This window comes from Oryzias latipes, chromosome 24 (genome assembly GCF_002234675.1).
Source record: "Oryzias latipes chromosome 24, ASM223467v1".
In the NCBI taxonomy this organism is placed as follows: Eukaryota; Metazoa; Chordata; class Actinopteri; order Beloniformes; family Adrianichthyidae; genus Oryzias; species Oryzias latipes.
The window spans coordinates 14,426,598-14,498,686 of NC_019882.2; the positions used below are offsets into that span (position 1 = coordinate 14,426,598).

At 38.2% G+C, this 72,089-nt stretch overlaps 3 protein-coding genes across 6 annotated transcripts; all 3 read left to right on the top strand.

Annotated features, from left to right (window-relative positions):
* Positions 1-1,792: 1,792 nt before the first annotated feature.
* On the top strand, positions 1,793-4,038 carry iyd (iodotyrosine deiodinase). Its single transcript, XM_023953243.1, has 5 exons — positions 1,793-2,174; positions 2,863-3,054; positions 3,139-3,298; positions 3,520-3,676; positions 3,805-4,038. The coding sequence occupies exons 1-5, from the start codon at positions 1,976-1,978 to the stop codon at positions 3,985-3,987; spliced, it is 891 nt and encodes a 296-aa protein (XP_023809011.1). The 5' UTR covers positions 1,793-1,975; the 3' UTR covers positions 3,988-4,038.
* Positions 4,039-5,291: 1,253 nt separating this feature from the next.
* Positions 5,292-16,076, top strand: sec63 (SEC63 homolog, protein translocation regulator). The gene is made up of 20 exons (XM_004083708.4): positions 5,292-5,563; positions 6,112-6,211; positions 6,980-7,094; positions 7,214-7,326; positions 7,418-7,479; positions 7,578-7,636; positions 7,741-7,791; positions 7,875-7,983; positions 9,038-9,132; positions 9,829-9,961; positions 10,281-10,373; positions 10,478-10,623; positions 10,713-10,860; positions 11,334-11,416; positions 11,559-11,627; positions 11,730-11,885; positions 11,959-12,153; positions 12,249-12,449; positions 13,623-13,727; positions 13,987-16,076. Exons 1-20 carry the CDS (start codon positions 5,440-5,442, stop codon positions 14,119-14,121), a joined length of 2,292 nt encoding a protein of 763 aa, XP_004083756.1. The 5' UTR covers positions 5,292-5,439; the 3' UTR covers positions 14,122-16,076.
* A 5,671-nt stretch (positions 16,077-21,747) lies between these two features.
* Positions 21,748-31,493, top strand: LOC101174794 (sex comb on midleg like 4 (Drosophila)). 4 transcript variants are annotated; one of them, XM_023953151.1, is made up of 6 exons: positions 21,748-21,980; positions 23,775-23,971; positions 26,146-26,275; positions 27,776-27,973; positions 29,451-29,596; positions 30,187-31,493. In XM_023953151.1, exons 1-6 carry the CDS (start codon positions 21,767-21,769, stop codon positions 30,307-30,309), a joined length of 1,008 nt encoding a protein of 335 aa, XP_023808919.1. In that variant the 5' UTR covers positions 21,748-21,766; the 3' UTR covers positions 30,310-31,493. The 4 variants fall into 4 exon arrangements, with proteins under 4 accessions (XP_023808919.1, XP_023808920.1, XP_023808922.1 ...); XM_023953152.1 differs by having other exon boundaries at positions 27,779-27,973; XM_023953154.1 differs by lacking the exon at positions 21,748-21,980 and adding an exon at positions 22,715-23,043.
* Positions 31,494-72,089: the final 40,596 nt, after the last annotated feature.

Below are 72,089 nucleotides of genomic sequence, written 5' to 3' on the forward strand. Positions count from 1 at the left end.
TCAGTTGAGTCACACAGATGAAATATGTGATAAAAGGAATCAAAATAATGATGTGAAAAAGTGCCACAAAACAGTCTCTCAAATAACGAATATTGAGGGAAAAATACAACACAAATGTGGCTGAAGGAATAAGAGTGAAAATATGTAAGAACTGTTTGTGACTTTCCAACTGTGGGCGAGCCTGGTCGGGCCATGTTTACAACACTTCTTGTGGACCCCCTTCCACTGGTTGTCCTCCTCCTGGGCAGGGATGGCTGGCCCCTGCCTTGCTCCTTCCTGGACCAACCATGGGCCGGGTGTGTGGCTGCATGGAGCACGGAGCGGGTCTACCTTGGGGGGTCCTGGCTCGTACCTGGGGTTGGGGTGGAGGGATGCCCAGAACTCCTGGGTGGTGATAAGGGGCTCATCTGGGGCTGTGGGCGCTCTCTGGGACGCGGCCCTGCATTTGGCCCTCCCGGCGCGGCGGGGGGACTGCTCTCCTGGTTAGGCTGGAGCTTGCACTCTCTGTCCTCCATGCCTCCCTGCTCTCTGGCTTTGGGGGCCCCCATGGCGGTCCTGCTGGCACTGGCCTGGGTAGCGGCGTTGGGGGGTTCTGGCTGCCGCTGCTGCTGCAGCGGGGGTCTTGGTGTGGGGATGACTGGGCACTGTCCCTCCTTCTTTTTACATTCCATCATCCATTTTAGAAGAACATAAACACTCACTACAGCACAGGTGTTAGCTCACCTTTACACAAACAGTTTGCGTGATTGAATGAATTATTTCACACTAGTTGGTTTGAATGCATAAGTATGCATGTGGGAACATTATTTGTATTGTGTACATGTTGACATGTGGACTTTTTTGCAGCTAGTAGGTATGTTTATAAAATTTGAGTGTGTGTGTGGACAGGCCCCACCCTTATAGACTTGTATTACATCTGAACCTCACTGTAATAACCATCCAGCAACTTGTTGCTTTATGCTGCTTCATGCCCCCCCCCCCCCCCCCCCCCTTCTATAATCACCGATGTACCCCCCCCCTCTCTGACATCCCTCTCTCTTCTTCCCTCCTTTCCTTTTCCGTCCGGTCCAACACAAAAGATTTTCAAATATGATTAAAATGAATAAAGTTTGGCCTCGATTACAAAAGGAGTTTATTCAGACATACCTTTGGTTTGTCAGAAAATTCATAACCTCTGTTTTTAAAGTAAAATATGTCCAACACAAGAGACCTTCAGCTCTCATCTGTTTGCCCAGCTGTTGGACAGGACAAGTTAAAAAAAATGTTTGTGACATTTTACAGTTCCCAAATATACAGTGGAATTGATTCAGCATTTCCTGTAGATTGTTAGCAGATAGCATATTTCTGAGGGCATTAGTGATAAATTCATTTCTCAAACCTCTGATTTTTGCAACCCCCCCCAAGTCATTCTAAACTGTTCTCATGAGAAGAAATTATTTTGGAACAGACAGTGACAGCAGACAATCAAAGTTCAAGTATGACCTCCAAGGTCTGGTATGATTAGTAACTGGTTTTCTTCTTGCAACTGCTTAGACAATGTGAAGCAAGAGATTTATTTCCATAGTATTTATCAATTTTCCTATTTTAGACAAAGAAGCCAGACTCAAATGGGATTCAGCCTTTTTCTACAAAGACTGTTGTCTTTGTGTATCTCTTTTTATTGCCTTCATTAAGTTTACCATGAGATCTTTCTCTTCTGCTGTGAAAGCTCCTATGCCAGCTCCTCTAGGATAAAGTAGAATATTAACTTCACTGCAGGACTTTGTAACAACAAGATAGTTGACTTCTGTGTGACCTCATTGGCAGACTGCAGACCTTTTTGTTTTTTCTTTTTTTTTTTCTTCCAGGAAAGTAACAGCGCAATGGACCGCTAAGGCTCTAACTCAGCATAAAGATCCACTCCAGATTACTGCAGGAGTCCTTCATCTGCCAGTCGACCTAAGCAGGTCCCTTCTTGAGCTTCATTCAGGCAGTCATGGTTCTCCTGTCCGTCCTCACGCCTGTCCTGGCTCTGATCTTGTGTTTGGTTTTGGGCTTCGTGCTGGTGAAATCTCGGTTGACAGAGGCCACATCGACTTCAACAGAAAAAAGCAAAGGAGCCACTAAAGGAGACTTTAGGCCATGGGTAGACCAGGACTTGCAAGATGACACAGAAGTAGCAGCAGAAGGAGAAGGTGAGAGGACTCCAAATGAAGGCTTTTGTACTCTGCAGATGGATCCAGGCAACCAATATTTCAAATGAATGTCATATGAAACACGTTACAGGTCAATCTGGAAAAATTAGGTCAACTGAATGATAAAATATTAAAGCTTAAGACTTTAGGGTTCAGTTTTGATTTATTTTTTGTCAACATTTTTTATTATTGGTTTGATTTATTATGAATGAAGTTAACAGAGATAGGTTTTAAACCAAGTTCAAGTAATATATAAGCAAAATGTTTGGAGTAGTTCTTTTACTTATACAAGGCTGATGTTTTAGAATGACAATGAAACTTTTGTCTGAGAAAGTAATAAAATCCCTAATTTTACATTTACCTGTCTGCTTAATTGTCATTTCAGACACAAAAGTTAGAGCATATTAATCATCATAAATCATGGTTTACTATTCGAAAAAGCCTTGGTCTTTCACATCTGCATCCTCCAGAGAATCCAAAGAATCCAACCAGCTTATCCAACTCCTGGTTGGATTATCTACGTCTTTCCGAGAATCCAACCAGGAGTTGAACGAGCTGCATGTTACATCTTTTTTTTAGCATTTTAATCGTTTTGAGTCTGCAACTTCTCGTCAACTCTTGTCGATGTTTACTTTTACTAACAAGTACGTTATTAAGACAAAAAATGTCTGTATTTTTGCTTCTTTAGATGACTGGGTGGATAGCACTGAAGTGGAGGACCTTGCTCACGTGCCATACTCACCACCTCGCTACCCAGAAGAGGTGATGCGGCAGAGATCCGAGGACTTTTACACCCTAATGAACCAGAGGAGATCTGTACGATTCATCAGCTCTGAGCCGGTCCCACGCGAAGTCATTGATAATGTGATACTCACTGCAGGTTTGTTGCTTTCTCCTGCCTTCGTTAGACCCAGAAGGAGATCTTTTGCTTTATTTGTTCTTTGTGTTTTCTGTCTGTGATTAGGCACAGCCCCCAGTGGGGCTCACACAGAACCGTGGACGTTTGTTGTGGTGTCAGATCAAGAGACGAAGAGTCAAATCCGAGGCATTGTGGAGGAGGAAGAGGAAGTCAATTACAGACAGAGAATGGGTGACAAATGGGTCCACGATTTAGCCAAATTTAGGTGAACATCCACATTAACTCCACAAAAACAAAAGTCATTTTACATTTTATAATATATAAATATGTATGATATATAATATCATATATATTTTATTATTTTATAATTATTTAAAATTATACTCAAACAAGTAAATAGACAGCCTTTTGTTTCTAATATTATGTGTTTTGGAAAAAAATCTACAGAAATGAAAAAAATGTTCCAACAATGTATTTTCTTTTCAGAACCAATTGGATTAAGGAGTACTTAGATGCAGCTCCATATCTGATCCTCATCTTTAAACAGACTCATGGGATTCTGCCAAATGGCAAAAAGAAGACACATTATTACAATGAGATCAGCGTCTCAATTTCATGTGGCATCCTTTTAGCTGCCTTACAGGTGAGTTATCAAAACAATGGTTCTTCAAATTCAAAGGTAAAACTCCATAAAGATAGTTCCTATCTTGAAAAGAATTGACCTAATCTCATTTTTCCCTCTTTTTTTCCTTCCTGAATGTGGCTGGGCAGAATGTGGGCCTCGTTACGGTCACATCGACCCCTCTCAACTGTGGCCCTCAGCTCAGACTACTTCTTAAAAGGCCAGCTAATGAGAAGTTGCTGCTGCTTCTTCCTGTGGGCTATCCTGCCACCGATGCCACCGTGCCAGACTTGAAACGCAAAAGTCTGAATGACATCATGGTGCACATTTGAATACATCAATATACAAAAAAAATAAATCAAAATAAAAACATTTAAAGTGATTGTTCCCATCTCAATAATTATTGGAAACGTTTTATAAATGGTTACAAAAAAATAAGTGCCAAGGGTCAACAAACCAGACAATGCAGTGTGGGGAAAAAGGGCGAGGAGCCGTGTGCAAACTGGCTGGAATGGAAGGTGAAAGTGTAGGTGTGGTGTGTGGCAAGAGTGTCAGCAATTTTATTTTTTTAAAGTACAAAGAAGAGATTGGATCAAAAATGCAAACATCTGAGGGACGTACACGGCACGCCACGTTGGATAATAATAGAGAGAAGCCAGGTCTGGACACGTTGGAGGAGTGAGGAAGGAGACTAGAGAAAGAGGTTTCAAAAGCAGGGTAGAGAAAAGAAGGAAAAGAAGATTAAAAATGGACAATATTGTATTTTGGCTATGCATTTTTTTTTTGAAATTAATGTTTGTGTGGTTTATGTGCTCAATTAACCAATCTATCTATCTAAATCTAATAAGGATGCAGCAACTAACTTTCCTCAAAATTTGGTTGAAACCTCAATTTTTGGGTCATTGTTTTGTTGTGGTTCAATGTATAACTTCTGTATCACAAAAAAACAACAAAAAAACTAAAAATTCAGAAAAATCTTTTATTCAAATTTGTTAATAAATAAGTAACAAGGAAGAAAAATATTCCTGCTCTAATGTAAGGAAACAATAAACAAACCCCCTCCTAAATTAAACAATTATTTGACACTTTCAGTGTAAACATATCAGTATGCAGTAGAGCTGCAATTATTCATTTCCCCCACAATTTTGGTTTAATAATTTAACACACAGTTTGCATTTTGATCGGGAATTGTGGAATCTTTACTATCTATCTATTAAACTGGACCAATTTAATGACATGTGGGGAACCTGTGCAGGTGCTTTGAGTTTAGTAAAAGATTAAATGGTGAAATGCGTTAAAACATTTATGCCTTGCGACATTTGGGCAGATTTTTCTGGAGCGTTCATATTGTTTGAAAACCTGTTTTTGTGGGTTTTATTAGCTGAAACTCCAATGTAGGTGAATAAAAAGTAAAATTAACAAATACATACTAAATGGTAGGCCCTGAATCTATATTCTACGATTAAAAAAAGGAAATGATGTAAATAAAATAACTTTCCATGATTTTCCAATTTTGTGGACAGGGTCTGTACTTCCATCCATCCATTCTCCGGTCTAATTTCAACCGCCAGGGGGCAGTCGAATGACAACGCAGCGGGAAATTCAATAGAAGAAGAGAGTCCACATTGCGCATGCGTACACCACGTACACCGATGCATCGGACTACTCTCCCTAGATGCTAGCTGGCTCGCTAACGGGGCTGTCAGGTCTAAACGCATCGGCTCTGAAGGGGGAAGCGCCGCTGTGGAGAAGAAGCAGAAGGGGGTACCGAGCGCCGCTACGAAATGGCCGGCCAACAGTTCCAATATGACGACAGCGGCAACACATTTTTCTATTTTCTCACGTCCTTCGTCGGACTCATTGTAATCCCGGCCACATATTACCTCTGGCCGCGGGATCAGAATGCTGGTAAGGCCTGATGTCTGACTTAGTTAGTGCTATCGCACTTCACTTAACTTAACTCAGCTGACCGGGCGGGGGTCGTTTCGGTAAAGCGCTGGTCGTAAATGTTCACCAGCTGGTGTGGCGATAATCTCTGTCTGGTTGTTGGCGTACATGCTGCGTAATTCTACTTATTGCGTCCAAAAAGAAGCTAACACGTCTGCTCTGATCGGAGCTGAACTACAACTACTAGCAACCCATGGCCTCTACTATGTTGATATATATATTTTTTCACCTAATAATCCACGTTTGGAAACAAACCCAACACTTAAGTTTTTGTTTTCTAAATTAAAACTATAAAAAAGTCACATACACACATTTTAATTAGTTTTAATCTGTTTATTTGTCTTTTATGTGTGTTTCATTGTTTGTCAACAGTGCAAGTACATGCAGTGTTTTCATTGGAATAAATAAAAAGTTTGCAAAGCGTTCCAACTCTTTGTTATGAGTGGAAACTTGAGATATTGAGATCAGTGGGTTGTTTAGTTATTTATTAATTTCTATAATTCTTTCAGAACAACTGCGCCTGAAGAGCCTGCGGAGAGTGCATGGCAGGTGTCTGTGGTACCGCCTCCGGCTGATGAAATCTCAGCAGAGCTTCGTTCCAACACTAAAGTAAGTACTGCATAGATTTGTTTTGCTTTCCTGTGTTGACTTCTCCATCTATACATTTCCTTTTCGGGGTCACGGGGCTCCCAGAGTCTGGCAAAGGCGTAGTACATCCAGGATTGGTCGCTGGCCTGTCGCACACATACTCACAGTCTGTCACACCTAAGGACAAGTTAGTCACCAATCAACTTATGATGTTTTTGGACTGTGGGTAAGAAGCCAGAGTGCCCGCAGAGGCACGCACACGGAGAACATGCAAACTCCACACTGAAAGCTCCCAGCTGGGATTTGAACCTAGTCAGACAAAAGCGCTAACCACTGTTCCACCGTGCATTCCACATGGAATTCAAACCTTTTAAAAAAAAAAAAGTCCTCACATCTTACTGCATATTTGGCCCGATGGTTGATGATACTTTTCTTCATGGTGTTTTGTGTTTTTTCCTAATGCTGGTAAAACTGTATGGCTTAAAGTTGGTTGTGATCAAAATTTTATTTATAACTATTTATATTTCAGGTTGAGCTGCTCAGGGTGGTGAGGGGTTGTCATGACAACAAGTCTTTCCCTCTATTTTCGTACAATTGAAGTGGAACTATGTTGTTGTGCGCATAAATGCAATAAGGAAGCTCGCCCTGCTTATGTGTGTTTGTGCCCATGGATTCATTTTTGGATTAACGATGGCAAAATCTTTTCTTTAAAATATCAGAAGGAATTTTAATTCCATACTGTTATAATATAAAAACTTACCAATGGAAGCTCTTTTGGCTTGTTTTCAGGAAAGCAGCCTTATTATTTGGGTGGGCTGTGTTCCTGCTGCTAGCCTACAAAGTGTCTAAGCTGGACAGAGAGTACCAGGAGTACAATCCTTATGAAGTCCTCAACCTGGACCCGGTAAAGTCCCACACTTCATGTTTTCCCACGTCCTACAACTTTAAGATCCAGATGCAGACTTCATTCAGGGTTTCAGGGTTTAATTAAATCCTGCTGTTTGCTGTATCTGTATCCTCCAGGGTGCAACTTTGTCAGAAATCAAGAAGCAGTACCACGCTCTGTCTCTGAAGCACCATCCCGACAGAGGTGGTGACGAAACCACTTTTATGACGATCGCCAAAGCCTATTCTGCGTGAGCGATCTTCCTGCTGTTGACTTCAACCAGCACCCGTGAAATGAATGTCCCTCGTGACCCCGCCTTTTTTGTTTCTTTTCCCTTTCAGTCTGACCAATGAGCAGTCTCGGCTGAACTGGGAGCAGTATGGTAACCCTGACGGTCAAGGAGGTGAGCAGAGCTCCTAACCTCCTGCATCTACGATGCTGAGTCTGCATGAAAAGAAAAATAACGCAAAACAAAACGAAAATCAACTCTTTCTTTTCCAGCCACCAGCTTTGGTATTGCTCTGCCTGCTTGGATAGTTGACCAGAAGAATTCAATGCTGGTACGAGTTTACTAAGTAGTTTGACATTCTTTTGTGTTTCAGTTGCTAGGAAACCACATCCAGGTATCAAACTTTGCTCTGACAGTTGGGTTTTCTTCTCACAGGTGCTGCTGGTGTATGGACTGGCCTTTATGGTGATCCTCCCTGTAGTAGTGGTGCGTCTTTTTGAGTGACTCCTTTTCTAAAAGCCGGGCCAGATCACACCCCACATGTCTGATTTGCTCCTTCTGTTCTTTAGGGGACGTGGTGGTACCGCTCCATCCGATACAGTGGCGACCAGATCCTCATCAACACCACCCAGTTGTTCATGCACTTCATGTACAAGACGCCAAATATGAACATGAAACGTGAGATTCAAAAAAAGAAAAATCCCATGACTTAACTCTAGAGTAGCAATGTTTTACCTTATTTTTCGCTTTGGCGGATAAGTCACAGCATAAAAAAAATGCATAATAAGGAAGATAAAAGTGAATATGACACAATAGTATAAGTCAAACCTTTAGGAGAAATTTATTGAACAAAATATGGGAACAAAAGCAGACATTTCATATTGAAAAGTAAATCATTGATGGAATAGATGACAATAACACGCGCTTCATCACCATAACACAGTGATGCCTATTTAGCTTCTTTTAATATAGTAGGGATCTAGAATATTAGCGCAACATATAAACCGTTATTAAAATAACCATGGCATAAAAAACATGCAAAGAAATCGAATTTTTCATCTTCTGTGTCACTTTAGAGCAATTCTGCCAAAACGGCATAAGACTGAGCTGCGCTTCTTCTGCTTTGCTGTCTCTAACAAACTACTGATGCACATCTATAGTGGTGTGGTCTAGTCTACTGGTTGCTGACATTTATATTAAAGGGCTTATAACATGCTATTCTTAAGCCTTTTATAGTAAACATTATCCATGTATTTGATCATGTTATATTTGGCACACAGACATTTTTGAAGCATTTTTGCCGATCACTGCTCGCTCAGGGGAGAAAACGGGTGTGTTTGCCTGGGGGGCGGGGCTGGCAGCACAGACTTGTTTCACCGTTCTACATCAGCTCACGACAACCCGCCTCGTTTTTGTTCTTCTGAGCGCAGGTTTTTAGAGAAATACTCATTAATGCGTGAACGGATCAAAATACTCATTTGTGGTTTATTTTCGTTAGAGATGAACACTATGATGCACTTAAAAGTTAAAAATATGGAATTTGCATGGCATATGCCCTTTAAAAAGATTACAAGTTGCAATTGTGGCTAAATTATGCAAAAAGGAACAAAACGTATACTCCAAAAAATACAATATTTAAGGAAACAATTTGTATGCTGGACAGTGAATTAAAGTAATGTGTTTTATTTTCGTTGTTTTTGTGTGATGTTGACTTTGAGTTTCTCTCCTGCAGGTTTAACGATGGTGCTAACTGCAGCCTTTGAGTTCGACCCTCGCAGCAACAAAGAGGCAACCATAAGACCCACAGATAATGTGGAAGTTCCACAGGTAAGATTTCAGCCGTGCTTTTTAAGACCCATTCCAATCATCTTTTGATCTATTGCTAAAGTGTCCCCAATGGTCTTTTAACTATCATCATGCGTTTTTGTTTTTTTTGTTTTTTGTCAAAATAAAAAAAAAACTGTTCTGTTTTCAAGAACATAGCTTCATTAGAAATTTCCCATCTGAGTTGTAGGCGGGCCTTTGGCACAGAGTAACCCTGCCCCCACTTCCCGTCATCAGTATCTTTGCACTCTCCTTCTGTTAGCTTACAACCCCTCACACCTCGAACCTAACAGTAGCGGTGCGACAAAAATGGCGAGCAACATTGAAGCTACAGTTTAGAGCCAGATGCAGCTCAGATGAGGAAAGCAGACGTTCATGGATCTATTTGTCTAAAAGTGACGGCATCAGAATGGAAGCTCGCTGATTGTAGCTTTTATGTTACAACTATAAGATTTTTCAAGCAGAATTCTCTTTGTCTGCTCATGATTAACAACGGTTTGAATAAAGAAATATGAACATAAGAAAATAAGAAAAGAAAAAAAGAACATGTTAAATAAGAACATGTTAAAAACATGTTGAAACCCTTGTTGTTAAATCACCGTTTAGCACTTTCTCCAAAGGATCATGTTTCTCTGTCACTCTCTTTGAGTTATAAACAAAAACCGCTTTGTGAACTCTCCTCTCCTGCTTTTCTTGCAGCTGATCCGCGAGTTGGGCAACATCAACGTGAAAAAGAAGGAGCCTCCGTTCTGTTACCCCTACAGTTTGAAGGCTCGGGTATTGTTGCTATCCCATCTTGCGCGCATGGACGTGTCAGAGGAACTGGAGGAAGGTAGGACATGGCAGACAAACAAACAAACAAACTGATTACACAATTGTAAACAGCTAGCTACATGTTTGAGAGGCCATGTTATTGTCAAATAATTTAATAATCTTGCTAATAATTATGGTCCTTCAGGTTTATTAGTGAAGGTTTTTTTTATATGTTGACCCCAAAAGTAAAAATGTTTTATTAAAACCATAGAAGTTTTCTCTGAAGATGGAGTTAAAGTGGCTAAATAATCATTTTTGCATAAAAAAAACTCTGCAAAAATGCTCCTTTAAGGATTTAAATGTTATTTTCTAAGTCTTACATTTTATATTTGTTCCAGATCAAAGGTTTGTGGTGAGGAAGAGCCCAGCTCTTCTTCAGGAGATGATCAATGTGGGCTGCCAGCTCACCATGATGGCCAACAGCAGAGGAGGTACACACAAACGTCAATCATTGCCCCGCCCGCTCCTCTATGCTTTTCCCGCACAAACTCTCTGGCCACGGCGGTCACGTCAGCATCATGATGCCTCTCTCCAGGTTTCCATGCTCCTCGACTGGTCACCATCGAGAACTGCATGAAGCTGACTCAGATGACGGTGCAAGGCCTGCAGGAGTCCAAGTCGCCGCTGCTGCAGCTTCCTCATTTTGAGGAGGAGCACCTGCGCTACTGCATTTCAAAGAAGGTGCCCATTGTAGTTCACAACACCCGTTTTTATCTCTGTTATTTATTCCAATAAGCTAAACATCCTCTCTGTTATTTGTTGTTCATTAGTATAAGGTGCGAACTCTACAGGACCTCGTGAGCCTGAAGGACTCAGACAGACGCAGCATGCTGCGTTTCCTGGGGGAGGAGAAGTACGATGAGGTCATGGGTGTCCTGGGCAGTTTTCCTAGCATCACCATGGAAACCAAACTACAGGGTAAGTCCAAAAAAACGCCCCCCCCATACCACTGTACCACTGAAGATTTGTGTCATATTGACCCTGCTTCTTTCTTGTATTTGTGGTCGCAGCTTGGGAATTGGTTTACATACCTTTAGACGATCAGCATAATCTTGCGATTTTCATTTTTATGACCAAGTAATTCATCCTAAGGAGTCCTAATCACATTGTAAATTCCATTCTGTCATTAAAAAAACCAAAAGTCTGTAGGTTCAGTGATTTGAAGCTTTTTCAAACATCTCAGAACAAAGATGATGGTTCAGCCAAAATTAGGATCAATCCATCATTCTGTAAACAAATCCAAGAGCTGGTTTTGCATTTTTTCCGTTTAATTAACAAGTAATTCAAGTTAATACAGGACAACAACATAAAAAACTGTTAACAGAAAAGTTTCTTTTTCTTAATCCTCACTTTTATCCTCACTGTTAATGGAATTATGTCTCTATTTCCAGTTCTTGATGATGAAGACAGCCATAACATCACAGCGGGCTCAATTGTCACAGTAACTGTCACTTTAACCAGAAAGCGGATGGCTGTAAGTATTCATTTTACTTTGACATAAATCTGCTAAGAAAAAAAGTGCGAAAGGCTTTTTCTATACACTTAGTAGCCACAAGAGGGAGCTGTTGACCCTCCAATGTGTAGAAGATTCACTAAAATATAGAATTTACCTGCAGGATGTGTTTGAAAAAGAGCAAGAGTCAGCATCGTGTCAAGGAGAAGAGGGTGCAAACACAGAGGAAGCGGTGAGAATTTCACCTAAAACAAAACCTACAACATTTTAATTTTTTTACATTTCATTCCTGATTTTCCACAGAAAATCACATCTTTTCTGTTTTGATTTAAAGCAAGGAGATGCCAACAAATCCAAAACCAAAGTGTGGCAAAACAAAAGTAAAGGTGCAAAGAAGACAGCCAAGTCCAAAAGGAAAAAGCTAACAAAGAAGAAGGCCACCCCTGCTCCTGCCAAAACCAAGCAGGCGAATGGCAGTGTAACAGGAAACGTAAGCATCGCCTCTGGAAAAATAAGAGGCCAACTGATGCAAAATGGGAATACTGATTGTTGTTTGTTTACAGGAGCTTACAAATCCACCAACTACAACGACCTCAACAGCAGCGCCAGCAGGAAAAGAGGAAGATGATGACGTCTCGGATAAAGGCAGCGAGTCAGATGAGGCCGAAGTCAATAAAGATTCTCACAGCGAGAGAGACGAAGATAGCGACAAACACAGCGACACAGAAGTTGATGAAATAGCGGGCGACGACGAAGAGGTCAGGAGCTCTTTTTCACTAGTTTTCCTTTAGTGGCCTCACAGTTAAGGGAATCAAAGTTTTCTACCTAAACAAATGTTTTCCTTGTTTGTCAGGAGTGGGAGGCCTTGCAGCAAAGCATCCAGCGGCGAGAGCGAGCGCTGCTGGAAACAAAGTCAAAAGTGACACATCCAGTCTATAGCCTCTACTTCCCCGAAGAGAAGCAGGAGTGGTGGTGGCTGTACATCGCAGACCGCAGAGATCAGACGCTCGTCTCTATGCCTTACCATGTCTGCACACTCAAAGACACAGAAGAGGTCAGGCGATCACACCGTCTCTCCATGCATCCTTTAATAACATGACATTCATCTGCAAACGTCTCCAGATTATTTAAATCAGAAAAAGGAGAGAAGGTACTTTTTTTTTTGGAAATGCCCCGTTTCTAGGCAACATCTTTTCTGTCAGTGTACTTATTATATCCCATCATCAGCCTGGAGCGTGGCAGAAACAGTGGAGTAAAGGCTACATATGAGCCCTATTAAAGCTCGCCTGTTGATGCTCTGAAGATTGTAGTAGTCGGTCGGTGGTGTCCCTTTCATGCTCGAATGCCTGTTGTTGGGAAAACAAATAGTCCCTTCAACGCAGTCATTTGTTGGGTCAATGACCAGCAGAGCGGCCCTTCATCAATAAAGCAGAGCAGCAAACAGCAGCTTTGTTTATTCGCTCCTCATGCTGAATAATTATTGGACTCTTTCATCAGATAATTGATGGTTGTGATGTTATAGCAGGATGTTGTTTTCACAACCGGAGTTTTAGGTGATCTGAGATTTACCATTGAAACCAGTTGTGTTTATTCTTGAGGATAACAGGTAATTTGTCAGATGATATTGTTGAAATCCAGCAGTTTTTGTTGTATTTCAACAATATCATGAAGCAAATTTAGGAAATGTGAACACACAAATGATCCAAGATGACATATGTCAAAGAGGCAATACAGCCATTTCATTCTATTTGTGTGTCTTCACAGCTTTGTTTCTTTTCCGCATCGATTCAGGAACTCTGAACTGTTTGTGTATTTGAATTCTACTGTCGTCTCTGTCCATAAAAACACAAATGATTTAGATAAAACAAGTTTTTTTTATTCTACACATTACTATTCGCACACTCATGCATCTTTTTTTTTTTCAGCAGACTCCTGGTTAGTTAAAACTTTACCACCAGCGGTCTGACTCCTGGGAAGTAACTGCAGATGCAGATAACAGCGATGATTAATAAACTGCATCCACTGCTGCTTTGCAAAAAATATGACACTGGTTGTCCACAGCCAAAAAGAGATTTAGGATCTCGAAAAGCTGAAAAGACATCATGTTATTCTACTGGACAGCAGATCAACACCATGTTTTTGATGCGGCTTCACAACTACATAAATGGGATTTCTAGTCCTACTGATTATAAAAGGTAAAAAGATTGTCTTTGTGTTGTTTTTTCAGGTGGAATTAAAGTTTCCAGCTCCGTCTAAAACTGGAAACTACCAGTACTCTGTTATCCTCCGTTCGGATTCGTACCTAGGTTTGGACCAGATCAAGCCTCTGAAGGTAAACAAAGAGTCTCGGTGGATTTTTGTCTTTTTTTTTTTTTTTTTTACAACACAACTGTACAGCTATTAAAATTCAAAGGAACATTCTGGATTTAAAGTCATGAATTGTGCAAAAGATGAGCAATTATCGGTGATAATTGCTTGTAATCCAAATAATAGGATTGAAATTTGGAATTAATCATATTATAAAAGTTATGCTTTGAAATGTCTTTTTTAATTTAAGTAACCCCCTTTTTTTTTTTTTTTTTTTTTCTCAGCTGGAGGTCCATGAGGCCAAAGCCATGCTCGACAACCACCCACAGTGGGACATCCCTGACACGGAGGAAGAGGACGAAGAGCAGGAGGACAGCGACGGCATCGAGGAGAGCGAGGACGAGGACGAAGATGACTGAAAAGCAGAGCGCGCTCTAAACCCCCCCTCCCTCGGACTGGCCACCCATTCACTAGTGACGAGAAGTTGTGCCTGCCAAAATAAAAAAAACAACCCACAATAAATCACCTGAGAGAGTTTCTGCACACATAGCCCTCACCATCTCACCGTAACAATGTGACAAACTGTGGCGACTCAATAATTTCTCTTTTTTACAGAGACTTGTTCGATCTTGCTACAAGCAGAAGGCATTTCTGTCAATACTAACAGGGCCTGGTTGTGTGAGTGGGTGTATAAGTGAGTGAGTGTGTGTAAATAGTGTATTGTGTGTCTTTGTAAAGGTGCGAGAAATGGCTACACTGTGGACTGGAGGACCTATTATGGTATGGGCTCTTTTCTTGAGGGAGTGGATGTGGAAAAGCGGATTTTTCAAATTTAGCTAGAAGGATCTCTGTACGGAGGTCAGCACTCTGGTTTTTAAATCCCTGATCCTTATGTTTATACGCCGAATCCAGAGAAGTGAACTTAAGTGTTTTAGGAAAATTTGGAGTCAACTTTGAAACATCTCTCCTTTCTGTGAAAAGGGGCAGAGTGCAGTTTTTTTTTTTGTTCCGTTTCCACTGTTCCCCTGACTTTAAACTGCATACGTAGTTGAACTCCCCGTTTGCTACAGGGATGATCTCTAATCGGTTGTGTTAACATTTTCATGTTTTTCCCCTCCTTTCTCCGAAAGACACCTGTGTGTTGACAGCAGGTGGATTCTGATATAAAGTGTGACCTCAGGTGTTCCTGGGGGAGCGCGGAAAATATGCAGTGTTAAGATGTGCTGACTTCAGAGTACTACTTCATATATGCGACATAAATACAACCCATCAAGTCTAAAGGTTTGTAAACTTGTGGTTCTTTAGAGATGCGATTTCCTTTGTTTCCCTCCTATCAGTGAATTTTATATTTTTCCTGTTATTTGTAGCACATTCCAATGTAAACTCATTGTTCAACAAAGCCTTACAGATAGAACTGAAGTCCTGCTGCTTATGAGCTGTTGGGCGGCAGTCACATGAGAGAGGGATCACATCTTTATTTTATGTTTTTTGATTTAAATTCGACCTTTTTCTGCAGCAAGCTCTGAAGTGCATATCGCTCTTTATGCCACCACAAATCAAAGTTCAGCTATTTTGACAGTTTATTGGGAATTGTGACTTTGTTGCAGGGATATAGTTTTTACCTATTTAAAGTAACAAGCGGTGTATAATTCTTTTTTTTTCTTTTTTGTCCCTTTTTTTTCTTATTACATGTAGAAACACTTCAGTTTGTGATGGAAATCTGATAAGTTTTCCCATTTGTAGGAATCCAAGGCAAATATGACAAAACAAAAAGAAAACCTTTTTTTCTGCAACACAAGTCTTGTTTTTTTTGCATTTTTACTTTTTTCTTTTTTTAAATATATAAATCTATTTGTCAGATTGGGCAGATCAGAGCTTCCATATGTATGTGTGGGTTTTCACTCTGTTGATGACCAGGCAGTTTCAGCTATTACAAATATATATATATATATCTTTCATAATTAGTATCTGAACATTTTAAGTCATTTTTTTTGTGTTTGGGAGACATTACACTTTGACCAGACAACATGTTTTAAATAATGCCCTCCTGTTTTTGACCCTGAGCCCACATTTAATTCTGAATTCTGATTATTGTTCTGCAATCGAATGTAGCATCAGCAATTCATGACAAAACCCAGAGGTTTTTCAGGAGGTTAGAAACCTTTTCCAAGCGATGGGCCTTCAGGCCACTTCAGTTCAGAGAAGCACCCAAATGAATCTGCCACTTTTGTTTACAAAGGAACTGTCATTGTAAATGGAAAAAATATATATATATATATATTATTTGTATTTAAAATCATTTCAAATAAAAACTCTCAAATGAAGTGGCTTGTTTTGACTCTGGATAGGTTTGCAATAAATGTTGTTAAAGTGACAACGAATTCATGCATTTCATGAGCTTTCTGTTTTTAGGAGTTAAAACCTCTGCTGTTCAGACTTTCTGTATTTGTTGTACCAAAAGCCGAATGTTCCTGACCCCGGAGAAGCTTTATCTCCTGTTTCAATTTGTCATAGGACTTTGAATTTCTTGTAAACATTTTATGAATTAAGGATTAGCATATGTGTATTTCACAGTCTGGAGGATCTCTTTTGTGAAACTGTTTTAATGTTGACCACATGTAGATTTGGTCCATTTAGAGCTAAAGGCAAACATTAAATGGGTTCTACTTCTCTTGTAATTTTGACAGGTTGTAATTAGTTAGTAGTTTTTTTTCCAAGATGCACATGGACTATGAGGCATACCAATACATTTAAAATCATATTTTCAGATTATTTTTAATCTTGACAATAGATAGTTATAACACTTTGGCCCTATTTGAAAGAAATTGACCTTTTTAATCTCAACACAGACAAAGGTCATAAATTGTGCTTTAGGCCTGGATTTTTTTTGTATTAATTTTTATGGTCCTTTGAGACAAAATAGCTGTCAATTTTATGGCTGAAGTTAATTTGGATTTGGGGATTTTAAAGTAATCAAAACAACAATAAAACTAAACAAGACAACAGAAATATATATCTATACAGATATACATCAAGCTGAGGATGATTATCCATGAATTGATTGTAAAATGTCTACAAATATGCATACATTAATATTGTAAATTATTTTAAAATCATAAAAAGAGACATTTTCTTGTGTGCCTACAGAACATGACACACTGGAACTATTGCTTATTAAATACTTTAGTAAATACTAAAATTATTTTGTGCTTTTGTAGGGAAGAGGATTAGTGCCATGGAGAAAGAAAAAGAAAAAAAGGTCAGAAAATTCTGACTTTCGATCTCAGAATTCTGAGATTAAAATCAGAATTTTCTATGACCTTTTTTTTTCCCTTCTTCTTCTCCATGGCCCTAATCCTCTTCCGTACTTTTGCAAAACCATTTTATGCTTGGATCTAAAAGATTTGTTTGAATGTTTCATTCATGAATTCAAACTGATTTTTGTTTTTCCAAGTCCATTTTTGTCACTAAAACTCAGAATTACTTTCCACTTTTAGTTGATCAAAATACCTTCATAACTGACCTGTAAAACCAGGAGTGTGCACACTTTTGATTTTTCGGTCTAAAAAGGCTTCTAAGAGGAGGCGCCTGAAATGCAGGTAAATTATAACAATAGGATTATCAATTAAATTAATTCCAGTATTGGCGGAGGAGATCGTGAAGTTTAACATGCTGCAAATGGGCCCCTGGGCTATAGTTTGGCCAAGATCATGTGGTAAATAATTATATGTGCGCTCACGTCTCTGCGTTTCGGTACTGTCGGATATGCTTAGGTAGGCATGCACAATAATTATTATTATTTTTAGAAAAAATGGACTGACATGAAGATTTAGGGTTAATTGTGTTAAATTCCTGCAAGCATGTGCTGAAAAACAACATGACTAACTAAAAAAATAAACTTCTAATTTAAATTTTCTTTACTTTATGCCATTAAAACAAATTTAGGAAATTTTAACGTTCAAAACGGAATAAATTATCTTCAAGTTGCAATTGTATGTCATCGTATTTCGTTAATTGATGTCAAATATGATACAAATTACAAAAAAGGACACAATTTATGGATTTTGTATTTAAATCTTTTCACACAGGATATATTTTATAATATTAATAAATGAACAGCACACAATTTCTGCACTTTTTTTTCAGCTACAAATATTTTTGTTTGCAGATACAAATTTGAATTCCATCATTTTACAACCAAAATGGTCAAATAAAAACCGAGACATGACAAAATAAGACCATGTAGAATTCTTTAACTTAGAGAGAGAAAAATAAGTGGAGTTTAAAGACCTCAGTCCAGTATTCCTCTCTGGGCTTTAATGAAGGTGGCTTGACTGACTATTATGGGCAAGTCAGAGTTGACTGCCCACCATCCCCAAACATGAAGGTCCTCCTCTGTCAGAGGGTGTCTGGACTCAACAGTTTTTTTCTAATCCTCCCAGGAGTGGGAATCCCCTAACTGCATGATTTGCAAATTTGAGTTGCTATCCAATTTCTGTTTTCTCCGCTGTAACTTGAAGCCATTTGGAGAGTCAGTTTTTATTCAAATCTGTAGAGTTAGATAAGAGGAAATAGATGTTCAGACCGTTTACTCACATCAAGTAAAAGCAGGATTTGCTTCAAGACTGCCGTTCCATGAAGAGTTAAGTCAAAGTCCCTGTGCGAATTTTGTTCTTGACATTTGACCTGGGGGAGCAGTGAGCTGCAGACACAGTCCAACCCTGTAGGAGGCTTTGGGTCCCATTTATAGTCTCGACTGTGGATTTGAACCAACGACCGACCAGGGTGTTCACCCTCTTCCACTAGGCCACTGACTTGGAGGATCATCACTCATCCAGACCGACCACCCCGTTGACCTTTCTACTGCTTCCAGCTCAGTTCTGCAGTGCATTCCAGGAATTCTGACAGGCAAACCTTTCTTTTTATTCCCACTGTTTTTGGCAAAACTCAAAATTATAGTTTTAAACAAGCGTCTACTTTACAAGGTCAAACATGCTGAATATATTAACACGTTTCAAATATGCTCCTCGCATTTGCTCTTATTGCCCGAGGCACAAATTAACTTTTCATTTTCCCCCCAAAAAACTAATAATAATTCAAGAGAAAATGGCATAAGGCTGACAAAAATGTGGTTTGTTGCCTCAATGCAGTAGAGGGATATTTGTTTTATTGCTAATTTCTTTTTCATTAATTGACTTTATGTATATTATGTATATATTTGTGTATATTTTCTTTACATTTTTAATAGTGTACATGCAGAATGTATCATAAATACTTGTAGTTGTAAAAAACCCTGTTGGAAGAAATGTATTTCCAGCTTTTGTTTCTAAAATGTTTGCATAAAATCTGCATTTGAGCAAATTAGGGTTGCACTAAATTTCATCAAATGTGATGTTTTTTGGTCTTTTGACATTGCACATTCCATTTGGAGGACATTATTTGCATTCTATAATATTTTTTACAACTTCTAGCAATTTGAACTTCTCTTTTTAACTTAGTTTCTATTTCCTCTTAAAGCTTAGTGCCATTTTAGTGCTATTTTCGGGCAATTTTAATAGTTTTAGCTACTCTCAAAAACTAGGAACATGAAAGATTTTGTTGTTTTTATTTTCCATTTAAAACAATTAAATACATTATTCAAGTCATGTAAGGTTTTAGCTGCACCTGATTCTTTTTATTTAACTTAATCTGAAGAGAGAATTAGGCTAATTCAAAATACTTTTTACTTATTTTTCAGTCCAGAACGCGAGAAAAGCTTTTGGTCATTAACCTAATGATGGTGTTTTACTGTATAAGAGGATATTTTTTTACACAAACCAAAACAAATCAGCTTAAAATGTTTGCACAGTATCTACAACCCATGTCATAAACTTGGACCACGTCTTTTTGTTCCTGGCTGAACACCTTTTGACTTTTGTTGAAAGTAAAAATAAATGAATAAATTGACATTGTTTTGCGCCCTTATTATGTCATAATGATAAATGTTTAGGTTCAGGAGATGTTGCTCTCGTATTACAGTTTATTAGGGTGTTTATTCTTGCATTTCAGGACACACACTATAAAAAACACAGGGAATTTTCCCAATTTGGAATCATAAAACAGATAAAAATTTGATTTTATCTTTTCAGACACCAATTTTCTTTCAGCAAAGCAAGTATGCAGTTTGACCTATTTCACACAGGAGATCAAATGTGACAGAAAATAACACCTAAAACTTTTTATTTTATAAATTCAAAAACTTTTTGTCCACTCAAAGCAAAATTTGGAATAATTTTACTTTCATGTTGCATTAAATAAGCAATAACAAAACATTTAGGTGAACCAATAAATGGTACATGGCATATAATTATGGCCCTTTTGGTCAAAATATGCTGTTTTGGAAAAAGTTCCAGTATAACAAAAATAATTGCCATTATTTATTTTTACAGACTTGTATTTTAAATATTTTTAGAAATCAGTATAACAAGCTTAAACGTTCTGTTTTATTTCACAAGCTATATCTCAATCCCTCACTGATGCAGTGCTAGTGGAATTAAGCCAATAAAGTGTTAAGCCAATAAAGTGTTTACTCTAAGATTTCATCAAAGAAACATGGCCTGAGTAATGAGCTTCTTTCTTCTGATTATACAGAGCTATGAAACTATTTACGGCTAGAAATCATAGTGTGCCCTTTTAAGAAGACTTGAAACTGTCGTCGGAGAGGATTATTCTAAATTTCCTGGGGAGAAAACAAGCAGAGCCCCTGGTGTAGATGTTGGCAGTGACTAATGTACTTTTGCTCTGCGTACAGAATAGGGCGATGGCTCTTGAAAGCTTCCCTCTGTTCCCACCTGACTTGCTTTTCATTCCGCCTTAAGCCTTGTCAGTTAACTTTCATCAGTCAATCCAGAATCCTGAAGGACCAATGTCACTTTGAACCCAAACAGATCATTAGGAAACCACCATTCATTCTTCCATTTAGCCTCTGCTTTGTGACTGTGACCTCTTCTGCTTTAATTACAACCCACCATTTTTTTCCAAGGTCATTGTTTCTTGTTTACAGGAACTTGTTCTATTCCAGAAGGCAAATTCTTTAAATTAATTAAGAAGGTCTTTAATAATGAAAAAGTGTTTGCAACTCCTTTTAAAACAGTGTGTTATTATTGCTCCTCGTCCTTCTGCCTGCATTAAAGAGTGATTTTGGTTTCCTGCTGCAGAGTGATGTGTCCCACCCATCTCTTTATGGCTGTGTGAGGGCATGACACTGCAAGGAGGACGGGATTTTTTCTTCAGATTCTCCTTCACCTTCTGACACCTGGCTGTGTCCTCGCGTCCTCAGCAAGGGTCTGCGTCTGCATCGCAGCAACCACAGAGGGCGGAGCTGCTGGCAGCTGGTCGACACGCAGACACAGACAAATCCACCTCAGGCAGAGACTCAGGAACCAAAAAGCTGATATCTGCACACAAAGTATGGGTTTTTATTTTTATGTAATTCTGTAAAAAGTATATGTCTCTTTACTAAAATAGAATTAGGGCTGCTTCAAAAGCTGAAAAACATCTTTATTTATATGTTCAGAAGTCAGTTTATCAAGTGTTCCCTACATAACCCACCAATGAAAGAACGAACACTTCTCACCTTTCTTTGTGGTTTGAATAGTGTAGTTAGAGCCCCCAGTGTGTTAAGTGGGCCTGTTTAATACTCACATACTGTTTACGTGTTTATTTATTCCCACTTTGTCACATGACTCTGGCGCAGGATTTCACTGTCTGTTGCCATGGTGACGTCCTGCCGTTGCTGTAAATAAATTCAGAGGGGACAGTGTAGCATCAATTACGAAAGCCATGCAAATGCATACACGCATTTATCCACTCTGCATTTAAGTACATTTTAAGAATTTGGAGGGACAAAAATGTTTAAAAAAAATTGAGCATATTAAGTAAATATAAAGAATGAAAGAAGTAGACTTTTTTGTGATGAGCAGGTTTGCAGATTGGGGAGGCATTAACATAAATCTTTAGAGCTGTTTCTTTTCTGCATGGGTAAAAACTGTGAAATCCAGCGGCCCTGAAGCTAGTGATTAAGAAATGTTAACCACTACGGATTGCTTCATTTCTGGGGCTGTTAAACTTGCAGCTTTCAAACACCTTCAGATAGAAAGACAAGGTGCCTTAAACATATTAAGCCATAAACAAATAAGGCTTCTCTCTCAAATGTTTTGTTTCAGTTTGCAGTGCACTGGTGCAAAAATCTCCCCTTCCTCTGCCAAAGCTGCTGCTCAACACCCCCCATCCCTGTTAAGTAAGAGATGATTATCAATGCTCTCTGTCTTCTGTATGAATTATGATGCTTTGTAATGGGGCAGGACTGATTGAGGAGGAACATCAGCTTTAATCTCACATGTGTAATTGCATTTATGATTTATGGGCCCCCTCCACCTCCATGGTGAACTTGCACACCTCTTCCATTGTGGTCAGTGTATGATGCCTCATTGTCTTGACCTGATCACAGTTTTTATGATCATGTGTTTCGAAGAAGGACATCAACAGTCCCAGTTAGTGCTCACGAACAATCAAATCTTGACAAATCTGCACGCTGACGAATCTGTCCTTTCAAAAGGTTAAACCGGGTTTAGATTCAGTAGAAAAACCACCAAAGGGGTTTTGAATGGGAATCAGAAAATGCATGACCAATCAATATGTGGGGAAGGGGGGGAAAGTGGATATTTGCCACTTGGGAAAGCAAATAGACACACTCTTTTTCACTTTAAAAACTTGAAACTCCAAGGAATAGAATAGAATAGAATAGAATAGAATAGAATAGAATAGAATAGAATAGAATAGAATAGAATAGAATTCTGGCCTTTTCTTTGGGTCCTCTGTATTTATGCCTTCATGTATAATATTAAAAAGCATTAAAATTCTTACAGTATTAAAAACAATAAAACATAACATTTATTTAAATATCAACCCCCTTTTTCCTTCACTAAAAAAATTTAAAGCAGATTGCAGATTATAACTCAAACTATTTTTCAAAGGAAAGGAGAAACCCCCAGCAGCAGCCACTGTAATTACATTACATCCACACACTTCTACGGACACAGACATCGCTTTGAGCCCAGCACGTCTGCCGGCTGCCGCGGGATGTTAGAGGCACGTTGCTATGGCAACTGAAAGGGGACACACAGGAAGAGGGGGTTAGGGGAACAGAGCCGGGGAGGAGGGGGGTTGGGTATGAGATTGAGGAAGAGAGGCGAGCTTGCAGAGTTGCCGGTGCTTTGACAGGGAGCAGCAGCAGCAGCAGGCGCCGGTACAGCATCTGGGAAGCGGCAGCCGGGGCAAAAAGGGGCTAAGCTGTGTCCATGGTAGGTGCTGGCAGAAGATGATCGGAGGCCATAGGAGCTGATTCTGCATCGGAATGAGAAAATGGTTAAAAGGCTTCATGCATATTCACGTGGTGTGTGCAGAATGTCTCAGTTCCTGTTGTTCTTTTGATGACAAATGCTGAGTTTTCAAAAAGGATTTTTTTTAACTCATTTTATGTGGGTCCTTGTTAGATTGTTTTTTTTTTTCGCAGAATGATGTGTTTACATTTTTTTCATGAATTTATTTAAAAGCAGAAAAAAGCTTAATATTTAGATGCATTGACAAGTTATTGTGCTCATGTTGTTTACAATGTTGTACAGTGATTAACGTGGTGACTTACAAGCCGTCAGGGTGAGAGAAACATTTGTGTGCGCGTGTGTGTGTGACAGCAGGCTATTGTCTGACTGCGTATGTTGCAGGTCTGCATGTTTCACTTTTATTTCCTCTGTGTGTGTTCATGAATGTGTGAGGCTTTGTCTCTCTCTTACGATATTTATTGCAATCTTTGCAGCCGGAGAGGGGGAGGGGTGTGAATGAGTACAGGGCTTTCTGTGGCTTTGTTTGTACTATTTCCTATCATTTCTGTGCATATGAGAGACCTTATGTGGTGTGCTTTTTAAGGTCTCCTCTCACGTACAGCTAAGTTTCAGCCTCAGCTTTGAGTTGGAGTGTGCTTTCAGAAGGTGCCACTTCCTACTTTCAGTTTAGATTCCAGAATTGTCTCCATCAGGTCGGATGAACCAGTTGTCTACCAGCCTGGAGATGCAGACTTCCAATCTTGGCTCTCAGTTCATGGCAGGGGCCCAGGACAAAGTACCTGCCAGGAAAAGAGGAAGGCCCCCCACCCGCAAGCTGGAGTTTCTCTATCCTGATTCCCTGTCATCCTTTAAGGTCCCAAAGAAAAGAGGCAGAAAACCTGGCTTTAAGGTTAGTCAGCTGCACTGATTTTGATTTAAATCAATTTATACCACGGGAGATTAAATTTAGACAGTGCACTAAGAGATACACAACTTTCATCTGTTGGTGTTTCCACGCAAAGTTAGAATGAGATACTAGCATACAATCAGAGTAAAACATATCATCATGAAGGGGATTTTCTTTTGGTACTAAAACATTTGAAAACAGAAGACTTCATTTTTAAGAGCATTCAGGAACTGCAGGTTTTTGATGTTGTTAATATGTTCTTGTTGCATTTTTCTGATCATGGAGGACATATGTTAGGAAAATCACTCTGAAAATTGCATTTTTGAGTGTTTCTTTGTTCAAATCGTTGTGAATTAGGAGCAGATGAAAAAAATGTTGTTAGAAAAAGCTTGTAGTTTCTTGTAGAAGCTACAACACCAGGCCGCGGGCTCCCTGCTACACTCAGTTCTGATGCATCCTCTTACAGACAATGTACGTCTTCGTTATCCTCGTCCAAGCTGGCATCTGCTCAAATATTGCACATCATTTTTGTTGCACCAGTAATGTTAGCTTGCAGGAGAGCATGTAAACAGAGGGATGACGGGAAGTGGGGGCAGGCTTACTCCATGCCTCCAGTTCAAATGATGATCTGAGAGGGTCTTTGAGCATATTTTTTGAATTTTTATCTTTTGCCAATTCTATATCAGATTCTGTCTTTAAGTCTTTCCAATAGAATATAATCGTTTTTTTTTCCTGAGCTGTTCTTTGCTTTCTTTTCTGTCAGTCAGCCCAGTATGTGTGTCATATCAAATATATCATAACTGTAAGTTTGGACCAATAGAAAATGTGAAAAACACCTTGAAACAGTCTGCATGTGTTGGTAAAATCCTGAAAGGAGTTTCCTTATTCTTGTCTTTTCTATTCTCTGTTTTGTATTACTTTGTGTTAAAAGGTGAATCAGAAACATACTTGATATTATTTTTAATTGTATTGATTTATTGGAGAAATATTTATTACTTTTCTAGCTCTCATAGATGTCAATTAATAAGAAATGCCCAGACTAAATCTTCTATCAGTGCAAATTATAAGGCGTTATAGGAGAGTTTCTTCTGTTTTAAGCAGAAGTTACTTCATAACGGTTCAGAACTAGAGGAGACAGATCCTTCCAGGCTGTCGCTCCCAAACTCTGGAATGAACTTCCATTTTCCCTACCTTCCCTGGACTCTGTGAATTATTTTAGAAGTCAACTAAAAACTTTTTATTTTTCCAAAGCATTTTAACTGAAACTGCTTTTATTGGGCTTGAGATGATTGTTTTACGTGGTTAATGCTTTTTATCTTTTATGTTTTTTATATGTGTATATATATACATATTTTAACCTGTGAAGCACCTTGTGACTTTTGTCTGTGAAAGGTGCTATACAAATAAAATTTACTTACTTACTTACTTACTAAATTTCAGAATTGCTTGGATCAGTATTAAAGATTCTTTGAAAAATCATAAACAACCTGATGGAATGATGAGATGAATGTCATTTAGGCTGACAGTTTTTTTTGTGTGTCACACTTTGTTTACTAACTAAGACAAATTAGACTGAAATAAACTCATCCCCCTTATGTGGCATCAGACAGTGTTAAAACCAGCACTACATATTTAATAGGGCTAACAGTTCAGACTTAGTGAAGAAAACAAAAACAGATTTTAGACACAAAATAAAAACTAAAAAGACATAAAAGTCAACCTAGTCCAGCTGACCTTCTCAATGTCCTTTTTTAAAAATATTTTTTTTGTGCTTGTTTTATGTTTGATATAGTTTTAGATAAAAATGAGGATGAATACAGGCAATATACTACATGCAAATCCTAATTATCTTAAATATTCAGGGCTCAGTTATGGCACAAAGAGTGGCTTTAAAGGTCAGAACCGGGTTAATCCTGACTCACAGCCTGGAGACAATGCAGATTTACATCATGTCTGGTTAATATGTGGCTCATTTCAACAGCCTGAAAACGTAATCAAATACTGAGCTGTCAAAGCAAAAAGTGAACAAAAGAGAAACGACTTTTATTTGACTAAATGTTCATCTCTTTCCTTGGTTTCTGTCTGATGGTTTCACTGGCATGCCTCTTTTATATGTTTGAAAATGAGTGTTAAAACAGCATATGGAACACTGATTTTGAGTATCTGTTTCTGTGCAGCTGAAGCCCAGGATGGTGATGTCACCATTGGCCAACTCTGCCCCCAGCAGTACACCAGAACCTGAGACTGGCTCTATCCCCCATGATGCTGCTATCATCCCTCACTCTGCTGCACCGCAGGCCCTCACAGGTGAAACACTCAGGGATATAAACTCTCACAAGCTTTCCTTTTAGGAGTATTCTAAAATATATAAATATAAAGCAATGATGGGAAAATAAGATAGAAGGGGGATAGGATGATTAAAAAGCAGACATGATCCCCTTAAAAGTGAGATTTCTGTTTTGCACTCAGTTAGCTGGGAAACTCAATAACCACTGAGCTTTTAAAGCAGAAATCTGTCTTTACAAGAATTCTTCTTTGATCTTCACGTGCACTGCTGTCTGGTTTTCCATGTGTAACTTCAAACAGTGGTGATGCAGTTACGTGCAGAAAAAATACCTCAAGTGAAATGAAGATTTGCATGCCACAAACAACCGCTTACAGCACAAACACATTATTCTCCCCTTTATTTTTTATTTTTTTCTTGATCTGTTCTGTGAGTTCCAAAACATTTTTGCCTTGCCTTCAGTGCACTTTAATTAAAGAGACAGAATAGGACTTTTATGATGAAAGAGTTTGATATGCGTGCATGTGCAGTGAGCTTCCTGTGGTGCAAACATAGGCTGGTTTTAAATCATTTCAAGGGTGTAATGAAGAAGCATTTTGAAAAAGTTCCTTTATTTTCTTCTGTAAATTTTTTGTAGTTTTTTTAAGTTTGCAATGTTTAGTTTTGAATGTATTATTTCAAAATAAAATTAGATTTAAAGAGGTAGATACAGATTCAACAGCCTCCATTCCCTGCCCTCACTGTCCCAGAACCTTTCGTGCGCAGATAGGACTGACTAACCATCTGCGCACCCACGCTCCCTGACCATCTTAGATGGTCCTCATCGATTACGATGGACGAACGATGACGATTTCAAAATAAAATTAGATTTAAAGAAGTAGATACATGCATATTGCAACAGACTCCATGTGCAGTGGTTGTATATTTGCCTACATATACAGTACATCTTACAAAAAACAGAAATGAATTTTTAACATTTGGTTCAGAGTAGCATGGAAAAAAGTTAAAAACAGCTGCGTAGTGTTGTTATATCTTAAAATCTATCTGCAAACAAATCCAGTAAGTAGTCTAAGGAAACCAATTGAGGGAATTCCATGTCTATTTTTCATCCTTTTAATATGCATATTATTGCATGCTAAGGTTTTTTATTTTATTTTGCTTAATCAAGGATCAGCCATTGTAGTTTGGCTTTGGACACTGCCACAATTCTTAAAAAGCTATGATCGTGTGAAAGGTGAAAGACAAAATAATTATCCTTTGAGGGGGACAGATGGTGCATCCCATAATCCAGTATCCTTAAAAGTAGCATTCATGTTTCCCAACAGATGCTCAAATGGTGGTAAAAGTTGTAAATCAAGTCTTTGTAAAATGTGAAAAAAAAAAAACAAATTCATGTTGAAGATTATATATAGGCCTATTGCAGTCACAAAGATGTGCACATGAACTTCTGGACTGGCTCTGTCATGATGAGAAATGTTGTCTCTGAGGATGAGTGATGCCACATTCTTTTCTTTCTCCCTCAGCAGAGACACCGATGCCTGATGATTTCACGTGTGACCCCCTTGCAGACTCTAAGCGCTACGCCGTAGATCCCAGTGACTCTGCCTTCAAGGTTATGACATCCCAGTACCAAACTAAGCGTCCCTATGGTTACCGTCCTTCACCGGGTGTGCGCAGACAAGTGTCGAGCCCGGCTAGTTTTCAGGACGGAAATAGAAACGGTGAGTTTCTTTTCTCCTTCAAAAAACAGGAGAAAAATGTGTCCTACTAAGAATCCAAATCAAAACTTTATTTATAAAGTACTTTTCTTACATTGATAACGCTTTATGGGGAAAAAAAAACATTTAAACTTGAAAAAAAACAACCTTCACATAAAATATAAAACAAATCATAAACCCCCCACAATGCCCTTACCCCACATTGGGAAATGGCATACAAATAAGGAAAGGAGTAGAAATTTGGCTTGATGCTGAAGTGATGAAATTATATTATTAGGATCTGTGCGACCGCAAAAGTCATTACAGAGGACATCACTACAGGATTCCCCCCAACCAAAGCAAGCAGCCAGACTGGTAATAACCCTGATCACTGAAAACGTTCAGGTACTACAGTGTAAGAACCCCATGAGGAAGTTCAAAGAAAATAAAAAAAAAAAATTACACAAAGGTTAAAATAAAGGTTAAATAAACTTTAAATCAACACTAAAAGTAGACGCAAATTATTTCATAAATATGAAATTAATAAGACAATAGTAACAGTAAGAAAATGATGGATAAATCAAATGTATAAATTATATTCATTTCAAAATTTAAGCTAAAAGCCAGATTAAAAATGTCGGACTTGAGCCTTCTTTTAAAAATATGGACGGTCTCTGCAGCCTTCGGGAAGACAGGGAATGACTGAATGAGGCCTTGTTGTATGTTTTGGTTCTAACTTTAGGAATAACTGAAAGGCGGATAGCAGAAGGGTTTGCAATGACTCATTCTGTAAAATCATATCAGATAAATATAACCTCAAAAAACATTTATAAACAGCTATAAGCACCTTTTTTTAGGAGAAAGTTTCTTCAGAGTAGCAGTAATTCATTGGAAATTTGTCTAAGTTGGAGTCTGTGCTGAGCACATGTCCTCCTTCCTGAGAGTACTCTGTTTACACTCTCTCCCAGTACCTTATAGCCCTTTACAATCCCAACATCTTATACCTGAGCTATCCAGCTGTACAGTTTGGAGCCAGATACAAGCTCAGCAGAAGGAAACAAAGACGTACAAGGATCTAGCTGTCCTCAAGATGCTGGAGCAGGGATCTTGTGGCCCAGCCAACATGTATTCGACGTCACAAATATGCTCTTTTTCAAACAGCATTTTTTCGTCTGCTCCTGATTTACAACAATTTGAATAGTTACTTAAAGCTTAATTTTCTTCAAAGACGTCCTACATGATCAAAAAAATGCCACAATAACATGTTAAAAAAACACCATTAACACAATTTACATCAGAGTGGGTCTTTAAATAATTGTTTTATCAGTTAAGAAAAGTAACCACTTTTTTTTCCATCATCTTTTCTCCAAATCGAAATCTAGATTTTTTTTGGGGTAATGTTCTACCTGCCACAAAAAAATCAAATTACAAATTTGCAGCTTGTTTGTTGACAGTTTTTCTTTGACTAAAAATAGTGTTTTTCACTCTTTCGCACTAAAAGTCTACAGCACGATGCCAGACAGCGGAGAAGGCAAGCGTCACATTGATCAAGATCCGTCCAGCTGGGGTGTAGAAGAGGTGGTTTCCTTCATCAAAGAAGCTGACCCGCAAGCCTTGGCACCCCACGCCGACACTTTCAGGAAGCATGTGAGTTCAGGCTTCGTGATTCTATAGTATCCTAAACATTTTTATGCATCAACCATCTTAGTCTGTGCTGAGAGTGTTGTGGGCCTAAATTGATATTTTAAGATCATGACTTTTTTTATTTTATTAAAAATAAATTATTTCAACTATATGTATGAAAATGAAAAAGCTCATAGTGACAAGAGACTGGCTGGATCTTTTCTCTTGAGGGTAAATTTTGTATAAAAGCAGAATAAAATGTCACACATTGAGGTAGATGATGGCTTGACAGCAATCTGAGCTGTTAACAGAAATTTAAACAGTAGCCTCAGTCATAATGCTGCCTGTACTTGTTTAAACAGATAGTTTGAAAGGAGATGTCAGTTTAGGTGGTGATAATTTGATATATAAGCAAAGGAGAGTGCTGCACATAATCTATCTTGCCCAAGTAGATTGTGACTTGTTCCTCTCATGTAAAAACAAGCCTGAAATAAAATTGCAGTTGGTCCTCTTTGTTGCTGTTTTTGTTATTTTTTACAACAGAATCTTGTTTTTCCATGAAATGTTACATGTGCATTTAAATGAGGCCGTACCAATGTTTTTCTGTTTTCCAGGAAATAGATGGAGACGCCTTGCTGCTGCTGAAAAGTGAGATGATGATGAAGTATCTGGGATTGAAGCTAGGACCAGCCCTCAAACTTTGCTACCACATTGATAAGCTGAAGCAGAGTCGGTAGTGATATATTCACGTTGATGGCCAAACTCTCATAAATGAAGCCTGGAGTCTCTGTATGCAGGCTTTTCCTAAATCCAAAACCTCATTTTGTATCAGGACAATTTCAAGCTTTTTTTATGTTCACATTTCTTAAAATATCTGAGTGAATTTATATTGTAAATAGAAGGACTGCGTACCATGGACAGCTGTGTAACTTGACTTATCAGTAGCATTAAATCGATCATAATCACATCACCATGTTGGAACGCAAGTGTAACCTACAGGGATGCAAAACGTTAAAGGTGCTTTATCTCAGTATCAGATTTTAACATGAAATGTATCTCGTTGCTGCTTTTTCAGGATTATTTCTGACGTGAATTGTTACAAACAATGTTTTTTTAATAGGATAAAATTGAAATCGTTTGACTGTAACCAACCTCTTTTCTTGGTTAGTTTTAGTATTACCAGGATCCTTACGTGTTTTTTTTATTATTCCTGCTGATTTTTGTATTTTTTTTTGTCTCATAATTACATTTAATGAGATCATTTGAACATTTTTAGAAAAAAGTTGTATAGTTATGTGTGGGATGTCATTCCAAACAAGAAATGTATAGATTGGAAAAGGTTTCAGCCTTTTACCACAAACCACTGCAGAAAATGTTTCACTGGTAAGTTTTGTGGTCACACGAGACTCAAAATGACAGGAAGGAAAAGAGACGCCTTGTTGCAAGTTACTTTGCAGAAGGCTTTGCATCACTTGTGCAAAAAAAGAAAAACACTTTTTAAAACTTTCTCAAGATGGTGCTCCCTGAAAAACACACCACCACTACAACCTCAGCCTTTGATGAATGTAGCCTAATCTTTTTTTTCTTCACACTATCTTTCATCAGTTTCACCTCTTTCTGTTTACATTGTTCAAATGCAATATCTATATATATTTCAATGCAATTGTAAATGTTTCTTTTCAAGTGTGTAAAAAAAGAAAGATCAACTTATAATGTAAAATTTGCCACGCTGTTGTGTCCTCCTAGAGTTAAAACTTGCATAAAAGTTTTCTCCAAAAGTTCTTTATATACATCATCATATTTTCAGTCATCAAAGCCAGTAGTTGAAGACAAAAAAATGTGGGTTAACGTGTAATTTTCCTTTCTTTGATTTTGGGGGTTGCAGGGTTTTTGAATTAAACATGGATGTTGACATTTGAAATATGTTTTGTTATTATTATTATTATTTTTTTTATGATCTCTCATAGACCATGTTACAGACTCTTACTTTGAAGGTGACGAGATTCACGTGGAGTCTCGCGTGAGGACGGATGTTTACTTTCTGTTGCAAGCGCGTGCAGCTGCTGTAGAGGTGAACATGGCAGACGTTTCTGAGAGGACGCTCCAAGTCGCGGTGTTGGTCTCCTTCGCCGTTGGCTTCTTGTCCGGCTGGCAGGCGAACCGAATGAGGAGAAGGTTTCTAGACTGGAGGAAGAAGCGTCTGCAAGATAAACTCCATGAAACACAGAAGAAGCTTGACTTAGCTTGATGGTAATTTAACCAGTCCAGACAGACACAGTTTATCCTTCTTTTACGTGTAAACGTGAACACTCACACATATACGTAAGGGAAAGAGTTGGTTATTCTTTGGTAACATTTTCTAATTGAAACAATACTTCTTATACGATTAGCAAACCGATTTATTGCATGTTTAAATATTGATCCTAGTAAGGAACATATCTTAGGAATGTGGGTCCCGCCCATTGAATGTATGTCAGTGGTTCAGCCCACGCAGCATTTTGCCATAGCTTCTTTGTTTAGAGGACGGCTACTAGATTGCTTTTACTACCAATTTTTTGGGAGCTTTTGGCTCCATAAATGCATGATGATCCCTCTACAAATATTTCACAATTTAGGAGTGACATAAAGAAACCCTTTTTAGAACACAAGATTGTCAAGAAGAATTGTTTAAGCACGAATAAATTCATATTTTTTTGCTCTGCTTACATCATTTTTAAGACGTGTCTGCATTCTCCATGTGCTAAATCAAATCTTTTTTTTAAAACTCCAGGTGGAGGGAACTCTGCTCTTTATAATGCTGGATCATGAATGGACTACATTGGATCTTGGTGCCCACAACCTCCATATCGTTCACATCTGGACTGTTCTGGCCTATGGACTTTAAAAAGAAAGTTTTATTTCTCCCACCTCCATTTATATCATGTGGACAAATGTTGGTGTTTATTTTCTCTTGTTTCTGTTCTGACCTGCCTTATTCATTTGTGGATTTTAACACTTTAATCGTCTTATCTGTTAGTGTTTCAATGCATGTTGTTATTAAAGCTTTTACAGTTATTTGCAGATTTTAGAGTATTTTGTTTAAAACAGTGGCGCCATCTACTGGTAGAGAGGAAAAAATACAACTTAGAAATTTACTCGTTTAAGAAGAAGTTTTTTTTGTCCCAAGGAGCCTTTTGATGTTGTGATAAACACACTATTTTTCTATTTTATCAAAGTGAGCTGACAGTGTACAGTTTTGCTTTTCCTCCACTACAATGTCTTTTTTTCCTCACAGAAACTTTTGACACCTAGAAACATTCTCAAATTTGAGAGGAATTGACTTGCTAAGTAAGGATTTATGTGTGTTGATTTAAACTTTTTACAAAAGTGACACGGACACTTTTTTGTTGTTTTTTTTTTTTTTTGCAACAATGACAAAGAACCTTCATAAATTATATATATATAAAAAAAGAAAACTATTTGTATTTTAAGTCACAAATATACTTGGGCTACATTCTGAACATTTTAACTAAAAAGGGTAAAACAAAATAATTAAACAAAAAACTTTGAAAACCTTTACTTTCTGCATTTTTGGTATGTGTTGGTAGTCGAAACAGGTTTTTCTTTAAACACTGCTTTTAAGCTGAGAGGTCACTTTTATTTTGAAGAGTCGAAACGGATTCATTCTCTTCGTAAATGGATTATGTGTGTGCTGGATCTGAAAAGTCTGCTGGATCTGAAAAAATAAAATATATTTTTCACACACATTTGGCTGTTGTGCTGCATTCACTGACTAAATATGTGCAGGAAAATCAGGCAGCATACAAACTGCATTTACCGCAAGTGGCCCCTTCGGGTTTCCATATGAACGGCCCTGCTCTCTAGACTCGTTTAAACATGTAATCTGAGATAGACTTTTGAACATAATATACCTGTTTGAATCTCCTTCATCAACTAAAACACCAGGTAGTAAATAATTAGAACTTGTGTAACCATCAAATTGTGGTAAGTAAAATGTCATACCAGGCATAGGTGGTGCTGTTGCACTTCAGTAGGGCCTACTTCATTCTCCACAAAGCAAGGTTTGCCTCCAGCAATCCACTCACTGACTCAAATTAGATCCTGTGAGCAGATCTCTCTTTTTCATCATCACCAGTCAAGCGGCCCTATTACTGTGTCTCAACAAGCTTTCAACAAGACCTTAAAAAGTCCTATTTTCCTGTAGTACTCTGTCATGACTTAAGAGGTTACTAGAGGGGGGATCAGAGGGGGTTGAGTCTTGACTCATGCAAGAATATATAGATGTTTCAGCACATATATATATATTCAGCACAGTACTTGAGAAACTGTGCAGCAGTGTGAAATATGCCTGCATCAATGATGCTTCGGTACTAAAAGAAGAAAACGTAAAGGAAAAACAACTTGTAATGGTAACTTTTAATGACTTTAATTAGGTCTGCACTCTTAGTTTCAGTAATACTCCTTTTCATAACTTTGGTGAAAAAGTGTAATTAAAAAAACATGCAGGACTTTGAATGTATTGATTAGCCGGATTTGATTTTTTTCTTCTTATATATCTCATTACTGTAATCTCTGTTCCTAATGAAACCTTCATAAAATTCACAGATTAACTCTACAACCCAGTGAAAGGCATTGCCAGGTTTTGCAGTAGCAGAAGAAGACTGGCAGCTTTTTGGGAACTGAAAAGTAGAATTGTGTGTGACATGGGAGGGGAGGTCTGAATCTCTTTGTGTTTTGGATTCAAGACATTGTGCGGTTTTTCCTCCATGTCTCATGTTGTGGGGAAATTGTGATGAATGGCTTTCTACCATGTGTGTAGATTGTGATTGTGTATCCTCTGTTTATTCTTTAACAAGCTGCATGAAAGTGTGCAACATTGAGAGTGCCACCGTGCAGCTGCGAGGCATTTTCAAAGAAGGCGAGACAGTTTTGTGACTTGAAGAGATAATGTGAGGGAGAGAGAGTTCACACTGACTGCTGTGATTGATCTGATTTTTCCTAATTGGCATGAAGACCTCAGAGCGGGTGTCCTTCGTTTATGTTGAGTGTGCTGAGGGAGTGTCATGTTTAATAAGATCCCTGATTGGCTTTCTCGTTGTGTTATTGTGCCCTCCGGCTACTCAGGGAGGGCATCAAAAGGGGAAGAAAATAGTTTATAAAAGTGAATTGATGACAGAAAATAAAAAAAGGCTGGTATTGTGTTTTTAGTAAAAAGGAATAATAAGGAAATAGGGGTGTAACCATTCATTTTAACAACTATTCCATTCATATCAGAGTTTGTGGTTGCTTATCCAATTCATAGTCGATTTGGGTTCATTTATCTGATTCACTGACCTAAGATCAGTCCAGGACATCTTTAGCCAAAAGTTCAACCAGTGTGACTCAGCGATAACACCTGGTTACTGAACAGTGCAGGTGAACTTTTCTAGATTCTTTGTATTCCTTGCAAGATAATCAAGCGTGAATTAAATATGTGTACAAACAAGAATGAATGTCAGATCCATTCACATTTTTGATTCCTAAAGTTCAGCTTACTGTCATTTTTCCACATCAAAATATTCCAAAGGGAACATCATTTGGACATTCTACCAAACTGTTTGGTCACATTTCTTTGCTAAATTCAAAGTGAATTGAGCATTTTTTGCTGTCATGTGTGTTGTCCACAAAGCTGCACTTAGTCATTTTTACGTTATAGTAAAAACAAAAAAACGTTTTTTTTTAGTATTTTCTAAGTTTGATTATAATCAATTTATTTAATTTTAAAACTATTTTTATAATGGTATAGTTCAAATTGATTAGCAACTTGCCTCAGACAGATCTATCTGGTTGGACTGTAGGAATATAAATTGATTAATCAATTAAGTCAATTAATCAATAGACTCCGCAAATAAGGCAATTTAGTGGAAATTTTTAACATTAAACAAGATTCACTTATTTTCAAATGGACCTAAGGAGACAGTGAAGTTAAATGATAAATATATAACCTATAGTTTTGTTGTATTGTTCATTCAAGTTCATAGAAAAGCATGTAGTCTTTGTTGGGTAAACTGGTTCCATGTCAGATAACTTAACTCATAAAACCAAAAGAGAAAACAGAAGGAAACATGAAATTGAGGTCAAAATAGATGAGAAGCACCTGGAATGACAGGGAAAACAAACGCTAGTTATCCCAGTAGTCAAGAGCTTTACAATTGGCTCTGTTAACTTATCTTTAACATTGTTTTTGTCCTGGCTGGGGGGACCTGAAACAGAACATCAATGGGGGAACTTGTGAGGAGTTTGCATGTTCTCACCGTGCATGTGTGGGTTTTCTCCAGGGACTCTGGCTTCCTCCTGCCGTCCAGAAACATGCTTCATAGGTTAATTGGTTACTCTAAATTGTCCCTATAGGGATGAATGTGAGTGTTCATGGGTGTGTGATTTGTGACCCTGTGACAGACTGGTGACCTGTCCAGGATATCCCTGCCTTCACCTACTATTGGCCGGGATAGGCTCTGGCAACCCGTGACCCCGAAGGGGACAAAATGGAAGAGGATGAATTACTGTAATGATTTTTTTTTTTTGTGATATAAATATTTTTACGACAACCCAGCTTGTTTTTTTACAGAAACATGTTTGCTTCTGTAAAACACAAGAACACAACAATGACCCTGAAACTCTTTCATTCATTCATTTTCTACCGTTTTGTCCCTTTCAGGGTAACGGGGCTGACGGAGCCTATCCCAGCCACTTGTGGGCGAAGGCAGGGGACAACCTGGACTGGTCGCCAGTCTGTTGCAAGACTGTCCAGAAGAATTCTGGTAAATTCGGTCATTGGCCGGCAGTGGTTGAGCAGGTTGGCCGATGATCGAGGATTGGCGGTTTGATCCCCGCTCCCTCCAGCCAACTGTCGTTGTGTCCTTGGGCAAGACACTTCATCCGCCCTGCCTCCAGCATGGCTCCATGGGTTCATCTGAAAGTCCCCCTGTCAGTCTAGGGCCGTTGTGTCTACATCAGTAGCTTACCATCACCAAGTGTTAATGAATAATGACTACACATTGTAAGCTCTTTGAGCATCAGGAAAAGCGCAGATAAATCCAACCCATTATTATTTTTGCTGGAAAAAAAAATCACAAAACTTGGGATCAAACAGTTTTTATGTTATATAATAAAGGTCATGGTCAAGACATGGCCAAAACAATGTGAAAAAGTCTAAAAAAAAACTGGTATAGTTCCATTCAAAGTTTCACAGGATTTATTACAAGGACTTTCACAATTATGTGTCATAACTCTTTGTTTAAAATCAAATATTTTAAAGCTAAAAACTTCCCTTAAAGAACCTAAAAAAACTCAAGCTAAAAGTATGAAAAGAGGTCTCAAAGGCACAATTCATTGATTAAGAAATGATGGTGAGACTGAAGCGTATCACAGCTGTTATCAGCACACAAGTAGAGTACATCCTTAACTGCTCGCTAGAGTATCATAGATAACTCTTAGGACATTCTGTCAAAAGAGACTGGATTTTAATAGTAAAAAAGAAAAAAAGGGACTTAAAGGATAAAACCAATAAGACACAAAACCATGATGAGGAGTTTTACAGCCTCTACTGGCACCTGTTATGCTCTGAACCATCTGCCATCATATTGAGAAGTTTAGCCTAACACTAGCAAGCCAATTAAAAAGAGAATTATTTCTAGGTAAACTTGTTACTGATGTTTTCAAGAATTGTCTTCTTTAATGAAGTGAAGACTTGACAAAGGTTTCACATAAATATGTTTATCCCTGATGTCACTTTTTCATTTGTAACAAAATTGATCTATAGTCCAGACCTTAAAAAAAATCAGACGACGCCCCAAATAAACTCTGGTCTAAATAGAGATTGGTGCATACATTTACCATCCACAGTAAAGCCTCTTCCCAAAATACAGGTTCCACAAGGGCTCTGAAACCTCAAATCAAAGATCAGACGTTCTCCTCCCTGCATATGAAAACATATCTTCCTCTTTCGGCTTCTCCCATCAGGGGTCGCCACAGCGAACAAGTCGCATGGTAAACTTGGCAATGTTTTACGCCGGATGCCCTTCCTGACGCAACCTTCTCAAACCGGGCTTGGAACCGGCACGGAGGTGGAGAAGGGAATAGGGAGCAGCCCGGAGTCGAACCCTGGTTGCACGGACGGAAGGCGCCGCAAACCAGCACGAGCTAAACCGGCTCCCCACGAGGGCTTCGAGACAGACTACAGGACAATCCATCAGCTCAGCTCACCTTGTCAGGACAAGAAAAGTAGAGGAGGCCTAGCAGTATTTAAAAAACAGAAGATATGAAAATATACCCTGCTCTGGCAAACCAATTATATTAAACTATTTTATCTCTGAGTTGCAGGAAGACCAGGATGGAAGTATGCTGTTTAAGTGCAACACCCACCTCCTAGGAAAACAGTCCCTGGTTTACAGCCGCACATTCATGAATAATGTTGAAGTTAAGCTATCAGGATTCAGACGACGAGGTTTCTTATCGGTGGACACATGCTTTCCAGATTCAGATTGGTTTTTAAAACAAGTGAGAGAAATGCTCTACAGGGATTTCTTTCCTGCTTTAGTCTTTAATAACAACACAACTAATAAATTATGCAATCATGAAAGTTTGGCCAACTGGGTAAACAATTAATTAAATCAGGTCAAAACTACATTCAGCATTAAGAAAGGTGTTATTCCATGAGGAGAAGCTACTTTTTATGCAGACGTTTGTCAGCAAAGCAACAACACACCAAGCAGGAAGTGGCATCTTGTCTTTTAAGCTTGATTTAGCGAAGCTGTAAATTTTTTATGTGATTTGTAACACAGTATAAATGCATTTAACAAAAGCTGGGAAAAAGTTTGAAAGTAAACATATTTACACACAAATGTTAGGACAATTTTATTATTAAATCTTGTCTTACATAAAGATGATTATTGTCTGGACTTAAGGATAGCTGGAGAAACAAAAATTAATATGTACATCCTTTTAAGATATAAACCTTTCTTTGAGTAGTACACCCTTTTTAAAAAAAAAAAAAAAAAAAAGATGCAATATCTAAAAATTCCCAGAAAGACATACCTAAATATGAGAATTTTAAGCCAATTTTAGGATTTAATTTTGTCAAAACTGGGAAATTTCTAGGTTCCAAACATCAGATTCTACTAGTTCCATTGGCAGATTTTCTTAAACTTATAATAAGGCACAAACATCTTGTGTTCTATAATATTTAACTTGTTTTTTCTAGTTTTCTTTCTTCACCTCTCCTGTATTGTGTGCGTGTTCCCTGAAGCTGTTGTTTTTGTTTAACATGTTATCTTGTATTGGAATCCACACCATCAACACATTTCAGCTGTCTTTGATTTGTTTTTCTATGTTACTTGTTTCTTTGGTTTTTATTTTTTGAATATCACAAGATGCATGCTATGGTGTTGTAAAACTGCCAGCCAATGCTGCATTTGCCCTCATGGTAGCATTAAAAATTTATACAAGGCCCAGCTCAGTGAATTGGAAGCTCTCTGTGGTATTTTGCAGGCTCGGGATTGGTGGAAGGTACAACATACACAGAAAGTGCTCAGGGTAGAGAGCATGACTTACATACAAACACCTGTAAACAAAGGCAGTTTCATAAAGGTGACAGTCACCCCCCCCTTCCAAATTTGCACAGAAATGCAATTTCTCAGCTGATGCAAGCACTACTTGTTTGTAAAGCTTTGACAGATACTGCACACAACATATTCCCCAAGCCACTCAACTAGTGGATGAGTCATGAAGTATGGGAGATTATTATTCCCTCCTACAGTCCTTAAGGGTAGCAAGCCACCGTGAGCTGCCGCTGTTTGCCCCAGTTTTCTTAAAACCAGGAGTTTTCCACAAGATCTGTTCCTCAACATAGGATAGTTACATATCGCTTATAGCATTTTCCAAACTATGATTTGCACTGAAAACCCTTCTTTTTTTCCCAAACAACAACAATGCGCCTTATAATTCAGAGTGCCTTTTAAATTGATTTATTCTGGTTGTACTTACTGATGTCCAAGCAATTTTGAGAAGTATACAGCACTCTGTCAAAATATCAGTCAGTTTTTTACAAGTTTGTTACAACAAGGTTGTGAGTTACTGTAAATACGCTAACGCGGCTTACGTGTGGCATGTTACAAACAAGTTCTAGAGTTACTATGAAAGCAGGTAATAAAAACTGACTGACGGACTTATGTCTGACTTGTTTTTCTCGCTGTATGCGCCTTATATGTAAAAAGTTGGAAAAAAGACTGATCATTGGCAGTGCGTCTTATAACCAGGTGTGCCCTATACTGCGGAAAATTAAAGTGAATTAAAATTAAAATTTAAACCAAGCTAACCCAATCCCTATCGTTAAAATCTAAATCATTCCCAACTATTCTAGATAATTATAACCCACTCTCTTAAACCAATAGGATGTCTTCTCATACCGAAGACCCACCCTAGAGCTAATAGAGATTCTACCCTACAGCCTAGAATCATACACGTTGAGGACAGTCATACTTGGCTGTATAGTCTGAAGCAGAGTATGCTTACTCTTTATTTAGAATGTAATCTCTCCTTTTAATAAAATGAATTATTTCTGGTCTACCTAAAGTATGAGTTCAGGTTATGCTTGCATGTGAACTCTGGTGCAGATTACTACAGTGTGGAAGCAGAGTTTGCATGACTTTTCAGCCCACGTTTTGCCACTCTTTAAGGCAATGAAAACAAATGAAAAATGTTCCTGAAGTAATCATTTTTACATCTCAACAGATCACTGGTGAAAGTTTGTGTACTTTGTATACTAAAGGGAAGCAACTTTATGATGATGAACAGTCAGATGGATCACATTAGACCTCTCATCATTTTTATCAACAAAAAAATTTGATCTCATTTTGTAACAACTAAATAACCCCCCACTTATCATCAGCCAAAATGCAAAGCATTACCTAGCTTCAGTCTAACCCAACCTCTATCCCATGATTATGGATGCCTAGATTTATGTCGGAGACATAAAAACTGATAGTAGGGATTGAAGTAATACAATAGAGAGATTTGCTTTTAGACCATGATCTGATTATGTCTCGCTTTATTTGATCTAGGTTTATTTGGCAACATCCGTTCCATGGGGGTTTTATGTAAGCAGATGAAGTAGTAACATTTCATCTTGTCTGACAGTGGAGAAAACAATTGTCTGCAAGTAAATCTGATGAAAAACACTTCAGAATGTCTCACAAATAGATGTTCTAGGCAATCTAGTCACAGAAAACGGGGACACTTAAATACAAGAGAAAGTGGATTGCCTTTGGGTACTGAACGTCTCTAACTGCGATTTCTATGTCTAGTATGTGCTAAAATATTATTATTGGTTTTTGTGGCTATGTTAACGACAACGTATATTAGACAATCAAAGAGATGGGCTCCACCTCAAAGATTTTTGGATCTAAAAATTGAAGACATTAATATTTATGTTCTTTTGTCCATAGTTTATCCTTAAAATTACTGATATTTACACAAAAGTGTCTGAGTTTTCCCCTGTCTCTTACGGAGTATAAAACAGTAATGTTCAATGTTTTTTTGCCTCTTTTCAGTATGTACGTTTTGTCAGCAGAGGTCTAAAGCTACGTTCATGCCACCCTTGGGAATGCGCATTCATTTCCAGTGAAAAGTCTAAATCCACATAAATGCATGTTTCGGGCTTCCACCTTCAGAATTTTCACCCAGCTATGATCTAAACATGTGTCCACTGAACGCACGTTAAAATCAACTGAACTTTGAGCCAGATTTGGTAGTGACGTATGGATGATGTCCCTCTTGATTCACGTTTGTAACTTGGTCAAGGAGAAAAAAAATTAATAAATGAAGTTTGTGCCCGGCTGGAATTATATTGCACCAAGTCTTTCATATATCGGAATAGAGCTGTGAAAGAAAAGCCTGCAGCAAGATTGAACTGAAGACGCTTCCAAGAACTTATCCCAGCAGATGATGACCCTGTTTAAAAAAAATGTCCTTTTTAATTTCAGCATCATGGGACTCCTAAAAGGTTAGGACAGTCCAAGAGTGCTCTTTCTTTGACAGATTTTTTTATTTTAACCTGTTACAGAAATACCATTTAGATGTACTTAGAGTAACAATAGGCCTGCAGAGGACTGCGGTCAATCACTGTCAATCTTGTACGTGTGCTGGATTTGAAACACCCAAATGTACAAATGACTTTAAAAAACTTTTTGGATTCAGTGCCCTACCCGCCAATTTTACCTGGACCCCCTTAGTACACACACCCTTTACTCCTCAAAATATACACTCCAGTATAAACACACATACATGCACACACACACCTTCACAAACACACACACATGCATTTCGCAAGGAAGGTGGGACCTTGGACCATCTGTCCCCTACCCCATCCCTGATAGGGGGTGCTGAGCGCATTGCAACGGCGGCCGTGTTCCCTGGGTGCTGGCTTCCTGGGCCCAGCAGACCTCTCTCCACACAAAGAGAGGGATCCTTGAGCTTTCTGGCAAAGCCAAAAGCTGGGGATCACATTATGTCTGAGCCTAGGGGTGTCCGTGCCCCTTTTGTGTGGGTTCTGGTCCTTGCCCCTGAGCGCTGGGCCTCGCCAAATTTCCAACTATGGCCGAGCCTAGTCGGGCCATGTTTACAGCACTTCTTGTGGACCCCCTCTTCTCCTGGGTGTCCTCCTCCTGGGCGGGGCTGGCTGGCCCCTGCCTTGCTCTCACCCGGGTGGGTGGCTGCATGGAGCGCGGGGCGGGTCTCCCTTGGGGCGTCCTGCCTTGTACCTGGGGTTGGGGCGGGGGGATGCCCAGAACTCCTCGGTGGTGATGAGGTGCTCGTCTGGGGCTGTGGGCGCTCTTCTGGGGCGGGGACCTGCGTTGGGCACTCCCGGCGCGGCGGAGGGGCTGCTCTCCTGGTTGGGCTGGAGCTGCACTCTCAGTCCCCCATGCCTCACTGCTGGCCCTGGCCTGGGTGGCGGATGTGATTACCCGGAGGGCAGTTGTTCTTTATCTGCTGCCGTGCGGGTGTTGGGGGGTTCTGGCTGCCGCTGCTGCTGCGGCGGGGGTCTTGGTGTGAAGGGGTTGACTGGGCACTGTCCCTCCTTCTTTTCACATTCCATCATCCATTTTAGAAGAACATAAACACTCACTACAGCACAGGTGTTAGCTCACCTTTGTACAAATACTTTGCGTGATTGAATGAAATATTTCACATTAGTTGGTTTGAATGCATAAGTATGCGTGTGTGAACAGTATTTGTATTGTGTACAAGTTGACATGTGAACATTTTTTGGAGCCAACAGGTATGTTTATATTATTTGAGTGTGTGTGTGGACAGGCCCCGCCCTTATAGATGTCTATTACATCTGAACCTCACCGTAATAAGTATAACCATCCAGAAACTTGTTGCTTTATGCTGCTTCATGGTTTTACCCCCCCCCCCCCCCTTTCTATAATCCCCCTCCTACCCCCCCTCTCTAATATCCCTTTCTCTTCTTCCCTCCTTTCCTTCTCCGTCCAGTCCAACACAAAAGATTTTCAAATATGATTAAAATGAATAAAGTTTGGCCTCGATTACAAAAGGGGTTTATTCAGACATACCTCTGGTTTGTCTGAAGATTCATAACCTCTGTTGTTAAGATAATATATGTCGAACACAAGAGGCCTTCCGCTCTCATCTGTTTGCCCCACTGTTGGACAGGACAAGTAAAAAAAAAATACTTTTTGGATTTAAAACAAACCTTTGGGGGTGCCGATGATGACCCTGTTTAACCACTTTGGGTATAGTGGTAATGGTAAATGGCATATACGTATATAGCACTTTTTACCTTCCTCAAAGGCTCAAAGCATTTAACAGTCACACACACGGTCACACATTGATGGCAGCTCCGCTGCCGAACAGGGGCGCCAACCTTCCACCAGAGGCAAGTGTCTTGCCCAAGGACACTTCGACACATTGACATGCAGGGCGGGAAACAAACCTGCAATCTTACGATCAGGGGTCGACCGCCCTACCACTGCACCACAGCTGCCCGAAGTGCTAGTTCTTCAGACAACTTTTCTGAATTCTTCTAAATTATTTTTATCTGTTGTTTCCCTTAATCTTAATCAAAGTCTAAAAGTTTATGAGCCTAAGAGAAATGTACTTAGCAGTTTACATTTGATTAATACATTTTTCAATCTTGAATTTCACATTTTGCAAGAAAATTGCAGGAATTTAATGCTTTGTGCCAGTTGAAGATTGGAAGATTGTACAATGAAGTTCTGCTTTCTGTGTCAAACAGTGGATTTAGCTGAAATTTCTCTTGTTTTATTTGCGTCTGCAAAGTAACTGAGACCCTTCCTTCTCGCTGATTTAAGTAACCAGTGGATGACCCAAACACTGGGGATTTTTAAGGACCCCTTTTTAGCAGTGATATATCTCCACAAGTGTGAAAGCAACTGGATAGCTATCAGGCAATTCCAAATTTGAGTCGAGCTTTTCCCAGATGCATTCTGCACAACTAAAGTATGATAGATTTTCTTTATTGGCTCCCTTCTGAATCAGAATAAAAAATAGTAATAATTTCCTCACACAAACCTTAATTACCAACCCAGAATGTCTGAAAAGTTTCTGAAAGGTCAAATGCATGCACTATTCCAGCTTGTCAGTTGAAACTGCTTATTCAAACTGCATAATTCCATCATTGGAATAAAAATGATGGCATTATAATTCAGATAGATAGAGCAGAAATTAGATTCTGGAGTTTTTGCATATTGTCATTATGCAGCCTTTCAGCACACGTGCCAGTGAAATGAGATGAGAGATGGCACAGCTTTACATGTCAAATGAACTGAAGCAACCACACGTCTCAATTCATAGCATTGTATTAACAATCTGAAGGACACCTTGATTGCATTAAAGAGAAAGTGCAACAGGCACACGGTGCGCATCTTAAAAAGTTGGGAATGCAGTCGTATTCTTTGGGTCACTACTGAGTAGGCAGAGTGTCAAAGAAAAGCAAACCAAAATCGTGCTCATTCATTTATCAGCATTGCCTGCTCATTTGAATTCTTAAAGTATGAAAGCAACCTAATTATTGTCTTTGTTCCCAATCTGATTGTTTTCCTAATGTTGATAAATTTTGCATTTGTTGGGTAATTCTTGATTCTTTTTTTTGTTTTGTTTTTATTGTTTCTTCTGACTTATTTTGACTTCCTGTTTTATTTTGTAGACTTGTTGTCTGTCCTGAGGCTGGAAGATTTTAGGTTCAAATCCATAGTTGACTTGTATAGCTCATTGCTCCCATAAAGGCCATGAAGGGATGGGTTACGTGTAAGGGAAAAATAGTACACAGTGTAAAAAAAAATGGGACTTTTTATTTAGGGGGAGTAAGATGTGCTCACATCTGACTTATGTTAGTTTCCATTCTCCTGAAGTATACTTTTTTGGAATGTTTTGCTCAATTCATAATAATTCAAGATAACATTACCAATAAATTCTATTCTATTCTATTCTATTCTAACTGCAACTGAGCTCTTCTGAGTCTGGATTAAGGAATAGGCCTATTATTACCTGGTTTCCACTTATTATGACCGTTGACTTTATAAGAGAACTGGAATGAGTGGCCCCTCCCCCTCACATTCCATATAGGAAGCACCCACTGGCTCCAAAAAGCCAAAATCCCATCGACTTTTATAGAGAAATAAAAAGCTAATACTCAGTCATATTTTTTAGAAGAACCATTCTTGCTTTGAAACCTTTTTATAGCAGGTTATTTCTAATATAAATTTTCTTTTACGATATGTTTCCTTATCATTAGTTATTCAAGTTATTAACTGGACAATCAGATGCCTTAATGAACGCATGTGGTGCCTGCTAACCCCCACCTCAATGTATGATTGCCATATTCCCTTGAGCCAGCTTTCAGTTGAAGGGGTGTGAAACAAGCTCTCTCCTGATTGGCAACAGTAGTTGCCATAGAACTATTGCATCTGACCGACTCAGACCAATCACTGATTACTAACCCTGTCTGACTCCAGGTATTCGTATAACAAAGGAAGTGGTAGTTGATGTCATTTCGCTGGGACAAAATGCATTTTCTATGGTTGACGTCACACTCAGTCCAGTTCTCCTATACAGTCAATGATTACGGCCCATATTTTACATAAAAAAGGAAACCCTTGATCACCAGTATTTGATAAAAAATTCCCCAGTGTCAGATGGTTGCTTGCGATCTAGACCTGATTCTGATTGACTGAACTTATCTGATTTAGGTAGTCAGCATCAGGCAGTACTTGCAGAGCTGGAAAACAGTCAGGATGTGGCTCTGCGGGACCATAAAGGGGCATAAAGGGGAATTTTTTTCACAGTCCTCATTTGTTGCTGCAGACCAATTACAACTCGAGAAACTGATACAGGAAAAAACAGGCCACTACTATTCAACTAGACTCAATACGGTTTAGTCTCCTAATTTAATGTGAGGTGTTTTGGTTCAATGGGAGGAAGTTGACATTTTGAAGAAAAAAACATCCCAACAACAATCAAGTAGGGGGTTGGAGGGGTTATAATTGGGAATATCCCATAATCACTAAAAGTAAATAAAATAAACGTTTCTGCATGCACCGACAAATGATCAATAAGAATGAATAAAAACTTTTGGTATAAACTGTTACAATGGTCAAGTTAGACCATGTACCATGAAGTGTTTCATTATGGAAAACGGGGAATTACACATTTCATAGACACCTTTTAAAATTAAAGCTATCTTATCTTTCTTAAGGGCAACTTCTTGCTCAGAAGAGATAAAAGGTTTCAGCTTTTCTTTTTTCATCAAATTTAACAGCCCGGTAGTTTAATCAAAAGTTTTCTCGTGCACAGATAATGTTAAACATGCTAAAAGATGCAAAAAGCATGATTTCTATTGTCATTTTACAGACCGATGATAGACATCGAGGCCAGAAATATATCACGCTTCTCTGCATTGATGGAAAGCAATTGTGAAATTCCCTCATTTCAGACATATTGTCCTCTTTCATCTTGTGGCCCTCTTCCTTTTTACCTTTGATCTTACATCTCTGACTTGGCGATTGTGTTATGCTGCTGCACTTACACCTGTATATAAGGAAAGTAGACAGAAAGTGTCAGGCTTTCAGGACAGAAATTGTAGAAGCATTTACCAACAAGCACAGGGACAAGATTATTCCCACACGGACGAGAGCACTATCATCCTCGGAACATCTGCTTGCCATCAAATGTGGCATCAAAGGCTGCTTGTTACTTGGACTGCATTAGTTGTGGTGATGTTTCAGCTTTGATATGCTATGGAATTACTTTTGCAAACAACACGTCCTCCTGCAGGGCTCCCTGAAAGTCTGCAAGCCTCAGTCCTTCATGTCCAAACAAAACGGGTGTCGTTCTGGCTGTCTGGATAATCAAATGAAGACAGATGATGAGCATGAACTCTTCCAAACATCGCCTCCCACAAACCTCCCTCAGGTGAAGGATGTATCACTGTGCTTAATACTGCAGGCTATTACAGCTTGGTAAAGGAGTAGGTGAGCTTAGGCACGCTTATCAATACTGTCACTTGAGCAACAGACATTTTGTTTGTCTCCTCACTCAAGGAGCTCAAAGGTGTTGGTGTGAGATAAGTGGAGCTGGATTTTTGTTTTCTCCAGGGAACACGCTGCCTCTTTATGCTTAGCACATCTGTGGCTGCTCTCTTCCACTTACTGGTTATTTAATTAACAGCCTATATGTTTTTTAAGAAAACTGTAAATGATATCAGTGTTGCCAATTGACTGACAGCTAGTGGGAGGTCCTTTGTCATTGATGTGCAAATTAGTAAGATGCCCCTCTATATTCGCATGCATGTGCTGCTGTTCTTTGGGTTCATAAGCATAAATGTTGGATGATTCAATTAAAGTGTTTGCTTTTTTGATTATCAACGGAAGACTCTTTGCGTGCATACCAGATTAATCAAGTCTGACATCAGGGGTGAAATGTCAAGATCAGTGTGGACACAATATGCAAGATGCAGAAAGCTCCTGAATCAAAAGTTCATATATTTAGGAAGCAAACTGGAAATGAAGGTGATATGGGTCGCAGCTCACATACCAACACAAAACAATCGGGCAACAAATGCAAGGAAGACGGAGACTATGAAATAAGAGGAGTGATTAAACAATTACATACAGGTGGGCACAACAGGGAGGACCAGTGATAACGCTGATGGAGAATTACACTGGGAAGGAGAAGTCAAGACATCTGAAATGAGAGGACAACAGGAAGTAGCAAAAATTAACCAAAATAAAAATAGAAAACCCGCCCTGGCCCTAACATGACATTTTTATTGAAAGAACAAAAGCTTTGTCTTCAACTGCAGTCAACTCCAAAATGATATACATCCCTGACAAATATTGCTACTTTTATTTAACTAGCAATTTTAGACTTAATTGGTAATGACAGAGGTAAAAATTGTCATTGTATTATATGTCAATTTCTGAGATTTAAAAAAAAATAGTGACTTGTCCAAAATTTGCCAGGACTTTATTAAAGTCCCACTCCAATTATCTTTTGATCTAGTATCCAAGCATTCCCAGTGGAATTTTATTAAAGAATTTAGCTTTTTTTTAATGAGGTGAATGTTGATGGTTGGAGTTGTGTGTGGGAAGCATTTAAAGTCCCTCTCTGATGAAAATTGTGTTTTTGGTGTTTTTAACACAATCTTTTGGCATTTTTCTGATTGACAAAGAACATTAAGCCTGAAATTGCATTTCTGAGTGTTTCTTCATTCAAATTGTAAATAATGAGCAGACAAACAAATGCCATTTAAAAAAAGAGCTTTCTTATTACGTAGAAAAATCAGTGGGCGGGCCACAAGCTCCCTGCTCTGCTCTATTCTGATGCATCCACTAGTAAACGATTAGATCCACAAACGTCTGTGTTCCTCAAAATTGTGAGGCTGGATTGCTGCAATAATGTTTGCCAGTTTTGCTGCAGCAATAATGTTAGATTGGAGGTGTGATGGGTGTAAGTAGCAGGAGAGCGTGTAAACAGAGAGCTCTCAGCGATGGGGAGGAGAAGGGGGGCGGGGTTGCTTATTGCAAACGGTCCCATCCACAACTCAGAGGTGAATTTCTAATGAACTGTGGCCGCTCTGCAGAAACTGTGTCCTGGAAAGCAACAGGTTTATTTTTTTTTTTCTGAGAACTGCCTAATTAGAAATTCAAACTTTCTTAACATTTTTGATATAATCTTTTCTGACGGATTGAGGAAAAATAAGGTTTTCCTGTTAAAACAAGGTTTTTCTGTTTTGACCAACTCATAATGAGATTGCCTGTTTAAGTAATAAACTTTTTCTTCTAAAATCCAAGTTACGTTTTATCTATGGATGAGGAGGGCTAGAGATGCTTTCCCACTGGGCTATTTTGTTCATATTCTCATCTTGAATAGTCTGCTTTATTTCACAGGTATCATAGAAAACCTGAACCTTTTTTCAAACATGTGCAAAGTTCACTTTCCATTGAACTTTGGTGCAGTTCATCAACAGAGTAATGAAAACGTTGAAACATGTCTTACAAGTGGTGACGAGTAAAATAGGAATTCTTTTTTCTTCTGTTTTGTTGTCTTACATGTCAAAACCGGTTCCAGCTAAGACTGCTAACAAATGAGCAACTATTCAAACCAAGAGGTTTGGTTTGTTCAGGCTTTAGTTTGGGCAGAAGAGTGTAAAAGTTAAAAGCAAACCAAATAAAAGTATAAATTCTCTTCAACACTATTCAACCAATGTGAGCTTTCCCAGTGTTAAAGCATCAAAAAACATTTGATCCTTTATCCTGAGGGTTTGGCTTTAGGTTGTATTTAGACTAGATCTTTTTCCTTCAGTTGGACATTTCAGTTCAGACACGATGAACTGAGATAACTCCATTTCAGTCAGACAACTCTTGCAGTAAAAAGTATTTATTTGACATACTTAATTTTCCACATTCTTTAAGTTGGCATTCACATCTTTTCGTTTGGCATAAGGCTCTGTTCAGTTCCATGAGAAATTTCCATAAAATTTTCGGGTAACAAAACCCCCATTTACGGAGCCCACAGGTGGAAGCCGGGGAGGAGGGAGGGGCGAAGAATGAGCGCTGAAGGTAAGAAAGAGAATGAACAGCTGCGCACCTGGGCTTAAATAGGACGCAGAGCAGGTGATTTAATTGGCTGAACCGCCCTAGGGTAGTTACCTGTAAAACACTGCAGCGAGTATCTGCCTGAAATACGACAAGTCGTCATTTAGTCATTTGCGTTTTAACCATCCTATCTCACAGAGTTTGCTCGATTGTGCTCTGAGATGCAGAATGACTCATTGACAAGGCATAAAAGCATTACCGGTACTTTTTGAGCAGGAGGCAGCAGCTCCAGCATACAGGAAACTATAGAGCACACACACACAAGTCCGAGAAGACAAGCATGAGCATGACTACAGGGGTTACTTATGGATTTGTACATGTTAATTCAATAGCTCTGTATGTTCAAATATAAAGCCTGTATATATTTGCAAACCCACGCTAGAATTGTACGTAGTAGATGGTACAGTTTATACCTGACAAAGGAAACTACACTTTCATTTATTGAAATGAAGGCTTAGATCAGAAGAATCCTTATAATTATGAAATTAACACATATAAATAGAAGTACTAGGAAAATAAAATTCAGTTTTACAACCAGCATAAATTTAAGAAGTATTTTGGCCAATTAGGCAATCTTGCTAACGTTTTGATTTTCATGTTAGATTATCAGTTCTGCAAAAAGTAGCTCAGCCTCCTGCCTCGTATGCAGCCCCTTCCATGCTTACAGCATTGATGCTGTTCAGCACATGCTGTTCTGTTTCTCACAGCCAACGCCAGATCCTCCACATTTGAGTTATCCGCAGAATATTCTATAACAACTAGAAAAAGTTCAGCTATAAGAGGACAACAGACAAACACCCTAGAAGACCCCTGGATTTCAAAGTGATGGGAAATCTTTATGTGACAGAAAAACACGGGCCATTATTGCCAGTGATTAGCTGAAGAATATGTTACATTCTAGAACGGAAGATTCATATGGAAAAGTAAATACAAATTAAAATCAACATCATTTTTGGTTCACATATAGATTAATACCATGGTCCGGGTGAATCCTCGATTCTGATTGGCTGCTGGGTGTGCATTAAAAAGTGATATACCACAGTGATAACCGCATGCCTAAAAAAGAATTTCAGTCAAAAAGCTTATATGTTCTATATCACTGTGCTGGCTTCTTTAAAAAAAAACTTTAGCTTTATCATCTGGACTAAAACAAGAAGTAAGAGGGGATCTTTCTCTCTGAACTGAAGCTTTATTCAACCCATCGTGAGGATCAGCATATATATATATATGAAGGCCATTAACCATCTTATACCATGGTAACTTACAAAAGAAATAAATATTCAACCAGTTTTTAGTCCTTAATTCTTGTTATTTTTACGGCTTGGATCGCTTTTTTCACAAAAAGCTGACTATTTGTTACGTGGTGCAGTCAAGATCCGGCAATATAAAGCAATATATATATGTGTCCGCTTTTTGTGAAAAAAGCGATACAAACCGTAAAAATAACAACAATTAAGGACTAAAAACTGGTTAAGTAATTATTTCTTTTGTAAGTTACCATGGTATAAGTGGGTTAATGGCCATTGAAGTGTTCATTTTCAGCATCGCCGTAGAAGCCTGAACCGTCCGATGTGAAGCGTGCACACTTCGCTGGTCTTTATCCCTTACGTAGAAAATACCAAAAAGTACACAAAAAGTTCAATTTCTAAAATTGAACAGGTCTAAAATTATTATGAAGAAAAATGGATAGGAAACAAAACAGCAATGCTGATATCTAAAACTATGAATGACTTTTTTCCACCTAAAATACTTATATTAGCTTACCTTTGATTCTACATCTCTTAATTCTTCTTTTCTTAGATCTATCCATTTGACAAGATGGTGGGGTTAGTGACGTTGATTTTCAAAAAAGAAAACAACAACAAAATAAAAAACATACAAAGAAATATTTGCTTTTTGTCCTATAAAGACAAAACAGCACAGTCGGTTGGCGAATAAAAGCCAAACTAAAATAAGATGAGATGGTTACAGGAATATCAGTGTTTGTATTTCAGCCTTGTAGAGCACAGAACAACGCAAAAGCTTATTGGCTACTACTTCTACAAAATGTAAGCTCTCAAGAAACTCTTGTAACTCCAGCACCTGCCTCAATTTAAATCCTCATTCAATGTTCAACGGGTTCCAAAAGATTTAACAAAATATTTTTTTTAAACCTGTGACATCTCTTATTGTCTGTAGTATATTTAGAAAGATATAAGAAATTTAAAATACAACTTCACAGTTTTTCAGTGGTGTAGACTAATCTACTGGGACTTTTCAGACGTAAATTACACTGATGCAGCTGAACATAACAATAAAAGCATCACATTACTCTCCTGCTGTTGGTTGAGGGCTGCTGCATCTGAACATCAAAGAGGGAGGCAGAAAGAAAACGAATAAATTGATGAATGCAACACTGAAATTGGGTTTAATTTCCCCCCAGCATGCACTTTGTCTGCCTAATTAATTGGGTTTGATTCAGTTGTGTTACCCAATTGCATTTAGAGGGTTGCTAACCAAAGATGGAGATAGAAAAGACAGGTTCCTGCTGGATCTTTACAGTTTTTTTTGGATGTGTATCTGAGTGTTTGACAGTTTGACCGCTACACTGGACTTTATTTCAGATATTTAGATTCTTTGCAATTGTTTTATTGACAGCTTATGTTTATTTTAGGAAAATTCACACATGGATCCATTTTAAAGATCCACTTTTTGTGGGTTTATGGGCAAAAGTGATGATTGTTTTTACTCCAGCAAACTGCAAAGTCTAACTTTAAAATTAATGAAAGTAAGAAGAGGGGAAAGAGTGTGAGATATCCAAAGAAAACATTGATCGTAAACAAGCTTAAACTTTTACAACAACGCTTTCCAAGTGGAGATAGCATTTGTTGATTTTGATTAATTCATGGATTTTTATTATTTAGGAAAGTTTTAGTGATGTTGGTGGAAGCATGAATTGTTCAGCATTTCTGTTTTAATGGTTATTGAATTGTGTTGCTATCAGAGGTACTTATCATAGCAAATGTGCTCATCCAGAGGCAGAAAAATCAAACCTTGGTGGGATTTATATAGATTCAATGAGTGGTGAGAAGACGTCTAGTGGGCAGTATAATAGATTTAAATCCATCTTCTAGTAGGGCCACTGATGTGATGTGACCCCCCCCCCCCCCAGGCCCCTAAGGAAAACAAAAAAATACAACCGCGCCCTGCACATCTGCTTTTTTCTTTTAAACTCTTAAATGTCTGCAGCTTCTTATACAGTAGGCAATGAAGTGTTCAAGATCGCGGCAAAGTCGCATTCTTGGTGTTCACTTTAGACAAGCAGGGAGGGGCGTCTTTTTCTTGCTTATATTTACTAGCACGTGCCCGCCACGTTGGATGTGGCTTAGTGCGAAATGTCAAAGTGGTGCACATTTTGAGATTTAGGCATGACATGGAAATGGTTTGGTTCATAGCCTCCTTGCAATGGCGGATAAGAATTAACATCTGGTCAGGTTAATCTTATTTTGAGAAACAAACATCGTCAGGCTCGTTGCAGTGTCTGGGTTTACCAGATAAACCAAATCCCTACATCACTGCCAAATCCAAGTCCCAGATTGGTCAAAATTTGAACTGGTTTAACTGGCAATGTATGTTTAATGGCCACGTGTTTGTACTTAGATGCGTTGCTAAGGGTGATGTGAAAATAGCTTTAGAGAGTCTAAAAGTAAAGAATTATTCTTAGTGATGTCTAGTTTGAGCATAACTCTCTAAATCTTATAAAGGTTATATCATAGATTTAAAAAGGCACAACCATTTCAGGATTAATTCATTGTTTAAACAATTTGGTGTGTAGAAGCTGTGTTTCCCTGGTTGTAATAAATTCATTATGGACAAAGCTGGCAAATTCATTTAATAAAATATGATAAGAAAATATTATGAAAACTAATTTAAAAAAGCATTTATTATATATTTTCTGTAACAGTTCAGTAGAAAACTAATGTGTGGGAGACTTTGATGGATAAAAGTGGTTTGAAAATCATTGAGTAGAGATCAAACACGGGCAAGTTCAATGCTGATGCAGCAAACTACTTAAAAGAGTGGCAGATACAGGCGTTTTATTTTTTAGAACTAGTTTATAAGTGGTTATTATATCACATATACTTTGTCTACTAGCAGAAGTTAAAGTGTACACATTGCGGAATCAGAAAAAACCTATCAAACATTCCTGTCCGTTGAAAACAGACTTTACACCAACAACATTGTGGGTGGATGTGTTGCTTTATTTATAATTCGGTTCTTGTCGGTTAGGGGTAAAATTTGTGGGTCTCTCAATGGATTAAGGGTGATCATTTAATCTACATAAAGGTTAGGAAAAAGCTACATTCTTTCCTGATAATTTTCTTTTAACAAGATTGTTAGGAACATTAGACTAGTGACTACTATGATCAAATGATGCTTTGCACCTGCATGGTGTATCACAGTGTCAAGCAGGCTTTGTCCAGTTTCTGTCAAATCTGCCCCACCCTTCACACAACCTGCCTTTTATCTTAACTGCAGCACACCTTTGGCAGACTTCACATAACTGCTTTTGTCCCTGATGGAGCAGCGGGTTACAGCTTGGAACACTGTCGGGCCGGCATGGCATAATAATCCTTGTTCTGTCTTACTTAATGCTATCCTGCCTGGGGCAGGGGTAATTTTCCTGCCATTCTTACACCTCATGAACACTAAGAAGCCTAAACTAAATTAATCATGCCCCTTTCTCAGAGGATGGGTTGTTACCTATCCTTCCCACTGCTTGAATTTGGTTTTATATTTAACATTTATCTCTAAAAACTGACAGCAGTGGGAGATTGGAGACCTCAAAGCTATCCATCGGTGAAGGTAAACAAGGAAACCAACATTAGGTGAGATTTTTTCAAATCAACTTCTAAATTACTTTTGCTCTGGCTATGGCTAGATATTATTGGACCCCATTGTGGACTCATTTTAAGTGAACCCAAAATGCGTGAATTGAAAAATGTCTACAAGTGTCTTTTGATAAGGATTTTTGCAGATATCCATCCATTTAGCCAGCACAGGCTTTAATCCAAAGCAACTCATAGGTTCCTGGTAATTAAATCAATCCAGAATTAAGTGTTTAGTCAAAGAAGAAAATACTATTCAAGCCCAAAATTTGTACCATTGAAAGTTGTTCAATCCACTGAGCTACAGCCACCCCAATTGGGGAGGGAGTTACTTAAAGAGACTTAGTAATGATGTTTTAGCCCAGAGGTTCCAAAAATCTGAATTAAACATGGACATAAATGACAAAACTAAGTAAGGAATAATGCCTGGCAAGGTGTCCATTATGAGAAATCAATGGAGGACACAGAGGTGTGAATTGTCCAACACAAAGCGGAAGAGGGTTGTTTCTGCGAAGTCTATTAATTTCTGAAGATATAAAGATCCCACTTATGCCATGGTCGATTATAAAATAAATAAATATTGACTAAATTATTAGTAATGTGCCTAAATCTTTTTTTTTTTTAGATTTGAACTGGTTGGTTGTCATGGCAATGGCTTCCGGGTTTGCACTGATCTTGCTCTGCCGCAGCGGAGGAAAGTTGTTTACACGCTGATCGTCATGAGAAGTGATAGAAAGCATCCCTTCTCATCCACCATTGACTCTGAGCATTTAAGGTATATCATAAACAATCAATTTATTTCATCAACTATAAATGTATTTATCAACACATATTAACTGTATCAAGCAATAAAGCAAGGACCAAATGATGTTTGAGCCAGTGCGGCAATGAAAACATTCAGGTTTGTGACTGGAATTTCTTTTTTATTTTTCCATTATCATTTTTATATAAACCCTGCAGTCAATCAGAATTGACTATTCACCTATTGACCATTAAAAGATGGTATAAAAAGATATATTTTGTTGGTAAAAATCTATATTCAGAAGCTAGCAGCAAAATTGAGAAGATGAGTAAAAGAAAATATTCAATTATCAAAATGCTAAATATATCAAGCGTGGACATTATTTTCACACTTAGATGGGCTATGATATATTCAAGAAGGTTGTGTCAATGAAAACCTGCTACATATGCCAGAGAAGACTAAGCCAAATACCAATAAAAGATCCTCAAAGAGCAAATAAGAAAAAAAGAGAGTATAAATAAATGAGGTAAAGGAGGTGAGATTGGATTTTGGCCTTGATGTCTATAACTTGAATGCTTAAGATATAAATGTAGTGCTGATTTGAATAGTTTATGCCATTTTATAAAGAAAAAAAAGAAGTTTGTTGGGTGTCACCAGCTTTTGTAATTAGCGTTTTAACACCTCACAACTAACCATGTGCTTAAACACCATCTTCTGCTCAATCCTTTTTATCCACTGCTGCCTTGGCTTTCTTCTCTCCTTCCCATTCCTTCCAACTGAATTGCAATGGTTATTGATTCCCCCGCAGGTGATGATTAGCCCTAACCCGTGTCAGCGAGTGAAGTCAGGGCACTGCCTTCACTCAATGTGAAACAACAACTCAGGTGCCCCTGGAGCATGCGCTAGTGGTAGGGCACGGGGTAGCATGCTAATTTACAATGACTTGTGATAAATGCAACCTGTCATTCCCCTTGAACTAAGTCAGCCTTCCAGCCCTGCTGCGTGGCACCTATGTGATGAGCCAAACTTAGAATATAGGAGGGGATGGGCTCGTTTGTGGTGCGCTTACGCTGTATTAGATCCTAGATGCATCATTGTTTCAGGTAGAACAATCAAGACATTTTTGTTTATAAGCTATAAAAGGTGCTTTTAAATTAGGTATTCAAAACTAAATTTCTATGAGGTTCAATCCTAGTTTTCTTTCTTACCAAAGATGATTTTGCAGCTATTGCTCACCGTCCCGCCACCCAAAAGGACTTGGATTTTTTTATGTTTTGTCTTAAGCTATGTTCACACCACCCTTGGCAAGGCTCATTCAATCAACTACTTCCAAAGAAGAGTCTATGTAAACATGCCTAAATATGCATTTTGGTGCTTCCACGTTCAAAACACTTACTTTCAGGTGTAGCTAACCAAGTTTCCATGACCGTTTTCGGGCTTTACGTACAAAATGAACAGCCATTTAACATGTGCTAAAAGTTAAACCAGATCAAATTTTGCCCTGTTAGGGAATCTGTTTTGGCATTGGTGTATGAATGGCATCCTTTTTTACGTACTGAAGGGCCAACCGTTAGAAAATGTATCATGGAGAAATTAACTTTTGTGGTTTGAGCCTGGCTAGAATTATGCAACACCAAGTCTTAGAAATGTGAAAGAAAAAGTCTCCAAGCCTCATCTAACTGTACAGTAGGTGGTGGACATGCGCTAGTAAACAGTAGAAAAAGAAAAAGGAAAAAAAAGGAGAAGCCCCTCCTTAATTGTCCGTGGGATAAACTCGTGTTCAAGAATGTGCGTTTAGCGATTTCTTGAACATGCATACCCATAGCAGTAAAGATGTTTTAAATTGCTAACAAATTAGTGAATTTAAAAGATCAAGTAGGCCACAGGATGGACAAAAAAAACTGTAGTTGACCCAGCCCCATCTTCACATTCACCAAAATGATATTATTACAAGGCTGCAGGTTATTTTTTTCTAGTCAAGTTCACATTTGAGTCAAACTCTAGTCAAAATCACAGAAAGTTCCACAAAGCTCCTTCTGAGATGAATCTAGTGCTTTAACTGGGAGGAAAAAATTATAAAGTGTGCCCTTGTGTTACATATTTGCAACACAAAACTCAGCTAAAGCCTTGGTCCCTTGGAAGCATTTCCCATTGGAAATGTGTTTTTCATTTGAATTCTGCTCTAAATTGACTTTAAATACCGTAATATGTTTTTTTCTTTACAAAAAAATAAATGACAACAAGAGCCGCTGTTAATTAGCACATGATTACTGTTTCACCAAAACCATGTTTGACTAGTTATCATGAATAAACACTAAGTGAAAAGACTGCGAACTAGATACATGCAGCAATCTTAGGTATTTTTGTTACACCTCTTGAAACATCAAAAATCAAAAATGCCTTACAGCAGTCACCTGACCTTTCATTTGTAGATTAAATAGGCTGTTTGGCTTTTTTAGGAAAGAGTGGTTTCCCCTAAAATGATTTAGAAATTCTAAATTATTTTTTTCTGCCTTTGTAATATAATTGGTTCAAGGTTTAAAATAAAAAGCTAATAAATTAAGTCACTTAGAGGAGTTAACCAATCAGACTGTCATGGAGGGCGGGGCATCATCTGTAACACTCGTCACAGAGAAGAATATTGAAATAATTAGTTTACCTTATCATGACAGATAATAATATGAAAAAATATGATTGCAAATAGATAGCCAAAACAGAATGATGCAACATCTTTAAATATAGATGTACGCTTAAAGTAATTTTGAAACTCAGCAGTACTAAAATGATTCTGCGATGCTCTTTCTTTAAGATAGCATCTTTTATCAGGGTCTAGTCGGGCATCATGCGTCAAAATAAGACTGCATCAGAGGAGGGGCAGAAGAGACGGCTCGGGAAAGGAATTTGTGATCACAGATGCAAACTTGCAGAGACAACAGCATGCATGACAAGGCTTTATTTACTCCAGTTCCATGCCACATACGGGAGGAAAACACACTATGTTGTTGTCTCATATAGTTTAACATGAGTTTAAAATTCCTAAAATAAAAGCCTTACCTAATCACTGATCCTTTCTAGGACCATGTAAAACAAGACAAAGGGAGGACATAAAAGTAGATTTTCAAGCCCTGTTCCAGCACCCATAAGCAGCTGTATTTTCTCCACCGTTTGCAACAGGGACACATACAGACACACACACTCTGTAACAAAAAGGAACAAACGAGTCTTGCCTCCAGCAGATCACACTTCAAGGACATATTACGAACCATCTGCACAAGAATGCATCACTGAAGTGCTACAAGGAGATTTTCTGATGCCAGGTCATTATTCAAATGTGTAAACTTAGGGTGAATACAAAATGTGCACACTACTCAGATGAAACATTGTGAGTACGGTTGTATATCTTGATCCGTGGCAAAGTGTTGATTTTGCGTGGTGACCTTTCCACTTTAATCTGAGAAATGTTTTTTAGATTCAAACTGACTGACATTCAACTGCAGCACACAAGCGTTCATAGAAAAACAGCTTCTCATGTAGATCTCATTAATTCAGAAAGCCTAATGGTAGTCATTTATCTTTTCATTTTTTGAATTGCTTCATTTCTTTTAAATCCCAGAAGCCAAACATTTTTTTTGTTTTTCTCTGATCTTTGTAGTTGTAGAGAGTTTGTTTTTGTGTGCATGAACTGCAGCTTCCAGAGTTGGGATTGGGAGTCCCTTTTGAAATAAAAGATTGACTCACTTTCTTTGAAATGAGCTAGCACTTTCTTTAAGGGCTAAAGACAAGTACGAATAAATATGAATTGTTTTTGGACCTATCGCTGTTTTATAATATTGATACAGCCTGATATTTGTGTTCTGAACAAGTCCTCAGAACAAATCTGTATTTCTGAGTAAAAATGCATCATTTAGCACACAATGCAGACTCATTTTTTTTATTAAATAACACAAATACGAAAAGAGTCATTATGCATAATGTACCGTCAATGAAGAGGCAAAAGTACCTTCTCAAAATAATAAAGAAAGTACTTTTTGTAAAGTTTGCAAAGTTGGAATCTTATAAAGTTTTGTTTTGACAAAACTGTCTATGGCTTTCAGCAGTTATGCATAGGAATAAAATTAAGAGGAGTGCTGAAACGTTACATGACTAACTAAATTAGCTTTAATCCTCATCAGAAGTAAAAAAGATGCAAAATGTTATAACAGAATAGAAATGTCTCGTTAGTGGGGGTTCATGTATTTCCTGCTTTTATCTGACGCAAACCCAAGGAGGATTTTTTTTTTTTATCATAACCACACTGTCTGCAGCTGGTTCTCAAGCTACGTTCACACCACCCTCGTCTATCCGCGTTCAAGCTGCCATTGATGAAGGTTAAACCAGGTCAAAATTTGACAAATTAGGGACTCAGATTTGGTAGTGACAAATGGATGGCCTCCCCAATAAGTCATAGAAAATTGAACATTGTGGAGAAATAAGTAATCGTGGTTTGTGCCCGACTAGAATTATATGACATCATGTCTTTCACATATCAGATTAGAGCTGTGAAAGAAAGACTCACAAGATTTGTACCGCTTCCACATTCGCACCACACCTCATCCAACTGTAGGTGGTGGACATGTGCTAATAAACAGTAAAAACAGAAGAAGCCCCTCCCTGCTTGTAGAGTGTGAACACCATGCACATTTAGCATTGTTTAACATGCCGCACATGCCCAGTGTGTCTGTAGCGTAAGGTGTAGCCCTGTCGTCATAAGACACCCATGCAGCTTTTCAAATTTGTGTCTGTGATATTTTAAGTTTCTGAGGTTTATGGACACTGATCCACTGACTGCTCTACTGGAGATCAGATTTGACCCATTTGTGTCATGGCATATCATGACAGGTGGGTAAATCAGAGAATGTCAAGTTTTTTTCTTCCCCATTTTGTTAAAGTGAGCAAATTGCTGACATAATGGCAGTAAATACAAGCCTCATTTGTCATTTGTGTCAAAGTTTTGTTGCTTAGAAGGAGCAAAAACAAAAAAATTGTACCATTTTATGAAGATTATTGAAAGCAGGAAATAAGGTTTGAGGCATTTTAGACTCTACTAAACATTTTAAATATTGTTAAGGTATAACTAAAAGAAAATCTTTTGATGCCTGAAGCTAATACTAAAAAATATATATTTGGTCAAGTAATTTGATACTACCGTTACCAAGTTTAAATAACAATAAAACTTGATTTTAGTGTCCTATTTCATTTGTCATTCTCTTTAGGTGTGTGTTTTCTCCTTTGAGTTCTTTTTTTACCCAAAAAAATCTTTGTTTCAACTTTATTTCAAACATTTTAGTTGCATTTACAAACATTTTAATACTAAAGCTAAGATTATGGAGTGTTGCTTTTACAGAGATCCACATTTTGGATGTAAATAATCTTATTGAATATGTCCATATTTATGAGAAATGCCGATGTTTAAGCATTTAAAGGAGACCGACAAAGATTAAAATCACTTTGTTTGGCTCCAAAGGTTTAATTAAACAACACAAAACATGGCGTTGACCATTAAGATGTTATTAGTGTCAATAATTATGTGTTTGTGTAACATGTGGTTGATATGCCACCCTCTCAAAAGACAATTTGGATGAACAAAAGCGATATTTGTGTCAGTCTCAGAGTCTGAGTGTTAACAGTCTTTGGCTTTTTCAACATTTTAAAAGCAACAAGTATTGTAAATACACAAAATTTTAGGATTCTACGTTTAAAAAAAGGTTAGGTCTTTACATGTTTATTTCCCTTGGTCATATTTACTATTTAAGATTTAAAAAAAAAAAAAAAAAATTCTCCTAGTTATTAAGCATTTATTCCATCAGAAATGTAACATGTCATTGTATAAATAACTGTTCAAGACAAAAATTCATATTTGATGAGACCTAAATTAAACATCTCTGTTTTACAGAATACCAACAGAAGAGAAAAAGCATTTTATTATTTGTGCTGTTGCATTTCTGATTTCACGGATATTCTGTCACATAATCATTTTAAAAAGTAAAAGTAGTAGAAATAAATAGAGATGTTTTTTTGTATAACTGCCATTTTTATTGTTTTTTATAGTGTTGATGTGCCTACAAAGCGCTCCAAGTCTGAATTTGGAATTTCCTGCTCAGAAAGAATTTTTTTAGAAGTTTCACGACAGCAGCACAGTTGTTTAGCTCACGATTTTTCTCTTCTGGGAAAATAAGAGATGAGCTAGGAACACAACATGTTTGTCAGTCATTAATAAATTGTTTTCTGCACCAAAATGCATTGGAATTTAATGATGAAGAATTGTTCTGATGTGTTTGAGTTATAGTCGACTAAAATTATTCAGTAGTTTCCGGAACTTTTTTTTAATTTTTTTTTACCAACAATCAGTTTAATATGACATTTATTTCACAAATGTTATATTCAGTGCCATTATTTTAGTCCAAACACATCTTTCTAAAGCTTTTATTTCATATGCATAAAATATAAAATGCATTCTGTGTATGAAATAAAAAGCTTCAAGGAACACTGCACACACTTTTATCAGCAAAGGCGTATATACCAAGAAGGATTTTGTCTTCCTAACAGAATTGGAACTAGGTTTTTTCAACTTTCCTTTCATAACTGTAAAATAAACCAATATATTGGGGTTTATTCACTTTAACTCCTTTAGCTAAGCTTCAGTAAGACTGAAAATCTGAAAACAGGAATGTAATTAAAAATAAATCATTGGAAAAAACAATCCAATATATTCTTGGGTTCATGAAATAGAACGATCATCATAATTTCATGGTAATCATGCAAAGGGCACCAATGACAAACATTGGAACTGCGTATTTGCATCTCTGAACCGTGCGCATTAGTGGAGCCACAAACAGAAATATGAACATTCATTTTACCCCTAAATTTTTCATAAACCCCCTGAAGATTATAAAATCTGTGACTACATAGTACAGGCTAATAAACCACTGTCTTTCTCTGTAGATGTTCTAGTGATTGCTGTGATTTGGCTGAGAAATCAGTGGGAAGCTCATTCAAAATATTTTATCAGCAAGTAAATCCTCTCTCAGTGCATCTGGCTTATTCCGTGTCTTTTCTCGCCTCTCCGACTGATTTGGCTTGTTGCAGGCCTGAGTGAGTGAATATCCCCTCGCCTCGTCAATAAAGCAGTCATTAGAAGCAGATTGAGTTTGTGTACAGAGATCGCAGTGTTTTGGTGCACACAAGAGAGAGGAGCAGCTGAAGGATGAATGCCAAAAGTGACGTCTTATGTCTTTTTCCCACATTGGCTGAACATTTCTCAGCAGGTTTAACTGACTGGCTCCCCTTTTTTTTTTTAAAGCTCACCAGTAGAATTTTTGTAATACTCATAAAAAAATGTTCAACCATCTTTGTCAACCTTTCTTCTTTCTATTATCTGACAGAGCATCACCTCAGAGTCACTGCCAAAGAAGTTTTTGAAATGAAATCTAACCTACTGCCATGAACTTGTCCTATTATTCAAACAAGAACTCACTGAAGCAAACAGGATAAGAACATAGAAATATCTGGGGATTGAGAGTTTACAGAGAGTAAACAGTCACCACCATATTTGTGTCATATGTTCTTGTTCATGAACAGTAACGTGTACTAACTTGCGGCAGGAAAAAAAAAAACTTTAAAAATGACCAAGTCCAAAACACAATTACAAATGCATGGGATTAAATCCCTTAAAAAAATAATTGAAGTCCCATTCCGATCATCTTTAGATCTAGTTTCAAAGAGTCTATGGTCTTTTAAATATGATTATGCCATTTTTAGACAAAATTTAAAAATCTGAGTAGTTTCTGCAGAGTGGCTCTAGTTCCTTAGAAATTCACCGCTGAGTTGTGGGCGGGACTGTTGGCATGGAGCAACCCTGCCCACCTTTCCCCACCTGTTGCTGGGAACTCTCTGTTTACATGCTCTCCTGCTAGTTTACGGTCCCTCACACCTCCAATCTAACATTAGCGATGCAACAAAAATGGCGAGAGATATTGGAGCTATCCAGCCGTATAGTTTAGATATAGATGACAGCTCAATCGGGGAAAACAAAGAAGTACATGGATCTCCTCATCTGCAAGTGGATGCAGAACAGAGCAGGGAGCTTGTGGCCCACGCAGCGTATTTTCTATGTAACGAATAAACTATTTTTCAGACAGCTCTTACACAGTTTTAATAATGAAATATTAAGAAATACTAGTTTAAGCTTAATTTTCTTTATATATGTCCTCCATCATAAGAAAAATGTCACAAGAACATGTTAAAAACACCAATAACAACTTTTCTATCAAAACAAGTTTTAAAGATTGCTTGACTTTTGGATTTAATGAATCATGACAAACTTACATATAAATATAGACATAAATATGCTTTATTCAATTATTTTTGTTTTTGTGGTTGTGTCAAAAAGAAAAAAAATTCTTAGTCATACTTTTAACAATAACAGAGTAGGTAAAAAGCGCACAACTCATCTCATCAACCCTTCATGGGATATGTTCATTTAAAAACTTAAATCTTAAAGGCTCTCCATGACTGTCCAAAAAACATCCTTTATTTCAACTTTAATAAAACAATGCTCTTCATGTGCAAATTTCAGATATTTTATTCCATTTTGTTGATTGTTTTGAGTTTTAAGGTTTTATCACGCATTCTAAAGCATTGATGCAACGCTTTAGCTTTGGTTTCATTGCGTATATTAATGTGTATTTTTCCGCGCAGAGGTGCACTAAGAAGCCTTTTTTTTTCCCGGAAAGACACTCTTCTTTTCTTTTCAGTTTTTCCCTTTAGGGGTCACCACAGTGAATCAGCTTCCTCCATCTAACCCTGTCTTCGGTTCTAACACCATCTACCTTCATGACTTCTTTTACAGCATCCAAAAAAACCTCCTCTTTGGTCCTCCTCTCGACCTCTTGCCTGGCAGCTCAAGACTCAGAATCCTTCCCAATATATTCACTGTCTAGGTTGGTAGTTACAGGTACTGTGAAAATTTTAATGGGGCTAAAGCTTCTAATGTGTCTATTGTGTAGTGTGTTACAAACAGGTTCTAGAGATACTGTGGAAGCAGTAGACACAGTCTGAGTGACTGGCAGACCTATCTCTGACTATTTTGTCTTGCTTATGTGCCTTATACATGACATACATTCAAAAATAAACCTTTTTAATTTGAAATTGTAGCTGAAATGATAAAATGTATATGTCATGTCGGCATTTAACACCTTGAAAAAGATCACAGTGTTCAGTATAAGGTTAAAAACATCGACCATGAATTTTCTTGTGGTAGCAAACTGCTGGCACAGTGAAACAGAAGTACATGAATGATGAAATGACTTCTTTATTCAAACTGTAAACGATGAAATCATAATTTCAGTGGACACTGGAGCTGTAGAAACACACACATGATCTAAAACAGACAGAAATTAAAGGGAATTTAAAAACCACAGGAATTATCTCTAAACACTCCTTGCTTGTTGGTTTTCCTTTTAGAATGATTGAAATGTCTCTGTGTGTGTACGGCTGCAGTATAACAGCATGTTTGACTGCGGCAGCACACTCACAATGCACTGCTCCAGAATCACCCCAGCGTCCATTCCTTGCTGGCAATCACACACTTTGACTTACAGCCTGGTCACATGAAACTCAATCATTTCTGAAGCCACTATTGGTCTCGACAACAGGCTAATTGGATAGCTGACCCTGCCGATGGAAAAAGCGCACTCAGCGGTTTGGAAACCAGATTCTATCAGCGAACACAAAGCTGAACTAAGAGCTGTCAGTTGTCAGTAATTTAGAGATGACAAAATAAAATAAAAACAAAATCCATTTCTCCTTGCCACAGATTAGCAAACAATCTGCATCTCATTCAGAGGGATAAGACGCATTTTGAAGGCAACTAAAACACTTCATTTACTTGGATTTAAAGGGCATGACATAGAACAGTCAAATGTGTAAGAAACTATTTTAATTTCCCCACATTTTCTTGTATAGAGGAAGCAGTGCTACATTATCAAGGCACTATTCTGGACAAACACGCACATTTGCAGCTGTTGCTCACATGTGGTAAACCAAACTGTCATTGTCTTAGCTAACGTCCTACAGATTGTGCAAGGATAACAAGCATTTTCCTTGAAAGAATACACATACTGATTTTTATGCTTTACAGCTAAATATATTTTTCACCGTTCATCCACAAATTTTTGTAGACGCACATGGCTAACACTTGTACAACTTAAAAGAGTAAGTAAGGGCGCTCTTCGTTTGCCCGCCATGTGTTCTGTGCTTGCAGTTTGACCTTTATAAATTACACAGTCAGAGTGTAGTTTGTGTGGGATTCCTACAGGTATCCTTTAGGCACATGCATATCACCTGCATATCCCATGCATGCAAGATTTGCACATTGAGCAGTACCCGGACTTTACTAACGACTAGAGTGTGACATAAGGGCACCATTCGACAGCATCACCCTTATGCCATACAGTAAGTGTGTGGAACTTACATAATCCGTGTGAATACTTCACGATACATCTATCACATGCCCGACCATTGTACGTTCCATTTTCACAAAGTCATTTAAAGCCTCAAGTGAACTGACACACCTGCGCTCACCCTAAGATGCGGCTGCACCTGTCTATGACCCACTAGCGGCCCGGACAACCCAAAAACCTGTGGCACCCATATGGGTCAACCCACATGTGTAAATGTGACATTCTGGATTAGCTTGTAAAAATCCTCACTGTCTTAATCATCTCTGAGCCCGTTTATTTACCCAAAAATATGGGTTAACCAATCAGATGTGTGCAAAATGACTAAGGCAATGTGAAAATAGAATCTGGAATTTATGTACTGTTTTTTATTTTTTTTGATTTGTAGCAGAGAACGCATTTAATGGCATAAATGTAAAACTTCTCGTTACTTTGACAGTTTCCTTGGGTCTGTTCCTGTTAAATGTGGTGTCATAGCATTGGCTCTGCTAATGTGGGGGGCTAATGTGTTGGCAAAAGCATTGCTATACTGTACAATGTTTGCATTGAATTCAGAGTCATTTTTCTCGGATATATCCCTACCATGGATCTTACGCCTCTATTTTGTGTCTTCTGTGTTCTCAGTTTCTTTTACATGTGCACTTACGTGAAGCTATGAAGAAATAGGATAAAGTGGATAAATGTGAAAAATTTTTACTTTTTAAAGAGAAATCTATACACTCTAATCTGATTTCTGATCATTAGAAAATTGTAAGTTTCAGGTGGAAAATCTGATATAAAAAAATCTGATCATGATGTGATTTTTGTGCACTTTTGAGGATTTGCTTACTTTTAAGCTAACTTACAAACATCCTGAAAAAAACTATCTAGCAGATGCAAGTAAAATGCATGTGAGACAAACTGAAGTGGGGTTTTGCTGGTATCGATTTGTTAGCCTTGCTAGAACTTTGACTTTCTGCCACTTCATTTAACCAGGTTTCATAATTAAATAAGTGTTGAGGTCGTGCTCTGCGCTCAGACTCAGAACAGCTCTCTTTTCATTATTTGATCCTGTTCTCCTGAAGTGGAGGCAGCCAGCTCCGATATGCTCCATTCAAATTAGCTCAAAAGGCCCCTTTCAAAACAACCGGGCCATCATTAAATCTGCACGTCACATCTAGGGCAAAGTTAGCCGAGCATTTCTGACTCAGATACTTGGTGGAATGACTCTTTTGATCTTGAAAAATGAAAGCAAATGGGAGAGTTTGATACATTTGTCAGAGGCACATTTCATGAAGCACATTTTTGGATCCTTTTAGGCTACTGATTTTACATGTAATCTCATAGACTCCCTCCCTAAATCCAAAGAAGAAAAAACGTTTCAATAGGCTCAGGGTGAAATGAAGGAATTGTTTAAAGAGAATCCTTCTGGGTCTTGTTATTGTCACTCAAACATCCTAATCCTCTATGGGTGCAATGACCTAAGGAGGACGTCTAGCATTCTGGGGGTGGGGGGGGAGGAGAAATGGATGGACAGATGGATAGATGTGCACAGGGAGGCATGAAAGAAGGCAACCTGAAAATTGAATTTCTGTGGCAGCCTCCCTTTCGACTGGGGAGGATAAAACAACAGAAGTAGAAGAGTTCAAAGGTAGAATAGACAGAAGGGTATGGCTTTGTTTTAGAAAGAAAGGAATCATTGAGTTGTCCTTTTCCCATCTGACCCAGATTCCACACCCCATTACCTTACCAAAGCTGCAACTTGTCCTATTCATGGGGTGGCTTTGAGTTGTTGGGGAGGGGGAAGCTGGAAGCTAATGACACATGCTCATAACCATCCACTGAAAGTAGGTTGCCACAGACGTCAAGATGACGTACCGGTCCAGCAGATTCAGAACTCAGCATCTCAAAACAGGATGGAGAGAGCACAAGGACGTGGAAAGGAGGATTGGAATGAGATACACAATTCATGATAAACACATCCATCCTCATTACTGTAATAACCCGCCTGCCACGCATCAGCGCAGCCACTCTCCTCTCCTATCTTTGCATTTCACCATCCTATTCCCCCTGGGCACACACACATTTAGCAAGCATTTCCAGTGACTAAAAGTTCACGTTTTATTTAACCCCTCCCTTCTCTGTATCATGCAAAAATACAGTCTAATAAGAACCGCAGAACAAACATCACTTTGACAAAAATATGGTCTGTCGTAGGGGTTCCACAGCAGTTGTGCTGGTATATCATGAATGAACGTTTGTTCTAGCTTTCCTATTGTAAGCTCATTATCTATTCTTTTTCTGTCCATGGTTCATGAGAAAAGCTGAGGGTAGCACTGTCAGGATTAGCACGTCAGCCATGGGACCTAGTTAAAGCACAGACATATACAACTTGCTGTTATTTTCAACATTTCACACTCTCACTTTCTTCCATGAAACCCACAGAGCAAACTGTAAACCTCCTCAGCATTATCTTCAGAAGTTCTCTTCTGTTACCAATCTTTATTGTTGAGCTGTCTTTCTACAAAATATAAATCTGTTTTAATAAACCCAAATTATTGCAATCTCAAACAACAGTAGTTTGATTTATTTTATCTCCCCCTACAAATACCTTTGATTACTAAAAAACTGAAGTAAATACTCACATTTGTGTTTTACTTCTTCTATTAGTGGATGCAGAACTCAAAGAACTCAAACGCCATCTAAATAGAGGTTCATTCAACGTCAACATATATTTTTCTCCCTGTACAGAATGCCTGGCCGTTAATATTAAACGCTTGCCACAGCAAAAGAAAAGAACTTTATTGAAAACGACAAAACCTCATTTTCTTTTTTTATGTCGACACATTTGTTGACACATCCAGCTACTGTAACATCAAAGACTCAGATAAAAAAACAATCGTGTATTCATTTAATCTTCTATACAACTTCTCACATTGAGGCATCAAATGTGAGTCGGAAACAAGCCCTTTTGGCCTTCAAATTGATGCGTTTTTGAAAAAGAAAAATGGTAAATAAATGCTGTATACTTATATAGTGCTTTACTACCTTCTTAGAAGGCCAAAAGTGCTTTACAGTCACAGTCCCATTCACCCACTCACACACCTTTACACACTGATAGGGGCTCTGCTGCTGGACACTGGCACCAACCTATAACCACCAGGAGCAATGTGGGGTTCAGTGTCTTTCTCGAGGACACTTTGAAACATGGACGGGACCCAAATCTCCTGATCAGAGGTTGACCACTCTACCATGGCTGCCCCATAAAGAAAGCAACAGGTGTCACGCCAAGTTCAATAAGAACTTTAAAGCTGTCAGGGGAGCCAAGGGTCTTGTTAAAAATCTTATGATATTGGTTTTATGTCTTACTATTTAACATAAAAAATTACTTTTAAAAAAGGTATTTTTCTTCAACTACGACATTATAGTAGGAATGACAATTTCATCACCTGAACTGCTGTGGCAAAAAAATAAAGCAAACCAGAGAAATAAAAAGAGCTAAAGGAAAAGAATTTAATTCAGATTGAGGGAAGGCTAACATGAGATTGTTTCAGATTGCTTCAATAGAATGAAGAATAGAAAAATATTGATCCAGCTGGTTGTGGAAAAACCTCCTCAGTCTCCTGTCCTCCCTCTCCCATCTTCTCTGAAAGGCTTTTCTCTTCAATTTTATGTTCATCTTTGTAGAATTGTTTTTCTCTAACTTCCTCGGTGCAGAGCGAGAACCAGAACGGAAAATTATTCTAGAGCTTTGAGGTGGATGAGTAGAATTTCAAGTTTACAATTGATTCATTCGTTTTTAACCAGACATTGATGAAAAAAAGACACAGCAAAAGTAAGGTTTTGGAATGCAGCCAATGATGCATCCCGCTATTGCTGTGCATGTGAGTGTGTGTGCTGTGAATAATCAAGAGTAATAGCCTTTGCTGCAAAGAACTGGTCTGGCTGTTGCATGATGATGACAAATGAAACCGTGTGTGATGATGATGCTGATGGCCTTAATGCATTCACATTTCACTCTCTTTGATCGCTTTGCATCTGATCTGCATGGAGGAGGAGAAGAACCGGCGATAAGAGGTGTGTCTAGGTTTGTCCGCCCCTGTAATGGAAATGAAGGAAAGGTCAACAACAGACAAACTATTTTAATTAAAAATGTTTTATTTCTCTCTCAATTCCCTTCCTCTGCAACTTTTTTTTCTTTATTATCTGTCTCTTTTCACACTTCACAGCTCAGCTTCCTCTTTGTGGCTCACATCTTCCTCTGTAGGAGGGGATTAGTGGTCATTAGCAGGGGACTCTGATAATAATAAGGCTCATCTGTCCCCTTATGAAGGGCGGTTTAATATCAAGTGGAAACGATTTTGCCTGTTCAGGGGTTTACACATTAAGTGAAGCTCACATTGTGCCTCATTTACACCCCAGAGGAGTCCGAATGCCAGCGCTCAAACACAGATGTACAGTAAAAACAATTCTTCACGCGATGCTGAGTAGATAGACAACAGCTTCTCTGGAGGCTATGCAGATGAAAGAGCTTCACAAAGGGAAGCCATAAAATTTAGACAATGAGCGTTATGCAAGATTCTACATCTGTTTAACAACATTAACCCAGATGCTCATTTGCATACTATTCAGAAATAGCTGTAAGGGGAGTCGTTTAAAAACACTCACGTATATGAATGGTATTTCAAAATTGGACCTTGATTCCTTCTAAATGTCCTTTTTACGTGTCATAGGGCAAATACTTTACAAGACAAACGAGGCCATTTCTATTCATAAAAAAGTGCAGCCTTTTCACTGAGACTGAGACTTGTAGAATCTCAGCAGATTCTATGTTAATTCAGACCAGAGCTTTGGTGGTTTATGAGTTCTTTCTGGCCAACGCAAGAGACGTCCTTGAGGAAGGAGGATTTATGTCTTGTTTTTGACAAATATTTAGTCTGCTTAAACCAATTATATTACAGCAGGTCATCAGCCTCATCTTTGTCTCCTCCTCTGCCTCAGCTACCCTTAAGCTAAGTTCACAATGTCCCTAGGCAATGTGCATTCAAGCAGCCACTTCCAATGAAAAGTCTATGTCAACACACGTAAACCCGCATTTCAGGCTTCTACGTTCAAAACTATGCAAGTTTTTAAGACCATTTTCGGGCTCTTTGTACAAAACGCACAGCCATTGAACGCATGTTGAAAATTATACCAGGTCAAACTTTGACCAATCAGGGACTTGGATTTGGTAGTGGCAAATTCATTACCAAATTTGCATAAATGCCAACTATATGAAAATTGATCATGAAGGAGAAATTAATAACTGTGGTGTTTGCCCGGAGCTGTGAAAGAAAAAGCCTGGACCAAGATCAAAAACCTGCATCTGAAGGTAGCATTATATCGATCTAGACTACATCCACAAACAACATCTTTGGTCTTCTTCTAGGCATCTGTCCTGGTAGCTCCAACCTCAGCATCCTTTTATCAATATAATCACTGTCCCTTCTCTGAAACCCTCCAAACCATTTCAATCTAGCTATTCAACATGTGTCCTCAAAACAGTTATTAGAGTAACTCAACAACAAAAAATCAATTTAATAATTAATCTAAAGCTGAAAATTATTTAAAATCACAAAATATTTAAAACTGCCATAATGATCCCAAACACATTGCCTGGGTAATAAAAGGAGTGGCTTCATGAGAAGCATTTCAAGGTCCAGGAATGGCCTAGCCAGTTTTCAGATCTCAATTTCATGAAAAATCATTGGAGGGAGTCAACAGTCTGTGTTTTGGTGCTGTCGCTGTGCCCAGCGATAGCACCAAAGAATCATTGTTCTAGAGAAGATCTGCATGGAGGAATGGGCCAAAATACCAGCAACAGTTTGTGAAAACCTTTTGAAGTTTAACTGCTGTCATTGCCAACAAAGGGTATATAAAAGTATTGACTACTGAATTCTTATTTTCCACCGTGATTTATAAATAAATTCTTTAAAAATCAGACAAAGGGATTTTCTAGATTATTTTTCTCATTTAGTCTCTTATAGGTAAGGTTTATCTATGATGAAAATTATAGGCCTCTTTTAACATTTTTAGTGGGAGAACTTGCACCATTGATGGCTGACTAAATACTTTTTTGCCCCACTGTATATGTTTATGCAACTGAAATATTAGCCTAGTTCAAAGAAACATGTATCTTGTTTTCTTGTTGCTTTGTTGATTGATTTTATGAAATGATTGAAAATATAGTGGCTGTAGATGTTTGCAGATGTTTATCGA

Bases quoted from the DNA above. Each gene is read 5' to 3' on its own strand.
- iyd (XM_023953243.1), top strand. From the start codon at position 1,976: ATGGTTCTCCTGTCCGTCCTCACGCCTGTCCTGGCTCTGATCTTGTGT. The intron at 2,175-2,862 runs GTGAGAGGACTC...TTGCTTCTTTAG, and splicing joins AGTAGCAGCAGAAGGAGAAG to ATGACTGGGTGGATAGCACT. The intron at 3,299-3,519 runs GTGAACATCCAC...TTTTCTTTTCAG, and splicing joins CACGATTTAGCCAAATTTAG to AACCAATTGGATTAAGGAGT.
- sec63 (XM_004083708.4), top strand. From the start codon at position 5,440: ATGGCCGGCCAACAGTTCCAATATGACGACAGCGGCAACACATTTTTC. The intron at 9,133-9,828 runs GTAAGATTTCAG...CTTTTCTTGCAG, and splicing joins ATAATGTGGAAGTTCCACAG to CTGATCCGCGAGTTGGGCAA. The intron at 12,154-12,248 runs GTCAGGAGCTCT...CTTGTTTGTCAG, and splicing joins TAGCGGGCGACGACGAAGAG to GAGTGGGAGGCCTTGCAGCA.
- LOC101174794 (XM_023953151.1), top strand. From the start codon at position 21,767: ATGTTAACCACTACGGATTGCTTCATTTCTGGGGCTGTTAAACTTGCA. The intron at 27,974-29,450 runs GTGAGTTTCTTT...TCGCACTAAAAG, and splicing joins TCAGGACGGAAATAGAAACG to TCTACAGCACGATGCCAGAC. The intron at 29,597-30,186 runs GTGAGTTCAGGC...TCTGTTTTCCAG, and splicing joins CCGACACTTTCAGGAAGCAT to GAAATAGATGGAGACGCCTT.